This window comes from Gossypium hirsutum, chromosome A09 (genome assembly GCF_007990345.1).
Source record: "Gossypium hirsutum isolate 1008001.06 chromosome A09, Gossypium_hirsutum_v2.1, whole genome shotgun sequence".
NCBI classification, from domain to species: Eukaryota; Viridiplantae; Streptophyta; class Magnoliopsida; order Malvales; family Malvaceae; genus Gossypium; species Gossypium hirsutum.
Genome location: NC_053432.1, coordinates 27,992,455 through 28,064,543, shown reverse-complemented (window position 1 = coordinate 28,064,543; position 72,089 = coordinate 27,992,455). Strand labels below are relative to the sequence as shown.

The window sequence follows — 72,089 nt, the reverse complement described above, 5'->3', positions numbered from 1 at the left end:
TGTTTGAGTTTTGAACTTTGAGTTATAGTTTCAGTGAGTATCAGATGATTCTCTATCCTGGAGCCTGCATGTGAATAGTATAGCATCCCGCCCAGTGAAGCCTCGGTCCTCGAGTGTTGTTTTAGGAGTAAGAATTGTGGAATAGCTTTTCAGTAAGTTAAGCATTAGACTTAACCAATGGGTGGAATTCTATGAGTGCACCCTTGGGCAAAGTCTTGATTAGGTGAACAAGTCAGAGGAAAGTAGTAGCGTAGTACTATCCGCCCAAATGGTACTTTGGCAGATAAATTGGGTGAATCGTTAACATTGGGGCAACAAGTGAAAATGTCTCAGAAGGTGAGACATATTCAAGAGTGAAACATGTGAAGTGTTAAGAAAGTTAAAGAAGAATCGGTATATCCTCGAATGACATTGTAGGCCAAGTTTGGCTAGTTAATGTGCTGGTTATATTCTAACAAGATGTTTAGGAATGAACGATGGATTTGACCTTAAAATATTTAACTAAACATATAACCATGGATTATTGTACACATTTTCTTATATCTGTAAACCACCCATATGACACATAGAATAGGATTTTAATATGTGTCAAGTTTTTATAAGGACAAAGGTTGTGTAACCCTCGAAACTTGACCCAGACATTGTGGTCAAATCTTGAGGATCACATTTGCTAAGTCGTTGGTGAAAAAAACTCATTTTTATTGTTTCTTAAAAATTATTGTATTTAAAAAATCCTTTTGTTTTGTTTGAAGAAAAAGAATCAAAATATCAATTTTTAGATTCCTTCTTTAAGAGTAGTTTGTCAAAAATCATTTATTGTTAGAAAAGTTTGAATATTGTGAATTTGTTTATAAAACATCTTATTTTAAAAGAACGACACAACGAAAAATCTCTTAACTAAATTTGTTTATCATTTTGTGAAATGTAGATTGAATATATATATTTTTAAACCTTCAGTTTCGTGAGCAAGTCATCTTGAGTTTTGAAAACATAATATCGAGTCTAACAAAATCACTCTCTTTGATTGGTTTAGCCTTTTTTTGAAAAATCTATTATTTAGTTATTATTTATTGAAAACCCCTTAAGTATTAGTTTAAAATGTATGTCATGCAAAATCATCCAAAAAAAATAATCCAAAGTCCATGTATAAAACCAAAGTCCAAAATAATTAAACACATCTCAAAATAATGAATACCAAAAAGATACTTTTTTGAAAAATGACCGAGAGCATCTCCATAACTGAGCCCAGTGTGGCTTACAAATCATAATAATAGAATTTAACACATAACAACAACAATGTAAACAGATCATAAACATACAAAACATTTAGTTGAAAAATGACATTTATCAGAATGCATAATGACGATGTCAATGTAACACATTTTTAGAAATCAGTGCAGATTTTTAGAAAACAAATCCTACCGCTACACACCATAATGAGTTCCCCAAAACTCGTCTATCCAATAACACACCAATAATGTGGACAAGCCGCCAGATAGTGCAGTCGAGCTACTAGAAACAGAATATTGTGGTCAGGCCACCATATATTTTGCAAATATATTGCCAGATATAGAATATTATAGTCACGCCATTAGAAATTTGCAGTTCTACTACCAAATACTTTCTCTGTACATATTTTCTCGATCGCATGCATGTGATATGGCATACAGAAATGATTTTCTGTAGGCATGCTTTACATGCGAATCAAAATATCAAAAATATTACATGCTTAACATGCAAATCAAAATTTCAGAAATATGGCATGCTTAACATGAGAATTAGAATATCAGAATAGTAACATATTTATCATGCGAATTAGGACATCGATAATTCAATTTCACATAATTTGAACATACACATTCAAATCGCCACGTATCACATATCATGAGTAATAAGAATCACATATAACTTATTTTATAGAAAATCACCAAATCACAATCATCACTACAGATTTGAAGTTTCAAGAATACTTACTTGGTATCCTCTTTTATTAGATTTTACCAATCCTTTATGAATACTACTGTATTCACCCAATAGCTCATTATTTAGTGAATCTTATAAACGATAATATTATATTACCCATTTTATTATTTTTTATCAAAACTAATATCAACCACTATTATTAAAATAAATCCCCACACCTTGCAAATCCTATTGTACAAATCCCGATTCTAACTTCAAGTAGGATAGTTCAATTCTTGAGTCTGCAAATGTTCGTTTAAATGCACCCTTCTACAAGTGGGACACGAATCTGAGATTTCAGTAACAATAACAAAGGAGGAAAGAGGCTCGACAACTTTTTCTAAAAAATCAACTAGAGAGGAGGATTTGGCGGAGAAAAGGGGAAGAAAATAAGAGAAATGAAAATTTTGGGAGGTGGTCAATAGTAGTGGTGTGACGACGATGGTGTGGTCTGGTGGTGGTGAGGTGAAGGTACGATGGCATTTAGTAGTGGAGGAATGGATGAGAAATGGGAAAGGACGGTGGTTGAACAAAGAAAATTAAAGGAAAAATGGGAGGACCAAAGAAGAGGGGCGGCTAAAAGAAAGGAGGAGGGAAAAATGAAAAAAATAAAAGATGAAGTGAATTTCCTAGGTGCATGACTGACCAAGGTAAGGTAAGGGAGAGGTTTTGGCAAGTGAAGGGGAAAATGGCACCAAAAGTGGATCATGGGAGTGAAAATGGGAGTTTTTGGGAAGGTTGACCTTGTAATCAAGGAAAGAATCTTTCCTAGTATGGTAATAACTATTGGACAACAAGGGTGTTCACAATAAAAAAATTAATTAAAAAGGTGTGATTGTAGAGGCTTGAACTTAGGACATTATGGAAACAATTAGCATACTTAACCACTAGCTATTAATTCCCTTGTAACATGAACTAGTACAATTAAATAATTAAAATCTAGGGCACGATAATTTGTATATTAGATAAAAAAAAAGAAAGAATGAGAGTTTTTCCTCCTCCTTTTTGAGTAAGAATTTCTTTGTTCTAGATCTGAAGCAATCTCGAGTGCTTCCTTCCTTCAAGAAAGTTGAGGTGTTGATATGTATATCCACCTATGAGAGCTTTATGCTAAGGTAAGATCAATAATCATCCATGCTATGTTACAAAAGAGTAGGTTCATTATATTGGGTAAGGGTAAGGAAATAATGCTCTGTATAGAGGATTTTTAAGTGTTAAAAATGAAAAAAAAAGGGTTTATGAATGAGCTTGATAAGTCACCATGCTCTGTAAAAGTGGTTGAAGCTAATTGTTTGAGGGAAGTATAGATTTAGAGTTTGGAGCTGAAAAAGGGTAAAAACCAAGTGAGTCCCTAATTTGACTCTTTCATGTGTATTATGCTTATTTAGAAACTTCTATGCTAAATGGCCAAAGCATGAGATTGAAACTAGTAAAGTATGATATGATGAGTATGATCAGAAATGTAAAACTTATGAATCTGAATGACTATGTTGTGCTTATCTCTGAAAGTAAGAATGAGTCTAATAGGAAGTGCATGTGTCTGGTAAGCATAAGAATGTTTGTCATTAACGATTCAATCCATGATGAGTCTGTTTCTATCTCCGGAGTCACCAAAGGTGTGACAGCCCTAATGTGACCCTAGTCGGGAAGTGGTTTCGGGACCACAAAACCGAGTCATAAAAATAATTAACTGTCATATTTGATGCTTATTATATGTATATATGCATGTGTGAAAATTTCATATTTGAATTTTGTTAATTGTAGGTGAATTTTAGTAAATAGGACTTATGTGAGAAAATTTAGAAATGTGCTAGGCAAATGTAAAGTGGCCTATTAATGCATGTTATAGAAATGATGGGTTTGCATGTCAAATTACCCAAAATTTGAGCTAGTGGCCGGCCATGCTATGGGTCATAGCATATTATAAACATTGTGTGTTAATGTTTCATGTGGGAAAGAATAAAATAAAAGAGTTAGTAATAAAATAAGGGGATGAAGAGTGATGAAAACAAAGAAAAGAAAAAAATGTTCATCCTTTAACATCTTTGGCTGAAAATTCTAAGGAGGAAGGAAGAAGAAAGGTTGAAGAGGTTCGGCCATGCATGTAACTAGGCTAAGGTATGTCTGATGTTGCTCCATGAGATTCATGTATATTTTTAGTTGTTAGCTTGAGTTCTACCTAGCCCATGGTTTAAATCTTTGCTATGTGAGGGAGATGATACTTGGCCATGGGTGTTGTCTTCTTGGTTGGTGTTTGATGTTGTGTTGATGAGGTATGAAGATGATAGAGTTTGAGTGCTCAATAAAAAGGATTGGATGTGAGTGTGTGTGAGAATTTGAAAAAGGTAGGTCTTAGCAACTTCATGAAGCATTCGGCCATGGTAGGAAGTGGAAGAGAAATATAGCTGTTGTTCATGTTAGATGAAGTAGAGAAGTTGTGTGCTAAGGCCGAATGTGACTTTGAATATTATTGAGTAATGTATGTGTTTTGAATTGATGGAATGGAGAGGATGCTTTAATTTTGTTATGAACAATTATATGTTAAATTAAGGGTTGCTAAGTTAGCTATTAAGGTGAAGTGCAAATGTTAGTATTTGATTACTAGTGTATATATGTGTTTTAGCCGAGCTTTGAACTTGAAACAAAATGGTAATTAGTCAATACAAGTGACCATATTTGTAGAATGTATTAAGTATACAATCGGCCTCACCATAAACATACATATTCGGCCACATGAATGAATACATAGATTGATGTTGTACGTTCGGCTATAGGTAAGCATATTGATGGCTTTATCTTGACTTAGAAAATTGGCTAAAGGAGAATATTGGCTAATATGTTGAATTTGATTCATGATTTCATACATATATGACTCTAATGCCTAATATACGTGGGCTAAGTACCTTGAATTTCTCCTTGATGTTCAAAATGATTAAATCAATTTATTTGTTAAATTAAGCTCAAGAGCAAAGGGGAACTAAATCCGACAAAGGAAAGGAAAAGGTGATTGAATAGACGTTGAAATCGTTCGACAACATCCGAGGTAAGTTTTCGAGTAATGGAACTTAGATTATGATTCGATTAGGTCATGACATATAGGTATGACAAATAAACGGTGATATAATGATTCTACTTGAATTATATATTGAGATGATTAGTTTATACCTATGACGGGTAGCCGAATGTGTATAGAGATCATGTTATAAAGCCAATCAAAATCATGCTCTTTTTTATGTGGCTATTGAGCCGAAATTAGTAAGTGTGATAAGTGTCTTGTGTTTGAGCTTTGGTAATGAAAATGAAATATGGATGTGTCCTGATTTATTGGTATATGTGCATGGTTATTCGAATGATATCCGGGCTAAGTTCCGAAGGCTTTTATGCTAGTGACTATATCAGGACTAAGATCCGAAGGCATTTGTGCGAGTTGCTATATCCGGGCTAAGACCCGAAGGCATTTGTGCTAGCGACTATATCCGGGCTAAGTCCCGAAGGCATTTATGCTAGTGACCATATCCGGGCTAAGACCCGAAGGCCTTGTGCGAGTGGTTATATCCGGCTAAATCTCGAAGATACTTGGGTTTGGGAATGAGCGATCTTGCTGTAATAATTTCAATTAATACGCTCGTAAAATCCCAACGATGAGGTATGTTTCGTATGTGCTTTTAAATAATTGATTCCTTCTAAATAGTATTCGCTTAATCGATTAACAAGCTTCCGGCTTTTAGTCAAGTTGATTCCTTATGTATGAATATAAGGGTTGGAAATGTGAAGTAGGTATGATTGTGAGAATATGTGTATATGAAATTATTCGTTTAGTCGTATGAATGCTATACTTCAGTTGTGCATGATTTCATTACTCAAAACTTACTAAGCATTAAATGCTTATTCCGTTTCTTTGATTCTTTGTTTTATAGATTTTGGTTCATCAGCTATCGGACTCGGGAGTGTCAAAGTCGAAGTCATCCACACTATCAAAGCCCTTTTGGTACTCATTTAGATGAACTCTAAAAATGGCATGTATAGGACTACACTTTTGTTGTTGGTCAAGTACTTTGGTATTGTATATATTTGGATAGCCATGCGAAAATGGCTTATATATTTTGGGCATAGCGTTATAATCATTTTGTATATATATGGTTATTGAGAGGTGTGGAAAGGCTTGGCAATGATTAGCCATTGGAATGGTTAATCACGGTCATATTTTTGTGCTATGTATGTTAAAGGGCTAGTTAAATCATGGAAATTATGAAATAGGTAAAGTCTACCTTAAAAACAGATACCGACAGCAGCAGTGATGTGAATATGAAAAATCACTAAAAATAGTAGGAATAGAATTAAATAATGAATAAATTATGTAATCGAACCTTGATGAACCTATTTTCATATGAAAGTAACGAAATGATCATATGAGCCGTAGTTTATGAGATGTTTAAGTTTTCGTGAAACAGGGCCAGAGTGATTTCTGGATCCCCTGTTCTGACTTTGGAAATTCACTACAAATTAACCAGAGATAATTAGAAGTCATGTCATATATGTACAGATTCCTTTTCGAGTCTAGTTTCTTTAGAAACAAACGGCATAAGTATTGAAGCCCTGTATAGGAAGGTATCTAAGTCGTAATGCATGAAGGTCAGAGTAGTTGAACCCTGTCACAGGGGAGACTTTAACTAATAAACTGTACTAATTGGCCTGACCAAAAATTCTAGAAAAAAATTTGTAGATGGAATATGAGTCTAGTTTCAGGAAAAATTTACAGAACTTGTTTTCGAGTTTTGGAACTCGAGATATGATTTTTAAGGTGACAGTGACGCAGTTAGCCAGCTTGTCTGGAAATTTTAAATGAACTGTGTTTTACAATGAAATAAGTCTGTTAACACCTCGTGTTCGACTCCGGCAACGGTCTCGGGCTCGGGGCGTTACAAAAGGGGTTTGTTGGGACAAAAAACATGAATGTCTAAAAGGACAAGTCCATGTCCATGGAACTTAAGGACCATATTGTGTAAGACTATATCTAGTGGGTTATGGAATCATATGGGAAAAATTAAGGAAGGTTATTACTGTAACACCACTAACCCGTCTCCATCACTAGATTAGGGTTACAAAGCTTTACTGTACAATTCAAAACATTTAACATTGAAACAAAAATTAATAAATAATTTACATGTTAACATTTGATTACATAATTTAATTATAGCATAAATACTTTTATCGGCCTTAAATCGAGCCTAAGAGACCCTCAAAATAGTTTGGAAACATTCAGAGACTAATTCAAAACAAATTAGAAAGTTTAGATAAAATTAAGAAAAAATTGTCAACCAGGGGTCATACGGCTGTATGATATAACCCAGACCGTGTGGGTATTTGAACTATGAGACACACGGTCGTGTCCTAACCCGTGTGTCTGCCCGTATAACTAACTGACTTGCGTTACATGGCTGTGTCGCTGGCCATGTGCCAGACCATGTGAAACCTATACTTGAAATTAATATGACACATGGTCGTGTAGGGTGGTCGTGTGTGGTATACGGCCATGTGATAGCCCATGTCCCAGGCCTTGTGCAACACTAATTGCCCCTAAACAAGCTATTTTTAACCCTATTCTTGCATACCAAAACACACCATTTCTACAAACATTCATATGATCAAAAGACATTCCAATCACACTTAAAACATACCAAATCAATCATCCAATAAGTTTTATCCAATGTACCAACAATAGGTACCACAATCACAATCAACCTTGTTTCATTTCAAAATTTCAAAATCAACCATTTAGCACATTTCTAATGTACCTAATAACCATTTCTTTTTCATAACATTAACCTATAAGTCATTTTCTTTCAAGAGGCATGAATAAAGTGACCAAAACACACATCTCATTTGATCTAATTGCCTATCCAATGTACCCTCATTGGTACCACAATTTAAACGTCCAAACAAATCCATACTTAATATTTACAAGACATTATCAAAGTCTCCATTTCATCACAAATGTTTACCATATATCAAGCTAATCACTAAAGGTATTTTTGTAACAGCCCATTTTTCAGTGGTATTGGAAACAATGGTTTCGGGGCCACAAATCCAATGAGTAAGTTCGTAAATATTATTATTTAATATTTACGAGTCAATTATGGTATTAAATAAATTTTGAATTGACTAGTTATGCTATTTGAATGGATAATTAGGTTCAAGTGGTATGACCCTAAAGTCAAATGGTTTTAGAAAATGAGGTATCGGGCCTCGTTTCTATAAACTAAGCAGTAAATATTTTTATAAATATTTACGGAGTGTTATTAAGATTGTATTAATGTAATAATCCATTTATCAATAAAATCGGAACAGTGGTTTCGGAACCACAAATCCGACCCAAAAATATGATTCATTTTTATTTTATTACATGGTCTGTAATATGTTACAAATGACATGTGAAAATTTTGATACGAAAATTTTATTGATTAAGTGTTTAATAACGAGAAGGATCAAACAGCATAAAATGTGAAAGTTGAATTCTAGTAGCTAGAAGGTTTAAATAGATATGGAATTCAAACTAGAGGTCCTTATATGTTAATTGGACCATTAAGAAAAGTATGTAGATTTTTCTTGGTCTCATCCATGGAAATATAGAAAAAGGGCAATGACTAAATTGGAAATAGGAAAATACTTAATTAATTAAAAGATGAAAAGAAAATATATCATCTTATTTTTATCATCTTCAACTAAAAACACATGGAAACTCTAGGTGAGAGAAAAAAAATTTAAGGCCTAATTGGGTAAGTTTCCTTGTCCTGATTTTAGTATTTTTGATATTTTTGAAACTGGGATAGCTTAATCTCTCTATTTGAGGGATTAATTTGAAAAGTTATCAAGGTATGAAAAATGGGTCATGGATATATATGCTGGAAATTAGAAATTTATAGTAGAAAATGAAAGATTATTGATAGATAAACAACTTTTACAAAGATTTTTGTTGAAAACATGATTTAGGGACTAAAATGAAAAGTTGTAAAATTTGATGAAAAATTCTAAAATTTTATGAATACATGCACTGTAAAATTTGTAATGGGTCTTTGGTTAGGCTTGTAATAGGGTGTAATTTGCACAAGTTTCATTTTTCGAGCCTAGGGACAATCAAATTTTATGGAAAAGTTAGGGGCAAAATGGTAATTTTGCCTAGGACATAAATTGAGTTCATTTAAATAAGAAATGTGTGACATTGATGGTTAAATTCATTTATATAGATCCGGACAATACTAGTTCGAGGTTAGATCGAGGAAAATAAAGCTTTCACATTAGTAGACCTTATACGCGAATAAGTGTCAAGGTAAGTTCGTGTAACTTAATCTAGAAAGTAAATATATTTAATTGAATGTTGTGTTGTATGGAATGTGACTTATATTTATGTACATTACCTGGATGCTATAATGAGAAATTTAATACATGCTTGATATGATGATAAAAGGGGTAAGTCCTGATTGAATACTGGATTTCAATGATCATATGCGCTTTCCCGAAACTAATAAGGTCCTGCATTTGCTGCGAACAGGATTTAGCTTGGACGACTAATCCCATTGACCTTGTTATAGAAAGGATCTAGCCTGGACAAGTAATCCCGATATAATACCTCTACAGCATACGTTATGGTTGAGGATTTAGCCTGGACTAGTAATCCTATTATACGATATGTGGCTTGAGAGAGTGTTTCTTTGTTAAGTGCCCTAAAGGGTACATGTAAAACCCAAAAAATCCTAAGTATTTATTTTTGTATGTTGCAGTAGACAATTGCATGTTTGTGTCAATGGTTAGGTGTCCTGGGAAGTGTCTAAGAAGTCTTGGGTTCAAGCTTTGGCTTATGCAAAAATTTTGTTTTAAATGGATAAACCATTGGCTGTAGACCGTAGGCTTTAAAATAAAAGTAGGTGTCTTATGTAAGAATGGGCCTGCTGGTCTAAGGGATAGGTGGCATGTCACTGTTACTAATGGTCGTGAGTTTGAGTATTGCTTTGCACAGGGGAGTGTTTTATTTTGCCGCACTTGTCATGTGGGTAGTAAAGGTTGACCGAAACACTGCTGAGTTGAGTGGGGTTTGAATTTGGTGGTTGAGGAGATCATGATGGAGGGATTTTAGGAGGAAAATATAGGATTTGGAAGGGTGGAAGCGTTAGTGTCGAATTGGTATTCTGACCACTCAGAATTCGGCCTTGGTGGAATTACTCTCCATTTCGGCTACTGTGAGCATTTTGGATCCTTTTCCTTTCTTTGCAGGATGAATTGTGCTTCGAAATTTTGGCAGTATCTTGTTTCGGGTTTGCAGTTGACACTCTTTTCTTTTTCTCCTTGGCCAAATGCTCTCCTTTCTCCTCTCTCATTTCTTTTAGGTCTAACAACTCCCCTCCTTTACATATTTTATTTTGGCTGATTCCCTTCTTTACTCCGTTTTCTTTCCCTCTCGATTCTTTCCCCTTTTCACCTTGTTACCTTGGTAGATTACTTCATCCCTCCCTCTTTATTTTTGTTTTTATTTTTGGCAAGTGTTCTTTGATCAATTGGGTTCGAGCGCACAGTTCTTCTCTCCCTCTCTCTCAGTTAATTTTTTGTTGGTTAAATATTTGTAGGTAAGCCTCTGCCTTATTTCTTTTCCCCCTTTCGGCTTTTTACTTTACTGAGCACCATCTCTTTACTTTTTCTCTTCTTGCTGATTACCCCTCTTTTTACCTTTCAGATCAATCCCCAATCTTGGTTCTTTGTACGCTACATCACTGATCTACAATTTGCTCTGTTGTTTTTGGTAAGTGCCTTAGAGTTTGTTGTAAAGAATCATAGGTTACTATATGAAAGATGGTGTTAGGATTTAAGTGTGGTGCAGTTGAGATTGTATTATAATTCAAGTATGGGTTTAATAAAAGGTTGTGACTTTTATGTAGCTGGTGATCGAGGTTGATTAGCATGTCTCCTAAGAACCAAGGGTGCGATTACGATTGATTTTTGGTAAGGAGATTATGATCGATTTGGAACTCCGTTAGATCCCATTTGAAACATGAGTTAAGTAACTGATTGGATGTCATTTTGATTTAGTTCAAGTATAAGAGCATTTGGAGTGCGGATTACCTTCAAATTGCATCAGGTGTGTAAACACTGCCCTAATTGTAAATCAGAAAAAGTCGGAATAAGTGACCGACGATACTACACGGGTGTACGCTCGCACGTGTGATAGTCCGTATGCCTAAGCATGGGCGTATGACCGTTGAGGTTGGCCATGAGCGATATCGTGGGATGAGGCCGTATTGGGCCACTTGGAGCTGAGCTGGGCCATGTGGGCCCCACACGAGTAAACCACATGAGCGTGTGGAGAATATTGGTTTAGGTTGTGTTATCCCCACGACTAGGGCCATTTCTAAGCTATGTGGGCCACATAGGCATGTGGGCCCACATGATCCCACAATATGGGTTGTAGGCCCACTTTCACTGTTTGACTGTTAAGGTTGCATAGGTCGCCCGAGACGACTGTGGACCTACTGTTGGGTCGGTAAGTGAACGCGGACCCCTAATCAATAAATTGACTATTATGCCCTTATGTGTTAAAATGATTGGTATGCCCCTATAAGATGTATGATTTTATTTGAGCATGCCACTTTACATATATTGAATACATGTATGATATTATGACACGACATGATATGTTGCATAGGGATGGGTTTTATTATGATTAGAGGAAGTGTACTGTACTGGTAGCTCTGCCGCAACTACTGTTTAGTGCCGCAACGGGTACTACTTGGAACGTAGTGATGGGTAGGTTGATTTTATCCCTATATGGAGTGTAGGGTTGGACGGAGATGGAGTGTAGAGGCTCGTTGGGTAGGATCTATTGATTGCATATCTGTACTGCACTATTACTGAGATGGGCTCAGGCCCACACTGATACTGATACTATAATGGGCTAAGCCCAAACTAAAACTGAATCATTACTAAATTGGGCTTAGGCCCTAACTGTATATGCTCATTATTTGGTGTTGATATGGGATTCCACACAAAGTTTCCATAACTCACCAATCTGTTTATCTGTACAGGTAATCCCCAGGCTTAGGTGGGTCGGTGTTGCGAGGGACTCAAAGGTGGCCACACAATCGCACGAACTTTCTCATTGGGTTTTAAATTATAAATAGTTTTATTTTGGGTATTTTAATGTAATAAGGCCTCTTTAAATTTTTAAAATTTAATTGGGGTTTTATTTATTTTGATTTATATCTACTAGCAGTAGGGTGTGGGTTTTCAAAAAGATAAATGTTTTTCAAAACACCACATTTACGCAACATGTTTTAAAGCTTCCGGAAGAAATAATGTTTTAAAATAATATGATTAACTCTTTGCCAAACAACTTAAATTCTGGAAATGAACGAGATATCCTAAAAAACTTGTTAAGATAATAAAGAGGTTAAATATAGAACGAATTTTTCAACGATATTATACTTTGTGAAAAACACTTCAATGTGACATCGTCAAATTCGGCCATAATGTTCGGGCTAGGTTTGGGGTGGTACAATACACTTGAATAAGAAATTGATGGATTATTGAATCGTGCACTTCGAGTGTACTACTTAAACATCCATTGGAATTTAATGATTCAACGGACATAAAACTCTTGGCATGGCATGAAAATCTTGAGATGAAATGATAATGATTTAAAAGAATATTACTTGATGAGCTCATTTATATTACTTGATTGATATGAAGATTTTGGTGACTAACATGTTTGGTTGAATGTATGCGATTAGGAAATCTAGCCAAATGGACGGAAAACATGATATTGTGTCCTTAAATTAAATAAACAGGATTAGTAAGTTTAGTTTCCGTTATACGAACTTACTAAGCATATAATGCTTACTCCGTTTTATTTTCCCCTTTTTTATATGCTAGGAAGCTCGCGAGGGTTGGAGATCATTGGAGCATCATCACACTATCAAGTAGCCCTTTTGGGTATAATTAGAAAAAATCATTTTGGTATAATGGCATGTATAGGACAACTTGGGCAATAGTGGCTTGAAATGTTATTTTGTAACCTAGCCATTGGAATGGCTAGTGATGGTTCATTTTGGTATGGCTAAGTAGGTATGTGATTAAACTAAGGTAAGTTTGTGATCATGTATGCTTGTACTGATATGCCTTGTGAATGATGAAATTTGCTTAAGTTGAATGATTGGTTGGTATTGGATGTGTGTTTCATGATGAAAATTTGGGTGAGAAATGAAGATAGAAATGGCTTCATTTTTCCCACACGGGCAGACACACGGGTGTGTGTCTAGATAGTGTGTGACACACGGCCTGGTAACATGGGCATGTGGTTAGGCTGTGTGTCCCCTGCACCTTAATTTTGAGAAACAGAATGCTCAAAATTGAGCGTACGGCCAGAGATATGGGCGTGTGTCTCAACCGTGTGTGCCACATGGCCTAGAAAACGGGTGTGTGTCTTGGCCCTGTGAAACCAACACCGAATTTCAAATTTAATTAATTAACCACACGGCCTAGCACACGAGCGTGTGGTATGGCCGTGTGTGCAAGTCAGAGCGTTACACGGGGTTGAACACAGCCTCCAACTAGGGCATGTCCTAGGGTCACACGGGCATGTCCCTTGGACCACACGGGCGTGTGAGCCCTGTACCTTGGAAAATTTTTTAAAAATGTCACGAAAAATTCTTAAAGTTCTTGATTAAGTCCCAATTCAATTCGAATGCTTGTATTGGGTCTCGAGGGCCCAATCAAGGGACGTTATAAATGATCCCGCTAAATGTATAGTAATTTACATAAGTTATTTGTAAATGTATCTGAATGTTTTGGTAATACTCCTAAACCTTGTTCTGACAACAGGTACAGGTTAGGGGTGTTACATTTAGTGGTATCAGTTCTATGGTTTAGTCGATTCCCGGATTTGATGTAGCAAACACGAGTTTAGCTATACATGCCATTATATAAATTGTGATAGTGTGATGACTCCTGATCATTTTAAATGTGTTTTTCATATAGTAATGCCATCCGACCAAGCTAGAGCTGAATTTGAGGAAGCTAAGAGCAATGCTTCAGCTTTAGTTCAAAGACTTGCGTTTGCGTTTGGTAGTAAAAGGCCCGTGTTTGAGGGCCAAAGTGAGGAGGAAAAACAAGCCTTCTTTCAAATGATGAATGAATGGTTTACACAGTACCTGAGAACAAACCCTACTGTACAACGACCTCCCCCACTTGCTCCCTAATGGATTCCTGAGGTACCACAAGGTGCTGAACCTATTAGAAATGGCAAGCCTTTGATAGATAAAATCTGCAAGCATGGGGTAGAAGAATTTAGAGCTACCACAGATGATGATCCGAAAAGGGCTGAGTTTTGGTTAGAAAACACTATTCGAATTTTTGATGAATTATCTTGTACACCTGCTGCATGTTTGAAATGTGCATTATCTCTACTGAAGGATAAAACTTATCATTGGTGGAATACCATAACTTCAGTGGTACCAATAGAGAATGTTACATGGGAATTTTTCCAGGCTGAATTCAGGAAGAAATATGTGAGTCAGAGATTTATGGATCAGAAAAAGAAATAATTTCTAGAGCTCAAACAAGGAAATATAATTGTGTCTGAATATGAATAAGAATTTGTTCAACTGAGTTAGTATGCCAGAGAATGGATTCTAACTAAAGCTAAGATGTGTAAACGCTTTGAATAGGGTTTAAATGAGGATATCTAGTTATTGATTGCAATTCTCGAAATAAGGGAATTTGCAGTGTTAGTTGATCAAGCACAGAAAGTTCAGGAATTGAGCAAAGGAAAGAAACAAGCCAAAAGAGAGGCTCGAGTTTCTGGAAAAAGAACTATGAGTAAGTCACAATCATTTGCTTCTAAAAAATTAAAGAAGTATTATGATCATGTTACCAGCTCTACAGAATATTTTGGAATAGAGCGGGGCTCTCAACGTTCTAACCTGAGGTCTTCCTCTCTATCTGTGACCAGTGTGGGTAGTGTTGGTAATCCCAAACCAAAATTTAAACATTGTAACAAATTTTACCATGGGGAATTTCGATCTAAAAGTAGAACTTGTTTTGGATGTGGTTCACTTGAGCATTTTCTTAGAGATTGTCTAGAAAGAGTTGAAAAGGAGATAGAACCAACTCCAAAGCTGAGTAATCCTGTCTCGAGAGGCAGACCACCCCACCATCATGGCAATGTTGGTGATAGTCGAGGTACTACCAAGGATACAATAGTTAGATCTGAGGCACGAGCACCTGTAATTACATATGCTATTTGTGCTAGAAAAGATGCCTCTACACCAGACGCCATTACTGGTACATTTTCTCTACTCGATACTAATATTACTGCATTGATTGATCATGGTTCCACACATTCATACATATTTACGAACCTAGTGTTTGTTAAAAATTTACCTATTGAATTCATTGAATTTGTGGTTAAAGTTTCAAACCCCTTGGGCCAGTGTGTTACGATGGATAAAGTCTGTACGAACTGTCTGTTGATGGTAAAAGGTTATTGCTTGTTAGCTGACTTGATGTTATTGCCATTTGATGGATTTGATGTGATTTTGGGAATGGATTGGTTAACCCAATATGATGCAGTGGTAAATTGTAAGCAAAAATATATTGTATTGAAATGTGAGAATGGTGAATTGTTTCATGTTGAATCTGATAAACTGGATGGATTACCTAATATGATTTCAACAATATTAGCACAGAAATATATCTGAAAGGGTTATGATGCTAACCTTGTATATGCGCTGGATACTAAAGTATCTGAGTTAAGGATTCAATCAGTACCGGTAGTATGTGAATTTCCTAATGTATTCCCAGAAGAATTACCTAGTTTTCCACCGGATAGAGAAGTGGAATTCTCTATAGATTTTTTTCCGAGAACGACATCGATATCCATAGCACCTTACAGAATGACTTCTACTGAATTGAAAGAGTTGACAATATAGTTGTAGGAATTGATTGACAGAGGTTTTGCTCAACCTAGTTTCTCACCTTGGGGTGTGCTGGTTCTATTCGTAAAGAAGAAGGATGGAACATTGAAGTTGTGCATTGATTATAGACAACTCAACATAGTTACAATAAAGAACAAGTATCCATTACCTTGAATCGATGACTTGTTTGACCAGTTAAAAGGTGCCATTGTATTTTTAAAGATTGGTCTCTGTTCTGGTTATTATCAACTATGGGTAAAAGAATCGGATGTACCAAAGAAAGCTTTTAGAACCAGGTACGGACACTATAAGTTTCTTGTGATGCCATTTGGCTTGAAAAATACACCTGCAGTGTTTATGGATTTGATGAACAGAATTTTCAGCCCGTATACAGGTTTGTGGTGGTATTTATAGATGATATTTTGGTTTGTTTGTGGTGGTATTTATTGATGATATGTTGGTTTACTCTCAGAATGAAAATGAGCATGCTCAACATTTGAGAATAGTGTTGCAAACTCTACGAGAGAAACAATTGTATGCCAAATTCAGTAAATGAGAATTTTGGCTAAGGGAAGTTAGTTTTCTTGGGCATATAGTATCAACTGAAGGTGTTAGAGTAGACCCGACTAAAATTTTGACCATGTTTAATTAGATGCCATCGAAGAATGTGTCTGAAGTCTGAAGTTTTCTGGGACTAGTTGGTTATTATCAAAGATTTGTAAAAAGTTTTTCAATGATAGCTTCTCCAATGACTCGTTTGCTACAGAAAGATGTAAAGTTCGAGTGGACTGATAATTGACAATAGAGCTTTGATAGATTAAAAGCTTTATTGACAGAAGCACCTGTGTTAGTCCAGCCCAAATCAAGTAAGGAATTTATAGTTTATAGTGATGCATCATTGAACGGTTTAGGTTGTGTCTTGATGCAAGAAGGTAAAGTAGTAGCATATGCTTCAAGATAGCTAAAGGCACATGAAAAGAACTATCTGACACATGATCTCGAATTGGAAGAAATTGTGTTCGCATTGAAAATCTGGTGGCATTACTTGTTTGGGGAAAAATGTCACATATTCACTGAAAGATTAAAATTTGAAACAACGCAAGTGGCTTGAATTGCTGAAAGATTATGATCTTGTTATTGACTACCATCCGGGAAAGGCCAACATAGTGGCGGATGCTTTGAGCGGAAAATCCCTGTGTACTTTATGAGTAATGAATGCTCGATTATCGTTGTCTGATGATGGTTCAATCATAGCTGAGTTAAAATCTAGACCAATGTTTTTGCAACAGATCTCTAAAGCTCAGAAAATCGATAGTAAGTTGCAAGCAAAACGGGTACAAAGAAAATCGACTCCTAACTCAGAATTTTAGATCGGGGCTGATGGTTGTTTGTTATTCAGAGGTAGAGTATGTGTACTGAAAAGTTCAGAATTGATACAGAAGATTTTAAATGAAGCTCATAATGGTAACATGTCTATACATCCTGGTAGTAATAAAATGTATAATGATTTGAAAAAGATGTACTGATGGCAAGGAATGAAACGAGATATTTTCGAGTTTGGATCTAAATGTTTGATATGTCAGCAAGTAAAAGCTAAACATCAACTACCTTCTGGACTATTATAGCCGATTATGATACCAGAATGGAAATGGGAAATAATTACTATGGACTTTGTAACAGGATTACCCTTGTCTCCAAAGAAGAAAGATGCCATTTGGGTAATCGTTGTTCAGTTAACAAAGTCTGCACATTTTATTCTGGGACGTATGGATTATTCCTTGGATAGATTGGTTGAATTATATGTTTCTGAGATTGCCAGATTGCATGGAGTGCCTGTCTCCATTATTTCAGATAGAGATCCTCATTTACACTTTATCACTGCATTTATCCCCAGACAAATGGTCAATCTGAACGGGTAAATATAGATTTTGGAAGATATGCTTTGGTGTTGTGTACTTGAGTTTGAAGGTAACTAGGAAAGGTATTTGTCTCTGGTTGAATTTACTTATAATAACAGTTATTATTCTAGTATCAAAATGGCACCGTATAAAGCCTTGTATGTACACAAACGTACACTCCATTATATTGGACAGAACTTAGTGAGAAAAAGTTACACGGAGTTGACTTGGTCCAAGAGACCGAGGAAAAAGTGATAATAATTTGAGATAGATTGAAAGCAGCCTCTGATCGTCAAAAGTCCTACGCTTATTTGAAACAAAAGGAAAGAGAATTTTAAGTCGGTGACAAAGTATTCTTGAAAGTGTCACCTTGGAAGAAAGTTCTCCTGTTTGCTCGTAAAGGAAAATCGAGTCCACGGTTCATTAGACCATATAAGATCACAGAAAGAGTTGGACCGGCTGCTTATCGGTTAGCTTTACCACTAGAACTTGATCAAATTCATAATGTTTTTCATGTGTCTATGTTACGACGGTACTGATACGATCCTTCACACGTTATTTCTCCGACAAAGGTAAAGATTCAGCCAGATATGACTTATAGTGAAAAACCAATCAAAATCTCAGCTCGGGATATGAAAGAGTTAAGAAATAAAAAGATAGCATTAGTCAAAGTTCTTTGGCAACAACACGGTATAGAATAGGCTACCTAGGAGCCGGATGATACTATGAAGAAGCAATACCTGAATCTTTTTACTGGTAAGATTTTCGAGGACGAAAATCCCTAAAGAGGGGAGAGTTGTAACAACCCATTTTTCAATGAAATCAGAATAGTATTTTCGAGACGACAAATCCGACCCAAAAATATGATTCTTTTTTATTTTTTTACATGGTCCGTAATATGTTAGAAATGACATGTGAAAATTTTGATACGAAATTTTACCAATTAAGTGTTGAATTACTAGAAGGAATAAATCGTATAAAATACAAAAGTTGAATTCTAGTAGCTATAAAGATTAAATAGCTATGGAATTCAAAACTAGAGGTCTTTATATGGTAATTAGACTATTAAGAAAAGTATGTAGATTTTTCTTGGTGACTCATCCATGGAAATATAGAAAAAGGGCAATGACTAAATTGGAAAGAGCAAAATACTTAATTAATTAAACGATGAAAAGAAAATATATCATCTTATTCTCATCATCTTCAACCTTAAAACACGTGGAAACCCTAGGTGAGAGAAAAGAAACTTTCAAGGCCTAATTGGTTAAGTTTCCTTGTAACACCCCTTACCCGTGTCCAACACCGTGACAGGATACGAGGCATTACTGAACTTGAACATACACTACTATGTAAAACTAGGCCATAAAATTTTGTTCAAAATTAAAACTTTTCAATTTCATGTAAATTGTCCCTTATAAGCCCACAAAAATCCAAGGTGGTTCAGGACTAAACCGAGGACTTTAGAAAATTTTAGGATAACTTCAAAAAATTTCCTACCTTGGGGAGTCACACACCCGTGTGGGTAGGCTGTATGGATACACACGCCCGTGTGGCTTGGGACACGCCCGTGTCCTCAGCTCGTGTAACTCCCTAACTATGACATCATCAAACAATTAGGGTCACATGGCCAAGTTACATGCCCGTGTGCTTAGGCTGTGTGGCGAATTAAATTCTCAAAATTAAGTGCAGACTTCACATGGCATAGGCACACGCCCATGTCCTAAGACCGTGCACTTCACACAGTTGAGACACACGGCCGTGTCTTTGCCCGTGTGTTTACTACTGGGCATTCTGTTTGCATTAATTAAGGTGCAGGGGACACACGGTCTAACCACATGCCCATAGGGCAGACCGTGTGCCACACACAGCTTAGACACGCACCCGTGTGGACAAATTTTAGGCTATTTCCAAGCCATTTGTCACCCTTAAATGCTCATTTACTTATTCATCTAAGGTGACATGCAACCTAGTATATTTAGTCACTTGAAAACCCATAAACATGCTTATTCCATGCCTTTGTAATGATAACATGCTTTCATATGGCATTCCACACTAGTTTCATATTCATTCATTATGCTAACCCTACTTTTAAATTTCCTATTCGTACCATAGATTTTGCATACTTATTAACCATAATTCATTCACTTAGCACATGTGCCATTCATCACACATCCTATCCATAACAAACACATCAAACATAAAACATTGCATGCATGTATAATTGATTAGGGTTACAACCCAAATGATCAATATGGACCATATCACATGGCCATATACAAAATAAATCAAATATTTCCATAAGCCAACTCATTTGACTAGACCAATATGACATATAACAAAAAGACCAAGTCCCTATACATGCCATACTCAAAATATTGAGACTAACTATAACCCAAACAGCCAGTTGATAGTGTGATCGAGCCTCTGACGTCCTACGATCCCCGAGTTGGCTTGGCGATACTATAAAAAGTAAGAAAGGAAGGGGAGTAAGCATAAAGCTTAGTAAGTTCACATGAAAATAAATAGCAACATGATCATATATATATACGTTTATGACCTAACATAGATTTACTTAAGTGTTATCATGAACTCATACATATAACTCAAATTTGTAAACATAATTTATACATTTTCAATCTTTCCAAACATTCATCACATATCGAGCTCATTCAGATGAGTTTATCATACATACCTATACCAACTCAAATCACACTGTCATATTCTCTCTTCCTTGATTTACTTGTCAATTAACTTACGAGTTTACCCGTTGAACACTCGGAATATTATTAGATACATGAAAGACTTGCACATAGTTGCATCAAATGTAGACATATGCTACCTCACATCACAATCACATATTGCTCACTCAAGAGCTAATCACGAGCCTGCTCACACAAGTTGACAGTTAGGACGTAACTACTCGGGCTGCTCACACAATCTAACAAAAACCTACAACACATGCTGGGCTACCCAGCCACCGGTAGAACATGTTCTACAAGGCTAACACTCGGATTCACATATCACATATACACACATATTCATGAGCTCATATCCACATATTTCATAGTGACATGTCACATTGTATCCTAAACTATTCCTAAGGTTCAAATGGGGTTTTCTCTATATCTCATGTTCGTCGAGTTCATTCACAATCTCCTGCTCATAGGTTATAGCATCATTCATACACTTGACATGATAAGTAATCATATAAACTCTGTTCATGACATAATAAGGAAGAAAATGAAGGAGAGAAAGGAGAGGAAAATAGGAGAGAAAGGAGAGGAAAAGAGCTCTTGAATGTTCGGTCACTTGGGGAAGAAAAATCCAAGGTAAGTTCATGGTAGTTTGCTTCTATCTTGATGTTCATGAGTTCTTCTTGATTCTACCCTAACTCATGAAGCATATTTTGATTTTTGTTTGTGTTGTGAGCATTCAGTCATGAATTAAAATGAAGGAAATGGTTGTTGCTTCATGTCCTTTTGATGAAAAATGGAAGATAGGTGAAGTTGAGCCAAGCAAATGAGCATGCATGTGCCTTAGATGCTAAGGGAAAAATCGGCTAACATGTTGTGCTTTAAAATGATGAAATGAAGATTATGCTTAAGTAAAATTATAGATATGTGATGATTGATTGATGATATGCATGTTTAAATAACATGCATGCAAGGTATGTGTGAAAGAGTGATTTGGTAATAAATCTGTTTGGGACAGCAGCAGTAACGTGATTTTGGAAAATCACCATAAATTGTGGGAGATGATTTAGAAGCTGAATAAATTATTTAATTAAAGCTATAAAACAAACCGTGTAAGCAAAAGAATTTCTGATAATGAGATATTTGAAGTGATGTGGGACAGGGTCAGAATGACTTCTAGATCCTCTGTTCTGTCTTTATAAAATCATTATAAATTGTGAAAAAATGTTCAACAGATGAAATTTATATTCTTAGACTCCTTAATGAGTCTAGTTTCGAATGAAATAATCGATAACATATTTTGAATTCTGTACAATGAGAAATTTGATTTGTAGTGAGGAGTGGTCAGATTAGTCAAACAGTGAAACAGGGGAAACTTTAAGAAAAATCTGGTATTGATTGGCCAAACCAAAAATTCTGAAAATAATATGGATGAAAGATATATGAGTCTATCTTCAGGGAAAATTAACAGCACTTGATTTGGAGTTTTGTAGCTCCAGTTATAAATGATTTAGTGACTATTGCTCAGGAAGACAGCTTGCAGTGAAATTATGATTATGTGGTAAACATTGACAAAAAATTGTTAATGAGTTGCTTATTGATTTCTTATAAGCTTACTATGATCAGTAGGTGTGAAAGTCGAATATATATATATGTATATATTATATTTTGAAAGTGATGCTCGAATAGTCGAATAATGACTAGTTTAAAATCTTTGAATTTAAGCTCAAGAGCATAGAGGGGCAAAATTTGGATAAGGGAAAAGAGAAAGTAATCGAATAGCCGTTGTAATCGTTCGGCAACATTCAAGGTAAGTTCTTAAGTGTTTAAGCTTGATTCCTTTTTATATGCCCAAGAGTTAAATTAATATGGAAAAGGGAATGTAAATTTTATTTAGTTAATGTGCCGAATATGTAATGATTTAAGGCTATAAGCCGATTATGGCTATTATGCTTAAGTTGAATTGGATTTGGAAATTTGATGCACTAAATGAGTGTTACAATGAATAAACTATGTTGTATATGTGCTGGTGGAGATATCACGATTTGTGATTATTAAATACCTAAAGGAAACCATGATGTGTATAAAATTATTATTATTAGTCCTTTGTGGTAGCCGAATATGGCTCGGCACTAAAGTGATTAAATGTGAACTTCGATGAGGTAAACTGTTAAAAGTGTGGTGCTATAAGACTATTGGCTAATACGATATGTGGATTCGTTCCGTAAAGTAAATTATTAAGGTATGTGATATGTACTTATGCATGTTAAATCGATTGGAATTGAATCATGAATGTGAATTGCGAAGCATAGGTAAAAATGCCTATGACAAATATGTGAGTAAGGGTAAAACCATCGTAAATTATCGATAAGGATGGGCTATGTGCGGAACCATCTTATAATTGCTAATTTGAAAGGTTGTGTGTGAATCAGTGAGTAATATGTATATATTAGATGAATCGTGACCTTTTGGTTCTACTTGAATTAAGTTGTGCAATAAATAATTTATGTATATGACTTATAGTCAAATGGTCACTATGGGTTAAGTTTGAATGGTGAAATGGATATGTGATATTTATGAATGACTTTTGAACCGAAATGTAAACGATGGTGTTCATATGGAGCTTATACCCGAATGTTGCAAATGACTACGAATGTGATATGTTGAATGAGATGTATTAATATATGATTAAATATGCATGATATTTGATGTGTATTCAGGTTAAATCCTGCAGGCTTCGTGCTGGTATTATATCCGGGATAAATCTCGCAGGCCTAGTGCTGGTATTATATTCAGGCCTTCATGCCTAGCAGGCTTAGTGCCAGTGATGTGTATTCGGGCCTTCGGGCCTAGCAGGCTTCATGCTGGTGATGTGTATTCTAGCCTTCGTGCCTAGCAGGCGTAATGCTGGTGAAATGATATGTTATGGGAATTCAGTGTTCCTTGTAAGATAAGGGTTTAGCCGAATGTTAAAGATGAAATGATAGTGTATTGTATCATGCTTATATGGCCTAATGGCAAGTATAACATGTTGGTAAAAATGCAATATGGTTTTATAATCGAGTTTGAAACGAACGTGAGTGAAATGTTATGCATAAGCTATCAAATGCTAAGTGTGAAAACGAGATGAAAGAAAAGTGTTTGAGATGTATAATTATATACATTCGAATGATGTTAGTACTTAATTGATATGAATATGTTATATGGAACTTGTTGACTTAATTATTCGGGCCTTTGAGCTTAGCAAACTATAATGCCGGTGAGATACTATTCGGGCCTTCGAGCCTAGCAGGCTATAATACCGGTGAATTGATATCGGGCCTCGAGCCTAACAGGTGAAATGCCGGTGATTTGAGAAAAGTCCATGACTAAGGTACCTCGTGTTAGGTTGAAAAATGAATACATTCAGTACGTTAAGTGGGCCAGGTACGCATTATGTACTCATATGTGAGTTTGATCTGCAATGAATCATAAGCATGCATTGTGATACACACGTGAATAAATGTTATAACTATATCTATGATCATGATACACCGGGTCAGGGTGTGAAAGTATGTGAAATTATTTGATTTAATTATGCTATACGAATTCAGATTAAGTGTGATAAGAATGCTGAACGTGCATTATGTGTTTGTGTGTATTCGGCCAGATGGTAATATACCTAGAATATGGCCACTTAAGAAATTGAATAATCGAAGTATAATTACGTTTATTTGTTTGCATTGCTTAAGACTTACTAAGCTTATGAAAGCTTACTCCGTTGTTACATTCCTCTGTTTTATAGATTGTTGACTTCGGTTACCTGCTCGGGTTGGAGTTCGCCGGAGATATTATCACAGTGTCGAGCTCACGCTTTTGGTGTAAGTAAATCCTAGTATTTCGAGTCTATGGCATGTATAGGGTTTTAATGTTGAGTATGTGATATTATAATTTAGCCAAAGGTGTTGGCTAGTGATGTTTTGGGCCTCGTAAGCCCATATATGGGACAGATTGCATGTGAAAAGAAAAGTTTTAAATTGATTGAAATTTTTCGGCACTGTTTTTGTGTGATTGACTGAGTTTAAGTCGAGCAACACCTCGAACCCTGTTCCGGCGAGGGATACGGGTGAGGGGTGTTACAAACTCATACATTACAAGCATGATATATCATTGCGTTATTTACACATGAACTTACCGCAGTACAAAATATGGATAATTTATACGATTTAGTCCAAAATCTTGTTCTTTCCTCGGTCTAGGTCCGGATTCCATTTTTCTCAATCTATAATAGCAAATTCAGCTCATTTAATCATCACATTGTTCAAAATAGTCCATAAATATTAATCTAGAAAAATTACAATTTTGCCCCTAAACTTTTACATAATTACAACTTAGTCTCTAGGCTCGTAAAATGAAATGTGTTCATTTTCTTTGATACCCATGCTTAGCTGAACTTATAACACACTCATATCAACCCACATTTTCTTTCAAATTAGATTTATAACCACTTATTTCACAACTTTTACAAAAAGGTCCTTTTTAGGTGTTTTCATGAAAAATCACCTAGTAAAATAGGTTTATCACACACTAAACTCTCATATTCCTCATCAAAATACATGTATGCCACACATGGGTAAATTTTCATACATAAACCCTACTTCAAAATAAGGGTGGAAATAGGTAAATCAAGCTACGAGGACTGCAAAAATGTAAAGAACATTAAAAACGGGGCTCGAAAGCACTTCCAATCAAGCTTGAAAGTTGAACAAAACCCTATTTATGGTGTCTTGAGAGTTTCAGCTAAGCATGAAGAAGATGAGTATATTTTTGCTTTGATTTTCCTTTTTTATTCTTTTAATTACCAAATGACAAAAATGCCCTTAGGGTCTTCTTTTAATTACCAAATGACCAAAATGCCTTTAGGGTCTTTCTTTAAAATTTTTCCCACACGTGCCTATTTTTTTCAAAACTTTTAAAATTTAGTTAAATTGCTAATTAGGACCTTCTAATTTATAATCTAAAGCAATTTCATGCTAAAAGCTTCTAGAACACAAGTTTTGCATCTTATTCAATTTGGTCCCAAAAGTTCAATTAGACATTTTATGCATAGAATTTCTTCATGAAACTTTCACACAAGCATTCAATCATATCATAGACCTCATGAAAATCATAAAATAATTATTTCTATTTTAGATTATGGTCACAAAACCACTGTTCTAACTAGGCCCTAATTTAGGATGTTACATTCCTTGTCCCGTTTTTAGTAATTTTGATATTTTTGAAACCGAGATAGCTTAATCTGTTTATTTGAGGGATTAATTTGAAAAGTTCTCAAGGTATGAGAAATGGGTCATGGATGACTATGCTGGAAATTAGAAATTTATGTAGAAAATGAAAGATTATTGATAGATAAACAACTTTTACAAAGTGATTTTTGATGAAAACATGATTTAGGGACTAAAATGAAAAGTTGTAAAATTTGATGAAAAATTCTAAAATTTTATAAATATGTGTGTTGTAAAATTTGTAACGGGGCTTTGGTTAGGCTTGGAATAGGGAGTAATTTGCATAAGTTTCATTTTTCAAGCCTAGGGACAAAATTAAAATTTATAAAAAAGTTAGGGGCAAAATGGTAATTTTGCCTAGGATGCAAATTGAGTCCATTTAAATATGACATGTGTGAAATTGATGGTTACATTCTTTTATATAGATCTGAACAACAGTAATTCAAGGTTAGATTGAGGAAAAGAAAAGGTTTCGGATTAGTAGACTTTATACGCGAACAAGTGTCAAGGTAAGTTCATGTAACTTAATCCGGCAAGTGAATATGTTTAATTGAATGTTGTGTTGTATGGAATGTGACTTATATTTATGTACATTACTTGAATGCTAGAATAAGAAATTTAATACATGCTTGATAAGATGATAAAGGGGTAAGTCCTAATTGAAAACTGGATTCCAATGACCATATGCGATTTCCCAAAACTCATAAGGTCCTGCATTTGTTGCAGACAAGATTTAGCTAAGACGAGTAATCCCATTGACCTTGTTATAGAAAGGATTTAGCTCGAACAGGTAATTCTGATATAACACAGGCGTGTGTCTTGGCCATGTGAAACTTTCACCTAATTTTGAATTGAATTAATTAACCATATAGCCTAGCACACAGGCATATGGCATGGCCGTGTGTGCAAGACAGAGAGTTACACGGGGTCAGACACGACCTCCAACACGGGCGTGTCCCTTGGACCACACAGGCGTGTGAGCCCTGTAGCTTGGAAAAATTTTGAAAAGTTGCTAAAAATTCTTAAAGTTTCCGATTAAGTCTCAACTCGATTCTAATACTTGTATTAGGTCTCGAGGGCCCAATCAAGGGACGTTATGAATGATCCCAGTAAATGAATAGTAATCTACATAAGTTATTTGTAAATATTTTTGAATGTTTCGGTAATACTCTTAAACCCTGTTTCGACGACGGGTACGGGTTAGGGGTGTTACAATTAAAGTTTTGTTAAGAAATTTTAATGTTTAGATAGTTAATTAATTGGAAAAGACTAAATTGTAAAAGATGCAAAAGTTGAATTCTATTACTTAAAGGAGTCAAATAGCTAAGGAAAGGTAATTAAATGGACTAAGATGGCAAATATACCATGCCATAAATTAGTGGGTTGTTGGTGACTAATTTATGTTACTTTATATGATATATTTTAAGTTAATAAAGTAAATAATAAGTAATAAATTAATAAAAAGAAAAGCAAAAACCTATTTTTGCTTATGTCTTTCTTCTTGAACCGTGAGAACCCCATTTTTGGAGCAAGAGACATTCGGCCAACATTCAAGTGCTCCATGTAGGTGATATTCTTATCCATTTCTCGTAATTTTTATGTTTTTCAGATCGTTACAACTAGGTCCAGTTAGCTCGTACCTTCGTTTTTGAAACTATTAAAGATTTTCAATGTTATTATGGATGAATATTTGTGATTTTAGATGTTAAATGATGAATTTGAAGTATTAGTTGTTATTTATAAGTATTTTGTTAAGTGATTTTTGATGAATTTAAGGGTTAGGGATTAAATTGTGAAAATAGTAAAAATATAATGACTTGGTGTGAAATTGTTACAAATGTAGGCTGTAATGGATTAACATTTGGCTAATATGAATTATCAATAAAATTAGTTTATTTGCATGTTTAGGACGTAGGGACTAAATTAAATAAAAATGAAAAGTTGAGGGTAATTTTGTAAAAATATAAAAATGACTAAATTGCATAAAATGAATTGGAATTACTATCTAAATTAATGAATAGAATGAAATTATTAATTTAGATCAAGAACGAGTGGAAAATTGTGGAGAAGAGAAAATTACCAGAAATCCCATATACTTAGTCATTTCTGCAATTTAGCTGGGTAAGTTTGTAGCGCCCCGAATTTGGGCCAAGAAGTATTGGGCCTTGTGTACTGGTCTGTAAGGAGGTTGTATATAAGCATTTAATTGTACAAGAAAATGACACAATTAAATGTCTGATTTGGTGGTAAATGGCCGTGAGAAGTGTTGGAGAAATCTTGGGTTCAAACCTGGCTCTAGCAAAAATTTTGGTTTTAAGTGAATAAAACCCTGAGTGCTTGGATGACAGCCTTTTAAATTATTGAGGTAAACAATAAAACAAGGAAGCATGTGGTCTAGTGGTTGTGGTGTCATTAAGGTTGCAAGGGAGCCTGGGTTCAAGTCTTGTCTCTTGTAATTTATTTTGGTTTTTCTTTTAAAGGAACCTGGACTTTGGCCTATAGACCTTATAATTAATTGAGGCTAAAATGGACACAAAGAGCCTTGTGGTGTAGTGGCAAGGTGGCGTGTTGTGTAACTGTGAGGTCTAAGGTTCAAGTCTTGGGATGCGCAATAGAGTATTTATTTTGCTGTTTAAGCTGTGTAGGAGGTGGAGTTGGACTGGAACTCTGTGGTTGAAGTGGTCATAAACAAATAAGGAATTTGCCTAATGGTTTAAAGTAATCCCACATTAGGAAGCTAACATGGAAATTGGTGAGAAGCTGGCTTTAAATAGACCGAAGGAGATGAGTTGGTGAGGGAAAAAGTGATTAAGACTCAATGCAGGATGTGCCAAGGTTAGTGATCGTCGACTTTGGCGCGTTCTCATAAATAGGTGTGTATTTCTCACTACTTTAGCTGTAGAATGGAAAATACCAGAATGCCGTACCGGTCACACGACGATGGTAGCCACACGAGCGTGCGAGCGCACGTGTGGGAGATTTGACGTGATGGTTGACGCCATCATGAGTGCTCTCGTGGGCTTAGTTTACTTTGGGCCATGATGGGTCAGGATGGGTCATGTGGGCCCAATAGGCCCAAGTGGATAAATTGTATGATTGTGTAGTAAATATTGGATTGGACTATGTCAATCTCATATCTGTAGGCTAGTATTATTGAAATACCCCTATAGCATAGAATTACTGAAATGCCCCTATAGGATAGAATTATTGAAATGTACCTGTAGGGTAGAATTACTGAAATACCCTTGGTTTACAAAATTACTGAATACCCTTGGTTTACAAAATTACCAAAATACCCTCTATTAGCAAAATTACAAAAATACCCTTGGTTTGTAAAATTACCAAAATACCCTTGATTTGTAAAATTATCAAAATACCTTTAATTTTTGAAATTATCGAAATACCCTCGATTTGTAAAATTATCGAAATACCCTTGATTTGGAAAATTATTGAAATACCTTTGATTTGGAAAATTATAGAAATACCCCTGATTTACAAAATTACAAAAATACCCTTGACTTTCAAAAATTATAGAAATACCATTGGTTTGGAAAATTACCGAGATACCCTTGGTTTGTAGATTTACCAATACACCCTTGTAGGGTGAAATGACAAAAATACCCCTAATTGGTAAAAAGACCGTTCTGCCCTTGTAGGGTATATGACCCACTGATAATACAATTTTATTGATTTGACTATGTTTTGACTGAGAATGTATGACTGTGATTGGACTGTTGTGACTGTGATTGGTATGATTTTGTATGCCGTGTGTATATTTGCTGCATTCATATAATATATGTTGTGGGGATTATGAAACGAAGGAAGAAATTGAGAATCGCATGGTTACTTGACGATCGTGGATCCACCGATTGAGGATCGCATGGTTGCTTGACGACCGTGGATCCACCGATTAAGGATTGTATGGTTGCTTGACGTTTGTGGATCCACCTGTGGCTTTTAAGCCTAATACATGATTATTGACGACTCTATGTCGATCATATTTACCCGAGGCTGTGTGCCGACTATAATACCGTCATTGATGGCTATGTGCCTAACATGATACAGCTACCGATGGCTTAAAGGAAATTATCCTGATTATGGCTTTGCGACAACCTACATATGGCTCTGTGCCAACCTGATTATGGTTGTGTGCCAAACGTATTTGCCTAAGGCTATGTGCCAATGTATGATTATTGATGACTCTATGTTGATCACATTTACCTAGGGCTATGTGCTAGTTATGTTACTCTAGTTGATGGCTATGTGCCTAGTTAGTGATGGCTTTGTGCCATTGTGCCATTCTGCTTACGGATTTCAGCCATCCAGTTATCTGGCAGCGTTGCTGTGATGTTTACGGCTATGTGCTGTCCTATTTACGGTGATGTGCTGTCCTGTTTACAGCCTTGAGCTATTCTGTTGACTTAGTGCTGCAACCGGTGCTAAAATTGTAAGTGTAGGGATGGCGCGAGTGATTTATCCCTCGCAGGTAGTGCAGGGTTGGATGGAGGCAAGTGCAGGGTTGGATGGGATGGGTTAGCATACATTTTTGCATTATGCATATGGTTTGATTCTGACAAGGACTGAGATCCAAGTGATTCTGCATAGGGCTTAGGCCCAGACTGTACGATTATTGAATAGGGCTCAAGCCAAGACCGTTACTGTATGCACTATTACTGCAACGGGCTCTGGCCCAGACTGATTCTGAATTCTATCTGTTTACTAACTATTTTAGTTTAGGAGGGGATTACACACTGAGTTTTCATAAACTCACCCCATTTATTAACTGTGCAGGTAATCCCCAACCTTAGGAGGATCAGTGCTACGAGGGACTCGGAGATGGCCATACAACTACTATTGTTTCTGTTTTTCTTTTAAGTTATCTATTTACAAGTACTTATATTTGATCTGGGCTATAACAAGGCCTCTTTTAATTTCTGGTTCTAAATTTGGAATTTTATATATTGTTTTATAACTGAAGGAGTAGAACACGATTTTCTTTTCCAAAACAATAGTTGTTTTTCAAAATATCACGTTTCCGCAAAACTTTAAACTAAGCTTCCACAACAAATAAAGTTTTAAAGGTAATAATGTTTTACAAGAGAATGACTTTTAACCAATGGAAACTGAGGTTTTCACAAGTTTTAAAATGGCCAAAGGTTTTAAATAGTAAGAAGGGTTTTCAATAAGAACATGGTTTTCGAAAAACACTTTAATGTGACACGCCAGATTTCGGCCATAGCATTTAGGCCGGGTTTGGGGTCTTACAAAGTTTGTAAAGAAATGATGAAAAGAAATGATGGAAATCCAATGAACTTACGAAGATTATTGAGCCCCGTTTGAACCTTAGAAATATATAGGATACAAATGACATGTCATTAGGGTTACCATGTTATGCGTGCTGGTCTTGAACGTCCTACCGATGGCAGAGGTCCTACATTTGTTACGGATGATCGTCAGCTTGTGTGAGTGGCATCGTGTAGCTTACATTCCGACCATCAACTTGTGTTAGCAAACCCATTTTATAATTTGAGTGATCAACGATGCAAAGGAAAATGAAAATGAATGGTTTCAACCATACGTTTAGCATACTTTGTGTGAGTTTTCTCGCGTATCTGATATTATTCTAAGTGGTTCGCTGGGCATGAAAAGGGAAGGAACGGTAAGTGCTCCAATCGACTATGTTATGAACCTATAGAAAGGTATGAAAAGACAATGATAATGATCAATGGGTGTATATCTATGTTTATGGAAATATGAATTCAATGTCATTATGTTCATGTAAATCTACCTTACCATGTGATAATTTAATTGAGTTACGTGTTAAAGCACTAACATGTGTTGTCGGTGATGCTTAGGCTTGTGCCAAGCTTCTGGCTAAATTATATCATGTTTAATATTAATTATATACATTGAAATGGTAAGTGTCCAAATGTAAATATGTTTATGTTCATGAAAAGGTTATATGAATCAAAAGATGAATTTTCTTATGAAATGGCTTGTCATGTGGTTGATTCCAAAAGAGTTATGTATCAATGCGCTAACTTGTGTATTGATGATGATGTTTAGGCTTGTGCCAAACTTATGGTTATGGTTGATGTTTATTCTTATGTCTTGTATTATGCAAATGAAACAGGTAAGAAAAGACAACGAAACAGTAAGTTCATAATTGAGAAATAATATGATGATAAAAGGATTAATGAATTGAATAAAGTACTTATATGTGAGAAATTTACTTATGCTATAGATGAATTTACCTATGTCATGAATAAATACACAAATTCATGAATTAATAATGTTATTTAAGCTTATGCTAAGTAAATGGAAGGGAAATTAAGTAAATGGAATGGTTTACAGTCTTATGGAAAGGTTAATGATTGTGTAATATGTCTTATAAAATCCTATTATGTTAGGAATGAAAAATATATGTGATGCTGATGGACTTACTTATTTGTAAGATGAAAGTTGTATAGTTTGACAAATCTCGTGGCATGGGTATAGGTTTATATTACCCTATGAAGTTTATTATTGAAATGGACGGTTATGTTTAAAGTTTATGAACTTACTTCATTACTTATGTAATTATTTTCCTTTACTTTATAGATTATTGGAAGCTTGATCGGTTGGAAGTTTTTCGGAGATCTATCACACTATCCAGCAATTATATCGGTAGTTTTGATATTTTGGTCAAGGTTATAATGGCATGTATATATTATACTAGTTGATGAACCTTTGGAACTTTTTAATGCCATGATGGTATATGTCAATATGGTAAAGTTTTAATACATGTTTTAGTGGCTATTATGCTATTTTATAGAATAGCTTTAATGTGGTCAAGATAAAGTAAGTTATGAAATGGTATTGGACTTGACAAGTATTTATGAAATGTAGTAATGTTTCCATGATTAGGTAAGGTTTTGTTTAATGCAAGTGAGGTGTCTTTTTGGCATATTGGTTGAATGAGTTTGGAGTATTGGATTGGTCATTTCATGTTGGTTTATGTCATTGTTTTGATGCTTGGATTAGGTGTGCTAAAGGTTTTTAAATGGATGCTTGAAATGGGTGATGGAAATGACTTGATCTTGGCCAATTTCACATCTACACACCCTGAGACACGAGCATGTGTCTCTTCCATATGTCACATATGGTTATGTGACATGGCTATTACATGGCCTAGCAAACGGCTTGGCACATAGGCGTGTGAGGCCATTTCAAGAGTTACACAGCTTGGTATACGGGCGTGTGGCTTAGCCATTTGACCCAACATCGAAAGTTACTTGGGTACAGACACGGGCTGGGACACGACCGTGTTTCCCTATTTCATTTGTTACATGGCCTAAGACACACCTGTGTGCCTCAACCGTGTGACCCCTGTAGGTCAAAAATTCTAACATCTTCCTAAACTTTCCTATTGATTCCAATTTAGCCCCGAATTGTTTCTAAAGTTTTTTTAAGGCCTCGAAGGCTTGATTAAAGGATAGTATGCATGTTGATAAATGATTTATGACATGTTTATATTAATGTTTGAAATGTATGTTTCAAAGTTATGTTTTTACGATAATGCTCCGTAATCCTATTCTGACGACGGATACAGGTTAAGGGTGTTACAATTTTTCTAATGACCAAAAGCACATCAAGTTTCAAACATACACCAAAGATATTAAGCATTTATAACTACAAAGCTTACTCAAACTAACTTATAAACAACATTATCATAAACAAAATAACTTAAGGGCCCCTAGTTCATGCCATTTATGACCCGACATCAATATATCCAAATCTTCTATCGAGATAAAGTATGGATAGTATGAATGTACTGTGACTTGATTCAAATAGTTCGAGCTTTTTGACAATCTACAAGACAAGGATAAACAACTGCATAATCAACCAGTGCTTAGTAAGCTCGTATAACTAAAACTTAACTTACCGAACATAAATGAATTAACCATTAAAACATTACTCATTTATAATTATGCATACTTTTTCCTTCCAATTCACAACACACTACAATGTTAGTAGGCATATTAAAGGGAATATCCAATCAATTGAACATGAAACATATCAATATGAAGTTCAATATATAATTCCTCAATCTATTACTCAATTTGTTCCGTTTTCATTTCATATCATATACCAACATTTTGCATTTCATGTTTCCATAACACAGTTCTTTTCATATACGCATCCATTTATTAAAACTTAAATCATTCGTTTAATCAAATGAAATAACATCAAATACATAAAAAATACTCATATAACATTTTAATTCCCTAAACACACGACAACATCATGATTTAACATATTTATAGACATATAATGTATATACTCACACCAAGGCTTTAACATTCATTATCAAACTATACTAGTCAAATGTTCAACTCGAATTCATACTTACAATACATACCTCACTAGAAATGTGTTACCTGAATAGCAAATGATCGGAGGGTGCCATGGTGTCTTTCAACTATGGTCTTATTTATTCTTAACTTGATGCCATAGTGTCTTTCAACCATGGTCTTATTCATTTTCCATCGTGTTGCCATAGTGTCTTTCAATTATTGTCTTATTCATTTTCCTTCAGTTGCCATAGTGTCTTCCAACTATGGTCTTATTCATTTGATTCGTGATGCCATAGTGTCTTTTAGCTACAGTCTTACTCGATAAAATTGTGATGCCATACTATCTTTCAGTTATGGTCTTACTTGATAGAATCGTGATGCCATAACGCCTTTCAACTATGGTCTTACTCGTTTCTGGTATGGTTCCATAGTGTCTTTCAACTATGGTCTTATTTATTTCCGGTATAGTGCCATAGTGTCTTTCAACTATGGTCTTAATCATTTCCTTCAAGCCAACGAACTAGATTCATATATAAACAACTAGATATTAAACAGCCGGAACAACAATTAATTGATTTAACCAAGTTACAAACTTACCTCGACAATAATAGTTATAAAATGAAGTTGACGACTAGTCTAACACTTTAGCTTTTCCTCGGTTTAGATCCATTTGGTTCGTTTCTTGATCTGTATAATAATTTTCATTTAATTAAACCATTCAAATAACTTAACATAATTAATTCAACTTATAACCCTTATCAATGAGAAATTTACAAAATTACTCCCAAATGTTTTACCTTTTATGCAATTTAATCCCTAAACTCGAAACTTGCAAATTTACCATATTTAGATAAAATTCATGCTAGTCAATTTTTGTAAGGATTTCTAAATAGCCTAAATTTAACAAAATTTCACATTAAATCCCATGAATTTTACTCCTTTAATTAATCATTAAAATTACTAAAAATCACTTAACAAAATACTTCTATTTAACAACTAAACTTAATAATCTATTAATTAAATTCATAAACACACTTAAACCATTCATGGAAAGTCCCTAAAATTTTAACAGTTTCACAAATTAACCCCTAGGTTAGCTAGATTAAGATAAAACGATAACAAAAAAACATAAAAAATCATGAAAAACGGACCTCAAAATCCCACACATGCATGGAAAAGAGCTGGGCCGAACTCCATGGTCTCAACAATGGTGTTTATTTGGCTGTAGAAGATGAACATAAATAGAAGCAAAAAAAATGTTTTGCTTTCTATTTTATTTTAGCATAGCATTTCTCTTAATTTTTATTAAAATTTAACATATTTTAAGCACCAATTGTGAATACCATTTTCCTATGGTATTATTGCCACATAAACCCTTGTGACATTATTAATTTAACTATTTAACACCCTGAACTAATAGAATTTAACTTTTGTAGCCTTTACGATTTATTTCTTTTCAATTAATTATCTATCTAAACATTAAAATTTCTTAACCAAATTATAATATGACCTTAATAAAACACCGTAAATATTTAATAAAATTTTTACGGGCTTCGTTTATAGAAACGAGGTCTTGATATCTCATTTTCTAAAACAACCTGAATTTAGGGACATACCACTTGAACCTAATTATTCTATACTTGACTCATAAATATTAAATAAATTTATTTATGGACTCACTTATTGGATTTGTGGCCTTGAAACCACCCCTTTTTACACTACTAAAAGCGGGATGTTACAATTACCTAATGTGGTTCTCTTTGTGTCCCAAGATGATGAGCGGAAAATCTCACTAAGTGTGAGTCTAGGAAAATACCAATCGCCTAAATCACCAAGAGAGGAAAAGCCTTTGTGGAAATCTCTGTCTCTAGAAAGGTAAGCCTTGTGGAAAACCTATTAAAGGACAAACTTTATGGAAAAATTATGGAAATGTAAGCCTTTGTGGCGAACTTGTTGAAGGCAGCTTTTGTTGCAAAACTCTGGAAAGGTAAACCTTTGTGGTGGACCTATTAAAGGAAAACCTTTGTGGCAAAACTCTAAAGGGTAAGCCTTTAGGGCAAACCTTTTAAAGGATGCCTTCGTGGTGAACCTTTTAAAGGACACCTTTGTGGCGAAACGCTGAAAGGAAAACCTTTGTGGGAAAATGCTGAAAGGAAAACCTTTATGGCCAGTACTTAATGAAAATGACTCCTTTGTGGCAATCTTTGGTTAAGTGATATGCCACAAATCGATGTGGAAAACTAGGATTTTCCAACATATTTTTCTCGAGCAAAATAGAGTTTTTAGCTTAATTTTTTATTATTTTCGTACTTTTATATTTTTATAGTAATAAGTGATAATCTCTAGTTTTTGTCTATTTTTTTACCTAAATTGGCTGATAGTGACATTGGGAGGTATAACGTGCATTTGAGTGATGTAGCGACGTGTATGAGGTCAAAAATGAGGGAGGTTGGCATCACGAGTAGGGGTATCGCGACATCCAACCCTTGGAATCGGGACCTCCCAAATAATATAGAAGACCAATGATACCCTTTAGTGGTATCTCTACATCCTACTTGGGTATCACAATATCCATCTCTTGAGGAAGACCCCTAATGTAACATCCTTAACTCGTCTCCGTCATCAGATTAGGGTTATAGAGCATTACCATAAAAATTAGAACAATTAACGTCAAAATAGATCAATAATGTAATTTAATATTCATTATTTAAAACTCATTACAAACCTAGCAAACATACACATTTGAGCCTTAAATCGAGCAATCGAGGCCCCAAAAATAGTTCGGGATCAATGTGAAACTAATTTAAAACAATTCAAAAAATTTGGGAAAAAGCTGAAAATTTTGAAAACAAGGGTCACACAGTCGTGTGGCTAAGCAATTTGACATAGCACAAACCATGTAGGCATTTGAACAATGGGACACATGGCCTTGTACCAACCCATGTCTCAAACTGTATAACTCACAGAATTGGGTCACACAGCCGTGTGCTAGACCGTAAAACTCACTGACTTGCATCACATGGCCGTGTCGCAGGCCATGTGCCAGACCATGTATAACCTACACCAAAAATAAACCATTTTAATATCAAAGCTTGCCCAACAAGCTACTTCATTTGTGCATATATTCAATGGACCTAAACACATTTCAAAAATTCATACACATACTAATTCAATCAACATAGCTCTCTTAACCAATATGCCATTCAAAGTTTATACCAAAAGTACATCAATCAAAACAAAGTTATAATGGCACATCTCAAATAGAAAATATAGGTAAAATAGCTACCTAATGACAACAATTGTGAATCCATTCACCATTCAAATTAAACAAACCAAAATGAGCATATTCATATAGCTTTTGACATATACAAGCCAACTATGCCATATGTGCATATAACCATTTATAAAAGTAACCAAATTATAACAAAGTATAAATGACAATAAACCCTATACATGCCATTTATAACCATAACCAAGATAACAAAAAACTACCAAGTGCTTGCTGGATAGTGTGATAGAACTCCGATAATATTCCAACCAATCAAGCTTCCAATGATCTACAAAACAGAGGAAAAATAACTATGTAAGTAGCTACTGCTTAGTAAGCTTGTATAAGGTAAACTTAAACTTATGGAACCCCAAACGTTAAATCATTCAACCATGATCAACAATTTATATACGCATCTTACTTTCCTAATCATAACAATCGACGTAGTTAGTAGATAACTTAAAATCATAACATCTATGAAACATGGTGTATAGCATAAAAAGAATTACATTCATTACCTTTCTTTACATGGTTGATTAATGCCTTTTTCTATTCATTTGTACATATCAACATTCCATTTCATTTTGTCATTAACATCAATAATTTCATATACAAGCCTTTTCATTTTACTTTACTTACCCGTTGAACCATCTAGAATTTCATTAGTCACTTAGGAACACCCACACATAGTGTGCCTTTTTAGATAATAGTAACCTTTCCTTTTCAATAATGCTCACACGAGCTGTGAACTTGGGCCTGCTCACATGAGCTTTGGATCAGAATGTGAGCTACCTGATGCTACTCACACGAGCTATGGAGTATCAGCAAAAAACGCAAGACCTCAGGCATTGGTAGGATATTTAAGACCAACACCCAAAACCGTATAATCCTAATGGCATGTTATTTGAATCCTAAGAATTCTAAAGGTTCAAACGAGATTAATTAACCGTGTAACAGCTCGGTTCAAGCAAAATCAAAACAGTGGTTTTGGAACCATAAATCCAAAGTTGTAAAAATTATTTTAATATTATTTTTGGTGTTTACAGCATGTTAATTGATTTGTGTGAAAATTTCGTAATTTAATTTTACCAATTGGTTAGTTAATTTGATAAAAGGACTTAATCGCGTAAAATGCAAAAGTGGCTTTCTATTTGTTAAAGTACTTATTTGCTATGGTTTATTCAATATGAGGTCCTTGAGATGCTATTAGACCATATTTAGTGGAGTATTACATAAATGGTCATCCATTATATGAATTTTAAATGTTTTCATTAATGACAATTTAGTAATTTGTAAAAAATGTATTAAGTTAAAATAAAACAACATTTTGTTCATCTTTTCTTCACTATTGCTGAAAGTTAATGGTTTTTGTTGAGAAAGCTAGGTTCAGCCTTTGTCTTCTTTGATTTAGGTATGTAATTTGTTCAGTTTTTGATAATTTTTACGTTTTTGAGATCGTTGCTTCGAATACTAGCTAGCCCATACTTCAATTTTTGAATTGGTTGTGGATTTTGTGATTTACCATTATTGATAGCTTGAGATTTTTGTTGTTTGATGATGAAAAAAATTATATGTTGTTAGATTATCATGTTTAATTAAGTGATTTTTGATAAAAATGTGTATTAAGGATTAAATTGAGAAATTTGTAAATCGAGGGGTCAAAATGTGAAACAAATGAAATAAATGGACTGCTAGGGACCTAGGGGATATTCAGCCAAGCTTGGGCATAATGAAATTTTGAATATTTTTGTGTTGTTTTGAATTGGGGACTAAATTGTGAAAATATAAAATGTTAGTGGTTAAAGTGAAAATTACCCATTTATGTGTTTTTTGAGTGAACATGTGATTAGACAATTCAATTTTGTATTAATTTAGATCAAGAAAAGAGGAAATCGAATTTAGATCAGAGGAAATCAAAAGTTATCGTGTAACGCCCCGAATTTTGGGCCTAGAAGTATTAGGAAGTATTAGGTCTTGAGCATGGGAACAGGTAGGAGGCTCCACATTAATGTTTAGTTGTGCAAGAAAGTGACACAATTGTGTAACTGCTTCAGTGGTTAAGTGTTCTAGGAAGAGTCTGAGAAGTCTCGGGCTCAAGCCTTAGTTTGTGCAAAAGTTTTGTTTTTATGTGAATAAACACTGTCTCTAGGCAGTAGGCTTTTAAATAAATGTGGGTATTTTATGACAGAAAAGGCCTGCTGGTCTAGGGGTAAGTGGCGTGTCATAGTTACTGAAGGTCTGGAGTTTGAGTCCTACTACGCGTAAGATGGGTTTTATTTTGCTGCCAGTGCCGTGGAAGTGTTCTAGGTTGGCCAAAACTCTAGGGAGTTTGAAAGGGGGTTCAAATTGGATGGTTGAGAGATTGGAGGAGAGGTTTGAGAAGTGGATCAAGGGATTGGTGGACGGTTTGAGTGATTGGGGAGAAAAATTTGGGATTGGGATAAGAGTGGGAAAGTTAGTGCCGATTGTGAACTCTTACTTCTTAAGAATTTGGTAGGCATTTGTCTTCTCTCCATTTTCAGTCTTTGGTTGGTTTTTGTTCTATTCTTCTCTTCTTGGTAACCGAATTATGCTAGGGAATTATTGGGTTACTTTTTATTTTTCCTTTATATGGTAAGATGATTGTTTTGCCCTATGTTTATATTGCTTACATGTATGATATTATGATATGTTGCATGGGGATGGGTTTATTATGAATGGAGAAAGTGTACTGTATTGACAGCTCTACTATAAATACTGTTTAGTACCGCAACCAGTGCTATTTTGGAGTGTAGAGATGGGTGGGTTGATTTTATCCCCACATGGAGTGTAGGGCTGGATGGAGTGGAGTGTAGGGGCTGGTTGGGTAGGATTTCTGATTGCATATTTGTGCTGTTACCAACATTGAAGGCTAAGGCCTGTAATGGACTAAGCCCTAACTGAAACTGAACTGTTACTGATACGGGCTTAGGCCCAGACTGTATTTGCTTACTGCATGACTAACTGTTTGTTTATTAAGGGATTACACATTGAGGTTTTGTAAACTACCTTTCTGTTTGTCTACGCAGGTAATCCCCAATCTTAGACGAATCGGTGCTGCGAGGGACTTGGAGGTGGCCAGAAAACCGCACATGCCTCCGTATTCGACCTTTAATTAATAAGTAATTTAATTTGGGTATTTTGATGTAATAAGGCCTCTTTAAATTTTTAATCTTTAATTTGGGATTTTATTTATTTTAATTTATATCTGCTAGCAGTAGGAGGCGGGTTTTCAAAAAAATAAATGTTTTTCAAAACACCACGTTTACACAACATATTTTAAAAGCTTCCGCAACAGATAATGTCTTAAAAATTAATAACGTTTTAATGTGAATAACTTTTTGACAATGACTCACATTTTGAAAATGAACGACATGTCTTAAAATCATCATTAAGATCACACAAAAAGGTTACAAGAAAAAGGTTTTTCATCAATATCACACTTTACGAAAAAACTTCAATGTGACAATGCCAGATTCAGCCATAACGTCTAGGCTGGGTTTGAGGTGTTACATTTAGTGGTATCAGAGCCAAGTTGCAAAACTCGACTGTGGATTTGGGTTTCTTCTAAAAACTTGAAATGTTCAAAAAGAACTATTAGAAATGATTTAAAGTATTTTGAAATGTGTGGTATATTGAGTCTTCGGCATCGATTTTGTAAGTTCTCTCTGAAAATTGTATTTTGATTTTGATTGAAACTGCCATAGGTAGGATTACTGAGACTACTGTAGGTAGTATACCGTACTGCAAACTCTTTAGTAGTGTATACTGAAACTATAGTAAAATCGGTGGACACCGATAGACACTTCGTTGTGCGGAAATAAAGTCTATACTTTTGATACTGTCTTTATAAAATATCTGTTGATAAACAGCTAGAACTGTAAACTGATCTACATAAAACTGTTAATTCAGATAAAGCACGAATAGACAATGAGCACAATAGGTATTCGCGGACGGGGTATAAGAGGTCGTGGTAGAGGCCGTATAGGGGCTCGAGCTAGGTCCTCATCATCTAGCAATATTCCTAATCTGGATGCGAGTGAATGATGGTCACTAAACTAACTAAAAATTCGACTAAGGTAAGTACACCTATCGAACAGTAGTATAGTTAAGGTGAGACTAGAAATATCGTATCAACGAGGACTAAAAGTACTAGTAATTACTATCTTTTTATTATCTAGCCTATGAATTAAAGGGATGTTTTCTAAACTAAACTTAATTATCTAATAATCTAAGAACGCGACAGAGATTATCTAATAATCTAAGAACGCGACAGAGATAAAAGAATCGAGATTAATTTAATAAGTTACCAAACATAGAAAATTAAAGCTAATTACTGAATTACAAACAATTGTCAGAATTAAAACTATCCAAAACTAATGAAATGAGCTTTCTTTTCTCGAAATAATAACTTTAACTTATCCAAGCTTTTTATAAAACTATGTAATTAAATGAATATAAATACACATTTTTTTTAAGAATAAGAACAAGTACAATAAAAGAAAGTACATAATAAGAAATAATTCAGCAATTGGAATGAGCGAACATTAGTTAGGGAACGAACATTAGTTAGGTAACTAATCAAATCAGATCTCGATAAAAAGGAGTCAATAAAAAGGGAGAAATTCTTAATGAATCAAAAAATAGTTAAGTTGGGGTTAAAATTATGGGGAAAATAAAGAAACAATGGTTAAGGCTTAAAGAGGCTCACTAAGGGTCAATTATGTGGGTAGGATTTTTATGGGGTAAGTGGGTTAAAACCTAAGTGCCTTTATCATCTCAGTATATCAAATTAATGGTGTGGTCTTGACATTTATAATAGAAACAAGTTCTAGAATAACAAATCAGTAGTGACACACTCAGAAGCAACAATAAAAGTGAGCAAGAAAGGATATATGCTCTAAAGACTCAAGATCTCACAAAAATTATGGCTTTTGATGTCAATCCTTTGAATTCAGAACTTCAAGATAATACCTCAATTCAGGGGAACAACCTAGGAATTTTAATTCTCAAAAGTCAACTTATGCTAAACAATCAATGTACAATTACCTATGATTTAATTCAAAACATATCAAAAAAAATTATAAATCAATCAGAATTCACTATAATAATAATATGAGAACGAGATGAAAATTCAGGGATTTTCTAATAAACATATAAATAACCTCCCCACACTTAAGATGTACATTGTCCTCAATGTACGAAGATAGATGATAATAATATAAGCATAAAATCAGAAGAGAGGGAGAGAAGTGAAACTACCTTGAATGTTTTTGATGAAATCATTGGAATAGTGACAACTAGAGTTGTAGATAAGGCTAATGAAAGTGTAACACCCCATACCCGAGACCGTTACCGGAGTCGGGCACGAGGGGTTCACAGACTAAATTCACTTATTTTCACAGTCCATTTTAAAAATTTCCAGACAGCTGACTAACTGCATCACTGTCACCTTAAAAATCATATCTTGAGTTCCAAAACTCGAAAATCAGTTTCGTAATTTTTCCCTGAAACTAGGCTCATATATCCATCAAAATTTTTTTTTATAGAATTTTTGGTCAAGCAAATTAGTACATTTTATTAGTTAAAGTCTCCCCTGTTACAGGGTTCGACTACCCTGACCTTTTTGCATTGCGACTTAGATAACTCCTTATACAAGACTTCAATACTTATACCATTTGTTTCTAATGAAACTAGACTCAAAAAGGAATCTATAAATATATGGCATGACTTCTAATTATCTCTGGTTAATTTATAATGAATTTTCAAAGTCAGATCAGGGGATCCAGAAATCGCTCTGGCCCTGTCCCACGAAAACTTGAATATCTATTAAAATACGACTCATATGACCGTTTCGTTTCTTCCATATGGAAGTAGATTCATCCAGGTTTGATTAAATAATTTATTCACTATTTAATTCCATTGCTACTATTTTTAGTGATTTTTCAAATTCACACCACTACTGCTGTCAGCATCTGCCTTTAAGGTAGACTTTACCTATTACATAGTTTCCATGATTCAACTAACCCTTTTGCATATATAGCACAAAGTATGATCGTGATTAACCATTCCAATGGCCAATCATTGCCAAGCATATCCACACCTCTCAATAACCATATACATACAAAATGATTATAACATTATGCTCAAAAATATATATAAGCCATTTTCGCATGGCTATCCAAATTTATACAAAACCGAAGGGTACATGACCCACAACAAAAAGGGTAGTCCTATACATGCCATTTCAAAGTTCAACCAAAAGTGTACCAAAAAGGGGGTTTGATAGTGTGGACGACTTCGACTTTGACAATCCCGAGTCCGATAGCTGACGAACCAAAATCTATAAAACAGAGATTCAAAGAAACGGAGTAAGCATTTAATGCTTAGTAAGTTTTGAGCCATAAAATTTGACACAACTAAAGTGTAACATTCATATGGCTAAATGGATAATTTCATATGCACAAATTATCAATATCATACTTACTTCACATTACCAACCCTTATATAATTGCACAAAAGATCAACTTAGCCAAAGGCCGGTAGCTCATTTATCGACTGAGCGAATACTATTTGTAAGGGATCAACTAATTCAATGCATATACGAAACATACCTCATCGCTGGGATTTTACGAGCGTATTAATTGAAACTATTACAGCAAGGTCGCTCACTGCCAAGCCAAGTACCTTCAGGATTTAACCGGATATAGCTACTCACTCGAATACCTTCGGGACATAGCCCGGATATAGTAACTCGCACAAATGCCTTCGGGACTTAGCCCGAAACTAGTAACTCGTACAAATGCCTTCGGGACTTAGCCCGGAACTAGTAACTCGCACAACTGACTTCGGGACTTAGCCCGGAACTAGTAACTCGCACAAATGCCTTCGGAACTTAGCCCGGAACTAGTCACTAGCGCAAAATGCCTTCGAGACTTAGCCCGGTTATCATCCAAATATTCATGCACATATCAATAAATCATGACACATCTATATTTCATTTTCATAATTAGAGTTCAAACACAAGTCACGTATTAAGCAATCCCATTTTCGGCTCACTAGCCACATACAAACAGCATGGTTTTGTTTGCTTTATGACACGATCTCTATGCACATACGGCTACCCGTCATACGTATAGACTAATTAACTCAACATATAATTCAAGTAGAATCATCATATCACCGTATATTTGTTATGCTCATACTTCATGACTCAATCAAATCGTATACTAAGTCTCGTTACTCGAAAACTTACTTCGGATGTTGTCGAACGATTTCGATGGCTATTCGACCACTTTTTCCTTCCCTTTATCGGATTTAGTTCCCCTTTGCTCTTGAGCTTAATTTAACAAATAAATTGATTTAATCACTTGAACATCAAGAAGAGAAACTCAAGGTACTTAACCCATATATACATTAGACATTAGAGTCGTATGTGTATGAAATCATGAATCAAACTCAACATATTAGCCCACGCTCTCTTTTAGCCGCTTATCTAAGCCAAGATAAAAGCATCAATATGCTTGCCTCTAACCGAATACATGCAACACCAATCCATCTCATGTGGCCGAATATGCAAGTCTATGTTGAGGCCAATTATATACTTAATACCACATATAAATGGCATACATTTTACTAACTAATGCATTATATATTATAACTCAATACGCATCCATCGTTTACTCCATAACTGAAACACCATCATATAAATATATACCTTGAGATAATATATATGTCATACCAATACATCATGTGAAAATATATATATGTGCAAGAGCCGAATCACAAAGTTGATTATAACCACCTCATATATTTTCATCATATACCCGAATGCACAAGTACATTATAATAACTTCCAACTCAATTCATGTTACAAATTTATACTTCACAAGAACAAATCATTAACCAAATATAAACATATATCCAAAACACAAATCTTACCTACCATGTAATAAGCATACCAAACTAAACTCTTTCTATGTTCGAATATAACCTAATATCATTTAATACCAAATCATGTATATTTATTTTTACATGAACCATAGCCGAATCATTTTAACCATGAGTAACATAACAAACATAAATCATACTTATGGACCTAAGGTAGAACCAAGAAAGGAACTCATAAATATCAAGATGTAAGCAACTACCATTGTTCATCTAGATTTAGCATGAAACACAACCATCACCCTTATTAATCTCCATAGCCGAAAACCTTACTTATTCCAAAATCACAATTTCAACATGGGTTACCAACAATAACTTGATATCTCACTCAATATCGACTAGGATTTCAAGAACTAGTATCAACTTCCTTACCTTAATATTGACCTAAGATGACCGATTGCTTCACTCCTTTCTTCCTCCTTTCAATTCGGCTAAGCATAATCAAAGAACACAACTTGTTTTCATCACCGAATGCTCTTGTTCTCTCTTTTTTTTTTCTTTAGAATCGGCTAGGAAGAAACATGGATAATGATCTCTTTTTTTTCTTCATCATCCTACTAACCATTATTATTTTATCATTTCTAACATAAACCATTAGCACAACATGTTTTATGACATGTTTTGCCCATCAGCCTTTGTCATGGCCGGCCACTAGTAATTAAATGGGGGAAATTGACATGCATGTCCACCCCTTTGATTACATGCACAATAGATCCTTATAGATTAACCTATCACACTTCAAAAGTGTCACACATAAGTCCTATTGACTAAATTCACATGCAATTTACTAAATCGAAGCTTAAAACTTTCACACATTCATAATCACATATTTTAGACAATAAATATCATATTCAAATAATTTGGTGACTCGGTTTAGTGGTCCCGAAACCGCTTTCCGACTAGGGTCACTTTAGGGTTGTCACAACTCTCCCCCACTTAAGAAATTTTCGTCCCCAAAAATCTTACCGGTAAATAGGTTTGGGTATCGCTCTTTCATAGAGTTCTCGGGTTCCCAAGTAGCTTCTTCTATCCCGTGTTTGAGCCATAACACTTTTACTAAAGGAACCGCTTTGTTTCGTAACTCTTTCACTTCACGAGCTAGGATACGAATCGGCTCTTCTTCATAACTCATGTCGGATTGAATTTCAACCTCTGATGGATTAATTACGTGTGACGGATCAGATCTATAACGTCGAAGCATCGAAACATGAAAGACGTCGTGACTCTTTTCAAGTTCAGGGGGCAAAATCAATCTATACGCAGCTGGACCAACTCGTTCGGAGATTTTGTACGGCCCAATGAATCTCGGACTCAACTTGGCCTTATGGCCAAATCTAAGTATCTTTTTCCAAGGCGAAACTTTAAGAAACACTTTATCTCCCACCTGATATTCAATGTCCTTTCGTTTCAAATCCGCATACGATTTCTGACGATCTGTGGCTGCCTTCAGACTTTCACGGATTACTTTTACTTTCTGTTCAGCATCTTTAATCAAATCAACTCCGAAAATTTTACTTTCACCGAGCTCAGTCCAAAACAATGGTGTACGGCATTTACGACCGTACAAAGCCTCGTAAGGTGCCATCTTAATACTAGATTGAAAACTGTTGTTGTAAGCGAATTCAATCAAAGGTAAATACTGCTCCCATGAGCCACTAAACTCGAGGATGCAACATCTCAACATATCCTCAAGTATCTGAATTATCCGCTCGGATTGACCATCGGTTTGTGGATGAAAAGCGGTGCTAAAATGCAGCTTGGTACCCAAAGCTTCTTGCAATTTCTTCCAAAATCGCGAGGTGAATCTCGGATCTCTATCCGACACAATAGAAATCGGTACCCCGTGTAATCTCACAATCTGAGAAACATAAAATTCAGCTAGTTTATCCAATGAAAAATTTGTACGTACGGGGATAAAATGAACCGACTTAGTCAGTCTATCAACAACAACCCAAATCGCATCTTTCTTACTTGTCGACAATGGCAACCCAGACACAAAATCCATCGTGATTCTATCCCATTTCCATTCAGGTATCATGATCGGCTGAAGTAAACCCGTAGGCACTTGATGTTCCGCCTTCACTTGCTGACATATTAAACACTTCGAAACAAAATTGGAAATGTCTCGTTTCATACCATGCCACCAAAACTGACGTCTCAGATCGTTGTACATTTTCGTACTCCCCGGGTGAATTGACATTCGGCTACAATGAGCTTCGTTCAGAATCATCGAAATGAGTTCTGAATTTCTTAAAACACACAACCGACTTCTGAACCTCAAACAATCGTCATCATCAATTTGAAACTCTGATTCTATATTCGGAACACATTCAGCCCGTTTTGCAACCAATTCATCATCGACTTTCTGAGCTTCACGAATTTGATGAATCAACAATGGTTTGGCCTTTAATTCCGCCACTAACACGTTGTCGGATAGAACAGACAAGTGTACATTCATCGCTCGTAAAGCAAACAGTGATTTACGACTTAAGGCATCCGCAACCACATTAGCCTTTCCCGGGTGATAGTCAATGACAAGCTCATAATCTTTTAACAACTCGAGCCAACGTCTTTGTCGTAGATTTAAGTCTCTTTGAGTCATCAAATATTTGAGACTTTTGTGATCCGAAAATACATGGCACTTCTCACCAAATAAGTAATGTCGCCATATTTTCAAAGTGAATACGATGGCAGCTAATTGATATCATGGGTTGGATAATTTTTCTCATGTGGCTTTAATTGTCTCGACGCATAGGCCACAACTCGACCTTCTTGCATCAATACGCAACCCAACCCGAGTAGGGAGGCATCACTATAAATGACAAACTCTTTGCCTGATTCGGGTTGCACTAGAATTGGGGCTTCAATCAAATAAGTTTTTAGTTGATCAAAACTATTCTGACATTTTTCTGTCTATTCGAACTTAACAACTTTTTGAAGTAGCTTCGTCATTGGTGTGCCTATCATCGAGAAACCTTTTACAAACCGTCGGTAGTAACCGGCAAGTCCCAAAAAGCTCCGAACCTCAGTAATATTTCTCGGAGGCTTCCAGTTAAGTATGGCTGAAATTTTGCTCGGATCAACTCGAATACCCGATGCGGATACCACATGGCCCAAGAAGCTCACCTCTCTTAACCAGAACTCACACTTTCTGAACTTTGCATATAACTGCTTATCTCGTAAAATTTGCAACACTAATCTCAGGTACTCGGCATGTTCAGTCTCATCTCTTGAATAGACCAAGATGTCATCAATAAACACAACTACGAACCGGTCCAAATACTGCCTGAAGATCCGATTCATCAAATCCATAAATACCGCAGGGGCATTAGTAAGCCCAAACGGCATCACTAAGAACTCGTAGTGGCCGTATCTCGTTCTGAAAGCAGTTTTGGGTATATCCGAATCTCGAATTCGCAACTGGTAATAACCCGATCTCAAATCTATCTTTGAAAACACTGAGGCTCCCTTTGGTTGATCAAACAAATCGTCAATATGTGGCATCGGATATTTATTCTTTATTGTCACCTTATTCAGCTGACGATAGTCGATGCACAACCTCATGGTTCCATCCTTCTTTTTCACAAACAATACTGGTGCACCCCAAGGTGAGAAACTTGGTCGAGCGAAACCTCTATCCGTCAATTCTTGCAACTGAGCTTTCAACTCTTTTAACTCGGTTGGTGCCATACGATACGGAGCTATCAAAATCGGCGTAGTCCCAGGTACAAGCTCAATACCAAACTCTACCTCTCGAACAGGTGGTAAACCCGGTAATTCCTCGGGAAAAACATCCGGGTATTCACAAACCATCGGCACAGATTCGGGTTTCTTTTCTAACTCTTTGTCATCAAGTACATACGCAAGGTATGCTTCGCACCCCTTTCTTACATATTTCTATGCCAACATTGATGATATTACAGCTGGCAACCCCTTTAAGTCCGTAGTCTCAACTCGGATTATCTCGTTATTTGCGCACCTCAAATCAATAGTCTTGCTTTTGCAATTCACAACCGCATCATGCACGGTCAACCAATCTAAACCAAGGATAACATCAAATTCATCAAACGGCAAAAGCATCAAGTCCGCCGGAAAACAGGAACCTCGAATTACTAGGGGACATTTCTTACACACTTTGTCGACAAGCACGTAACGACCCAAGGGATTTGACACCCGAATTACGAACTCAGTAGACTCAATAGGTAAAGTCTTATTGGATGCTAAGGTTTCACATATATAAGAATGAGTAGAACCATGGTCAATCAAAGCAATCACATTAGTATCAAAGAGAGTAAAAGTACCGGTAATAACATCTGGCGAGGAAGCATCCTCGCGTGCGCGTATAGCATAAGCCCTAGCAGGAGCACGAGCCTCAGATCTGGTCGTAGCATCTCTAGATCCTCTCTGACCACCACTAGCATTGCCCGTATTTCTAGATGGTCTACCTCGAGCAGTGGTAGCACCCGGTTTCCCACTCTGATTTACATTCTGTTCAGACAACCTCGGGCAATCTTTAATGAAGTGGTCAACTGATCCGCACTTGTAGCAGGAGCGGTCATGAAATCTACAACTCCCCGAATGCCATTACCACAATACTGGCACTCCGTTCTGTCTCGACGGTCATTTCTAACACTGGCGATCGAAGTGACGCGTGTGCTCACAGGGGTCGATCGCGATCTCGTCTAGAAAAACCCGAAGTGTCCCTAGACCGGCCTCAGTCATCTCTAAATTTCTTCGATGACTGTTGAAAGGGCTTTCCTGAAGATCTCTTATGAAACTCCTTTGCTCCCACATCGGCTTTCCTTTTCTCCTTACTAAGCTCCTCGGCTTTGCAAGCTCGCTCGACAAGTACCACAAATTCGCGGATTTCTAAAATGCCAACATACAGCTTTATATCATCATTCAGTCCATCTTCGAAACGTTTACACATCACAGCTTCTGAAGAAATGCATTCTCACGCGTACCGGCTAAGCCTCACAAATTTTCGGTCATAGTCGGTAACCGACATGGAACGTTGTTTGAGTTCAAGAAATTCCTTCTGTTTTTGATCCATGAATCTCTGACTGATATACTTTTTCCGAAACTTGGTTTGGAAAAACTCCCAAGTTACTTGCTCTCTGGGCACAACAGAAGTCAACATATTCCACCAATAGTAGGCAGAATCACGTAGCAAGGAGATAGTACACTTTAGGCACTCATTGGGTGTGCAAGATAGCTTATCGAGTACTCGAATAGTGTTGTCCAACCAAAATTCAGCTTGCTCGGCATCATCGCTGTCAGTAGCTTTAAATTCAGTAGCCCCGTGTTTTCGGATTCTGTCAACTGGGGGCTTATTTGACCTTATTTGGTCAGTTACCGGAGGTATTGTAGGTGCGGGGGTGGTATTATTCGGGAATGGAGGTTGTGGAACAGCCGTATTAGTCCAAATGTATTGGTTGAACCAATCATTCATCACGCTATAAAAAGCTTGTCTAGCTTCATCATTCGGATTACTAGCAATAGGTTGAGAGTCCGCCGGCGTTGTCCCTTGTACGAGAGCAGGCGCTACACTCTCAAGATCATCAGCTACCGCTCGGTTGGGATCGGGATCCATTACTATAAGTAAACACATTTGCAAATGTCAGAAATCACCACACTATCAAATAATCACATAATGGCATGTATAGCTAGACCCAAACGTATTACGGTAGTCCTAGAATCGACTAAACCGTAGCTCTGATACCAATTTAATTGTAACACCCCATACCCTAGACCGTTACCGGAGTCGGACACGAGGGGTTCACAGACTAAATTCACTTATTTTCACAGTCCATTTTAAAAATTTCCAGACAGCTGACTAACTGCGTCACTGTCACCTTAAAAATCATATCTTGAGTTCCAAAACTCAAAAATCAGTTTCGTAATTTTTCCCTGAAACTAGACTCATATATCCATCCACGAATTTTTTTCTACAATTTTTGGTCGAGCCAATTAGTACAGTTTATTAGTTAAAGTCTTCCCTGTTACAGGATTCGACTACCCTGACCTTCCTGCATTGCGACTTAGATAACTCCTTATACAGGGCTTCAATACTTATACCATTTGTTTATAATGAAACTAGACTCAAAAAGGAATCTATACATATATGTAATGACTTATAATTATCTCTGGTTAATTTATAATGAATTTCCAAAGTCAGATCAGGGGATCCAGAAATCGCTCTTGCCCTATCCCACGAAAACTTGAATATCTCTTAAAATACGACTCATATGACCGTTTCGTTTCTTCCATATGGAATTATATTCATCCAGGTTCGATTACATAATTTATTCACTATTTAATTCCATTCCTACTATTTTTAGTGATTTTTCAAATTCACACCACTGCTGCTGTCAGCATCTGCCTTTAAGGTAGACTTTACCTATTACACAGTTTCCATGATTCAACTAACCCTTTTGCATATATAGCACAAAGTATGATCGTGATTAACCATTCCAATGGCCAATCATTGCCAAGCATATCCACACCTCTCAATAACCATATACATAAAAAATGATTATAACATTATGCTCAAAAATATATATAAGCCATTTTCGCATGGCTATCCAAATTTATACAAAACCGAAGGGTACATGACCCACAACAAAAAGGGTAGTCCTATACATGCCATTTCAAAGTTCAACCAAAAGTGTACCAAAAAGGGGGTTTGATAGTGTGGACGACTTCGACTTCGACAATCCCGAGTCCGATAGCTGACGAACCAAAATCTATAAAACAGAGATTCAAAGAAATGGAGTAAGCATTTAATGCTTAGTAAGTTTTGAGCCATAAAATTTGACACACCTAAAGTGTAACATTCATATGGCTAAACGGATAATTTCATATGCACAAATTCTCAATATCATACTTACTTCACATTACCAACCCTTATTCATGCACAAAAGATCAACTTAGCCAAAGGCCGATAGCTCATTTATCGACTGAGCGAATACTATTTGTACGGGATCAACTAATTCAATGCATATACGAAACATATCTCATCGCTGGGATTTTACGAGCGTATTAATTGAAACTATTACAGCAAGGTCTCTCACTCGCAAGCCAAGTACCTTCGGGATTTAACCGGATATAGCTACTCGCTCGAATACCTTCGGGACATAGCCCGGATATAGTAACTCGCACAAATGCTTTCGGGACTTAGCCCGGAACTAGTAACTCGCACAAATGCCTTCGGGACTTAGCCCGGAACTAGTAACTCGCACAAATGCCTTCGGGACTTAGCCCGGAACTAGTAACTCGCACAAATGCCTTCGGGACTTAGCCCAGAACTAGTAACTCGCAAAAATGCCTTCGGGACTTAGCCTGGAACTAGTCACTAGCGCAAAATGCCTTCGGGACTTAGCCCGGTTATCATCCAAATATTCATGCACATATCAATAAATCATGACACATCTATATTTCATTTTCATAATTAGAGTTCAAACACAAGTCACGTATTAAGCAATCCCATTTTCGGCTCACTAGCCACATACAAACAGCATGGTTTTGTTTGCTTTATGACACGATCTTTATGCACATACGGCTACCCGTCATACGTATAGACTAATTAACTCAACATATAATTCAAGTAGAATCATCATATCACCGTATATTTGTTATGCTCATATGTCATGACTTAATCAAATTGTAAACTAAGTCTCGTTACTCGAAAATTTACTTCGGATGTTGTCGAACGATTTCGATGGCTATTTGACCACTTTTTCCTTCCCTTTATCGGATTTAGTTCCCCTTTGCTCTTGAGCTTAATTTAACAAATAAATTGATTTAATCACTTGAACATCAAGAAGAGAAACTCAAGGTACTTAACCCATATATACATTAGACATTAGAGTCGCATGTGTATGAAATCATGAATCAAACTCAACATATTAGCCCACGCTCTCTTTTAGCCGCTTATCTAAGCCAAGATAAAAGCATCAATATGCTTGCCTCTAACCGAATACATGCAACACCAATCCATCTCATGTGGCCGAATATGCAAGTCTATGTTGAGGCCAATTATATACTTAATACCACATATAAATGGCATACATTTTACTAACTAATGCATTATATATTATAACTCAATACGCATCCATCGTTTACTCCATAACTGAAACACCATCATATATAAATATATACCTTGAGATAATATATATGTCATACCAATACATCATGTGCAAATATATATATGTGCAAGAGCCAAATCACAAAGTTGATTATAACCACCTCATATATTTTCATCATATACCCGAATGCACAAGTACATTATAATAACTTCCAACTCAATTCATGTTACAAATTTATACTTCACAAGAACAAATCATTAACCAAATATAAACATATATCCAAAACACAAATCTTACCTACCATGTAATAAACATACCAAACTAAACTCTTTCTATGTTCGAATATAACCTAATATCATTTAATACCAAATCATGTATATTTTATTTTTACATGAACCATAGCCGAATCATTTTAACCATGAGTAACATAACAAACATAAATCATACTTATGGACCTAAGGTAGAACCAAGAAAGGAACTCATAAATATCAAGATGTAAGCAACTACCATTGTTCATCTAGATTTAGCATGAAACACAACCATCACCCTTATTAATCTCCATAGCCGAAAACCTTACTTATTCCAAAATCACAATTTCAACATGGGTTACCAACAATAACTTGATATCTCACTCAATATCAACTAGGATTTTAAGAACTAGTATCAACTTCCTTACCTTAATATTGACCTAAGATGACCGATTGCTTCACTCCTTTCTTCCTCCTTTCAATTCGGCTAAGAATAATCAAAGAACACAACTTGTTTTCATCACCGAATGCTCTTGTTCTCTCTTTTTTTTTCTTTAGAATCGGCTAGGAAGAGACATGGATGATGATCTCTTCGTTTTCTTTCATCATCCTACTAACCATTATTATTTTATCATTTCTAACATAAACCATTAGCACAACATGTTTTATGACATGTTTTGCCCATCACCCTTTGTCATGGCCGGCCACTAGTAATTAAATGGGGGAAATTGACATGCAAGTCCACCCCTTTGATTACATGCACTAATAGATCCTTATAGATTAACCTATCACATTTCAAAAGTGTCACACATAAGTCCTATTGACTAAATTCACATGCAATTTACTAAATCGAAGCTTAAAACTTTCACACATTCATAATCACATATTTTAGACAATAAATATCATATTCAAATAATTTGGTGACTCGGTTTAGCGGTCCCGAAACTGCTTTCCGACTAGGGTCACTTTAGGGCTGTCACAGAAAGGCATGATTCTGAGTTACTAATAAGAAAATAAACACCACTGTGGAAGAGAATTAAGGGATTACTTGATAATAACCATAAAGATAAACATAGTTCAAAATATAAAACAGAAGTCTTTAAAAAATAAATAAATCAAAAATAAAAATAAAATAAAATAAATGGACTCAGAGATCTTCATCATCAGATGCGCCAGCGTCGAGAGGTCGGTGACTTGGTGGTGGCGGTGGGTGTGGGTCCACGTGAGGGGGAGGGACATCATCAGTAACGTCCTTTGGCTCATCCTGGTCATCAGAGTGAATGAGTCTATACTGATGGGGGTCGAATCCACAGCGTTGCTCTATCATCCTCACATGGATCATACTAGAAATTCTCTGAGGAGCCATCTGGCCTACTAGTGTAAGTGTCGATGACATCTCTAGAGTGTCGAAGAGGCCGAAGTGTCAAGCAAGACGAGTCACGTAGGGACCAAGACAGATGGGACCCCTCCTATGGTGGTCCGTCTGATGGCGAAAAGCCAGTGCTATGAAGTATGCCAAATCAAAAATGTGACCAGTCGCCATGCTCCAAAGATAGTATGCATCAGTAGTGCTTACAAATCCTGTGCTCTCTCTCTTGCCAGTCAACGTGTGAGCTAATAAGGCATGGATATATCATAGAGCCAAAGAAAGAGATGTCGCCTTCGAGTGACTCGCGTCATAATAGATCTGACTAGCTGTAAGATCGATCTAACAACATGAATGTGAGTAATGGATGTGACGGTGGAGGTGAAGAAAGTTAACATTACGTAGAAACTCATAGGTGTATATGCCCAAAGCTACACCAAACTCAGGGACGCTCATATGTCGCACTAAGCCACGAAGTCGGAAAGTGATAGTACCAGCCTCGTCATGGGTATTCATCACATGTTGTAGATGAAAAGTAGTGCAAAAATCCAAGGTAAGCTCTGAATAGATGGGCTCGATAATCACAAAGAATCGATCCCACATGGCAGTCGTAATGAAAGCACGAACATCATCAGCTAGCTGACCTACTCTAATGTGGCCCAGTCAATACATCGGCCCAAACTTAGCGGTCGTACGCGCAAAAGTTGAAACAAGTCGTCCTGTGGGCCTGACGAGAATCGAAGCAGAGGGTGACGAGATTCAGTTGAGGCAGTTGAGAAGGTTGTACTAGGACCCTTCCGCTTTTTCGAAGCGAGGACGACAGTTTTCTTACTTCGTGTGTTTGCCATGATAAACCACGGGCGAAGGTGTGCACGGCAGTGGGACAAGGAGGCTTGTGACGGTGCGTGATGGTCAATGCAAGGGACAGACGGTGAGGGTGGCTACGATGGTGGCTCATCGGCAGAGGAAAGTGTGGGAGGGTAAGGAGCGTGGAATGGTTAGGGTAGAGGAAGAAGAAGAAAGGGAAAAAGAAAAGAGAGGAAGATGAAGGGAGAAGAGAAAAGGGGACAAAAATAAGGGAGGAAGAAGAGAGAGAAAGGATGGTGGCCGGTCGGTGGGGATGGGGATGTTGCAGTGGCTGCTAGGGCTATTGGAGTTTTTGGGAGGAAGACGATAATAGAGGTGAAGGGGAATTAGGGTTTGAGGGGTTTATGGGGACACGATCGTGTGACCCCCGTGTTTGGCCACACGGCCATGTGACACGCCTGTGTGGCTCTACTTTAGCCTGTGTTCGTCGTAAAAGATTAATGCCCATTGGTTACACAGCCTTAGACATGCCCATGTGTCCTTCCATGCCTATGTGGTTCGCCCGTGTAGCTCACTAACTTGTTTAAATTTTGAAAATTTAGCTCCAATTTTCACACGGCCTAGGACACGCCCGTGTGTCCAGGCCATGTGGTCCACACGACCGTGTGGATCGAGTTTATGGCCGTGTGTATGTCGATACTTGGGAATTTTTAGCCCTGTTTCCACACGGCCTAGGACACTCTCATGTGTCCAGGCCGTGTGGGTCAATGTACCTGCGTAAAAAATATGAAACATAGATAAAATAAACAAGTTAGTGATGTTAGTGCTCAGTTTTCCACCCGATAAGCGCTTATTTAAAGTCTAAGCTCGACTTATATCATATTTGCACGGTCATGGTGGTTTGAGGAGTTGAAACTCCTCATTCCTGCTATCAATCGTATCAAATAAGGTTTTAGACGAGTATTATTTACCTTAAAAATGCCGAATTTGGAATGAGTTACCTCGACTGTACCGTATGGGAAAACATTGAGTACTGTAATAGGGATTGCTCCATTAGGTTCAGAAGTGGCAACACAAGGGTCCACTCCATCTAACAGTACTTTGTCTCCAACCTTTAGTTGATTCGATTCACCTATAAGTTTATCGTGGCACTGCTTTGGTTCATTGTGTATTCTCGGTTTCTCCTTAATTTTTGTTTGACATTCATCTAGTTCCTCGATTTGTAATCTTCATTCCTCAATAGTTGTTCGGGGCTCTATCACTTTATCCTTAGGGATTTCCTGCACAGAAGTTTGAGCCAAGATGTTATTCTCATGGAAAGAATTTGTAATATCATCTCGATCACTAGATAGTGTGATAGAATCACGAGCTTGAAGTTTAATCGTGTCATCACCCACACGAAGCGTTAGGTCTCTTGTACCAACATCAATAATAGTCCTAGCAGTTGCTAAAAAGGGTCATCTTAAGATTAAAAGAATGGCACCAACCTTTTCCATGTCTAAAACAACAAAGTCTACTGGGAATATGAATTTATCAATCTTAATGAGTACGTCCTCAACAATACCCCTAGAAAATCTAATAGTTTTATCTGTCAGTTGTATACTCATCCTAGTTTGTTTAGGTTTCCTAATAACTAGTTGTTTAAACATTTTATAGGGCATGACATTTATACTTGCCCCTAAATCGGCTAAAGCATTATCAACATTTAAACTACCGATTAAACAAGGAATAGTGAAACTCCCTAGATCCTTTAACTTGTTGGGTAGTTTATTTTGTAGAATTGCCGAGCAAACTGCATTTAGTTTCACATGCGACAAATCATCTAACTTCCGTTTGTTTGCCAAAAACTCCTTTAAAAATTTAACTGAGTTGGGCATCTTCGAAAGAGCTTCAATAAATGGTAAGTTAATATATGTAACTTTTTTAAAATGGTAAGAAATTTATCGAATTGTTCGTCTATGCGGTCTTTCTTTATCACTTAGGATATGGCACACGAGGTGTGTATTTTCTGCTTACCGATTTTTGTTTGTTCTAGCTTTCATCCACCTTATTTTGGCTTACCGTAGTTTCTTGCCTTGGTTCTGGTGTGGAATCAACTAACCGTTCTTCATATTGAACAGTAACCGCATGAAGCTGCTCTCTTGGTTAGCCTCAGTGTTGCTGGGCAAGCTACCTTGTGCTCTTTCTAAGATCTACTTAGCAAGCTGACCTATTTGAGTATCGAGACCTTGAATCGATGCCTGTTGATTTTTAATTGCAATTTTAGTGTTTTGAAAATGGGTTTCCACCACTGAAATAAACTTCATCATCATCTCTTCAAGGTTCAGCTTTTTCTCTTGCTGGTAAGGTTGTTGTTGGAATCCTAAAGGTGGTGGTGGTCTCTGATTTCCTTGACCACCCGAAGAGAAGTTGGGATGGTTTCTCCAACCTGCATTGTAAGTATTATTATATGGATTATTCTGTGGTCTACAATTGTTACCCATATAGTTGACTTGTTCATTCGTAGTACTATGTTCATAGGCTAGGCATTCTGGATTATTTATCCTTCTTCCGTTTGTATCACACTATGTCCCTAGATGCACCTGCGTAGAAACACATAAGCCATCAATCTTTTTATTTAAGAGCTTTACCTGGTTTGATAACATGGTGACTGCGTCGAGGTTGAAAACACTTGCTGTTTTATTAGGCTTTGTCCTCATGACTTGCCAGTGATAATTATTCATTGACATCTCTTCAATGAACTCATAAGCCTCCTCAGGTGTTTTATTATTTAAGGTTCCACCAGCCACTGCATTGACCATCTATCTCATTGAAGGGTTTAAACCATTGTGGAAAGTTTGAACCTGTAGCCATAAAAGTAATCCATGGTGAGGCCACCTTCTCAATAAATCCTTGTACCTCTCCCATGCATCATATAGTGTTTCTAAAACCATCTACACAAAAGAAGAGATATCATTCCTCAATTTAGTCATTTTAGCCGGCGGAAAATATTTGAATAAAATTTTTTTGGTCATTTGCTCCCAAGTAGTGATTGATCCCCGGGGTAACGAGTTCAACCACTGTTTAGCCTTATTCCTTAATGAAAAGGGAAATACACGAAGGTGAATGGCATTATCAGAAATGCCATTTATTTTGAAAGTATCGCAGAACTCTAATGTGACACCCCTAGTCCGTATCCATCGCCAAATTAGGATTATGAGGCATTATTGATCAGCAGTTCAATTCCAAACATTTATTTATATTCACTAAAGTCAAAATAATTTATAATTAAAAATAAAATCAATTCACATTTCAGGACATACACTGATATACATCTCGCACATACAAGTCACAGCTAAACTCAACGTGTTGCTTACTACATCAATGCATTTATATACACGATATTAACTATTACCAAAATGGTCAAACATACTTCTAATACCAGTTATGTGATTACTCATATAGCCACCAAATCACATGCACATTTTTAGAATTTAGTAAGCCATAATTCATATCTTAAACCACTACATATGCGACTTAGGTAATAGTCAATTCGAACTTGCATGCTTTACCCTTTAATACAAAATGAAACAACCTCACGTTAATAATAATGCATTTCCATATAATTCTTTTAAGTATTAATCAGTAAAGACTATTCATATCTACTATAGTCATTAAAATATATACATTTGGTCTTAGTAAATTTAACCATTTCATGCACACACCACTAAAAGTACACTTATTATATATGCCTAAAGTTTCGTATTCAATAACAAAGTAGTAATCAATATTTGGACATCTTAACTATTGTTCACTTAATGTCATTCATGATTTAACATTAAAAGCAAATTCTTAGTAACTATATCTAACCATTTAATCATATTATATAATTTAATAAGTAATCACATATTAATATTTAATACATTGCACCATGACCGAATATGCTAATAATGTACGTATACATAATACGCAACCAACCCTGAAGTAACAATCACATTTAGCATAGAATACATAATAAAACAATCGACCAAATATTCATGAAACACATGCAATACTTACCACAAGCATCAAACTTAACAATGTTATAATTCACTAGTAACCACCGAATCTACCTCATGCAATTATATGTAATTTCAATACATTATACCATAATCGAACCTGTTAATGATGTACGTATATAATATATGCAGCTTACCTAAAATTTATATCATACTTAATATAATATGTTTACCACATATTTAACCGAATTCTATTCATGAAGCATACACAAAATCTATCAACACCCAAGATCAATAGACATTTGACCAAACCATGTGAAACCGAATTCAAACATATCAAGTAAACCATTTCCAAGCATGTGGTACCTAACACAAACAATATACGTATACGGCACATAACTATAGGAGTAAAGTGAACATAAACCGAACATAACGTAACCAAAATATAAAGGTAAAAGCATAGCTATTTTTGCATGGCTTATATATATATACACACACCACATTACTCTTATCCAAAACTAATCTAGCTTATACATGCCATAGATCCAAGTTTAAACTTATATTGTACCAAAAACGGTCGCTAATGTGATAAACCTTGACGATGATCCCCGAGCTTATATCTTGACTCAAAAATCTATAAAACAAAGACAAATATACACAGCATAAGCTATTTAAGCTTAGTAAGTCATAAGCAAAAAAACAAACCAATAATATAATTAACTTATTTTAACCAACCAAATTACAATATCAATATCAAGCTTATTCTAAACTTTCAAATTCAATAATAATATACCTGAACAGATACACCCATTACCTTAGCCGAATGCTTACAAGATTAATTCATCAAGTCAATGTTCAAATTTTCAAAAGCCAAATTATCAATATAAACCTAATATACATACCTTGGTACAAATAAGCTTTTAAATCAAGATAAAATTTATATACACACATTAACTAAGTAACCGAATATACAAGAACATTATATATATATGCGAAAATAAAATCACACCAACAAGAATCATATTTCTTACCCATTAGGTCGAATACACATGACATATTTATACATATACTTTTCATTCATGTTCACATGCTCGTAACTAATATCGTAACACTCACTTACCTTGTTGCAAATGAATACAAAACTGATACATACCTGATCACTTAGCTAATTTTACACATTTGTTCTCCAGATATCGATGCCCAATGAACCATTCGGAATCGGATAGGACACTCAGATAATCACATAAATCGTACAATGCCAACGTCCCGGATGTGGTCTTACTTGTAAGCACATATCGATGCCACTGTCCCAGACGGGGTCTTACTCGTAAACACATATTGGAATCACATATCGATGCCATGGTCTTACTCGCACACATATATCGAAATCCTATGTCATGAAATATGTATCCTAACTATTCCTAAGGTTCATACGGCGCTTTCGAACGTCGTAACTCGATCGAAAGAACTTTGAAAACATGGCAACCAAGCTTAGTCATATTCGGCTATGACATGTATAAAATCATGTTTTTCATTTCAGCATATATATATTACATTTAAGTTAAGTTAAGTACGTCTATTTGCTTATAAACTTACCTCGGACAACGAAAAACCGGTACGGATCGACTAGTTGACAACTTTCGTTTTCCCTCGATCCAAATTTGACTTCTTTGGTTCTTGATCTAAACATATTCAAATTAAGCTCATTCAAACATATTTTCATTCAATTTAGTCCAAAAACACATAAATAGGCTAATTACCATTTTACCTCTGACATTTACAATTTTTACAATTTAGTCCCTATTGCACAAAACACAAAATATTCAAAATTTCAAAATACCCATGTTTGGCCGAATTCTCCTAGTGTTCATATAAGCCCATATATTTCATTTATGTAACATTTTAGTCCCTCAAATTATTATTTTTGTAATTTAGTCCTAATTACTCAAAATAAAAAAAACCCAATACAAAATATGTTAACTACAACATATCTTTCATATTTCATCATCAAACAATAAAACTCACAAGCTATCAAAAATGGTACAACTCAAAATATCCATCACAATCAAAAATTAAAGCTTGGTTCTTGAAGTTTACTAAGCAATGATCTCAAAAACATAGAAATTATCAAAAATCGAGCTAAACCCATACCTTGATTGAGCTTCAAAACTGGCTGAACCCTAGCTCTTGTTCTTTCTTGTTCTTTTCTTTAGTTTTGGTTAAAGAGAAAATGGATGAAAGCTTATTTTAGTCATGGTATATTATAACATATATATTCCATATTATTTAATTTACCTAACTAACCTTATTATATATTATAAATTCTTTTTATTGGTTGTCTACAACAGTCCAACATTTATTATGTTGGTCTTATTTCAAATTAAATGCCTCCCTTTAAAAAGACATCAACAATTTGGCCCTTTTTCAATTAACCATCAAATTTTCATTTTACGCGATTAAGTCCTTTTATTCAATCGGACACTCAAACGAAAAAATTAAATCACGAAAATTTCACAAATATAAATTCACACATAATAAACACGAAAAATAATTTAAAAATATTTTTTTGACTCGAATTCGTGGTCCCAAAACCACCATTCCGATTAGGGTCAAAATCGGGCTGTTACAACTCTCTCCCCTTAGGGATTTTCGTCCCCGAAAATCTTACCGGTGAATAGGTGTGGATAACGTTCTCTCATTGTATCCTCTAGTCCCCACGTTGCTTCCTCAACTCCGTGTTTATGTCACACTACTTTAACTAATGAAATCTTCTTATTTCGTAACTCTTTAGTCTCGTGAGCCAGGATACGAATCGGTTCTTCCTCATACGTCATATCGGGTTTAATCTCAATCTCAGACGGACTAATCGTATGTGAAGGGTCAGATCGATATCTACGAAGCATCAAAACATGGAATACATTGTGGATCTTTTCTAATTCAGGTGGCAATGATAATCTGTAAGCAACTGGCCCGATACGTTCTATTACCTCATATGGCCCAATAAACCTCGAACTTAATTTGCCTTTGCACCAATCTGAGTATTTTCTTCCAGGTGAGACTTTCAAGAAAACTTTTTCTCCGATCTGAAACTCTATATCCTTTCGTTTCAAGTCCCATAAGATTTCTGACGATCCGATGCTGCTTTCAGACTTTCACGGATTACTTTCACTTTTTGTTCAGTTTCTCTGACTAAGTCGACCCCGTGTATCTTAATCTCGCTGAGCTCAGTCCAATATAATGGTGTAGGACATTTATGACCATACAAAGCCTCATAAGGTGCCATTTTGATACTCGATTGAAAGCTATTATTATACGCAAATTCAATCAGGGTTAGGTATTGTTCCCACATACCTTCAAACTCGAGAATGCAACATCTCAACATATCCTCAAGTATCTGAATGATTCGCTCAGACTGGCCATCTGTTTGTACATAGAAAGCAGTACTGAAATGTAATTTCGTACCTAGTGCATCTTACAGTTTCTTCTAAAACCACGATGTAAACCTCGGATCTTTATCTGAAACAATAGATATAGGCACACCATGTAATCTCACAATCTAAGAAACATACAATTCAGATAGCTTATCTAATGAGTAGTCTGTACGTATCAGAACAAATGACCCGATTTAGTCAATCTATCCACAGCAACCCAAATTGCATCCTTCTTGCTCGGTGTCAACGATAAACCAGATACAAAATCCATCATTACTCTTTCCCACTTCCACTTAGGTATCATGATAGGCTGAAGTAATCCTGAAGGCACCTGATGTTCAGCTTTTACTTGTTGACAGACTAAACATCTTGCAACAAATTCAGAAATGTCTCATTTTATACCATGCCACCAATAAAGCTGTTTCAAATCATTATACATATTTGTACTACCTGGGTGAACAGATAACTGACTACTATGTGCTTCATTCAAAATTATCTTAATCAACTCTGAATTCCTCAAAATGCATATTTGGTTTCTAAATCTCAAACAGTCATCAGCATCAACTTTGAATTCTGAATCAGCATCCGTCTCACACTAAACTCGTTTTGTGATGAACTCATTATCAACCTTCTGTGCATCACAAATTTGTTGAATAACTAATGGTCTTCCTTTCAATTTAGCTACTATTAAACCATCATCAGACATAACCATATGCGCATTCATTGCACGCAAAGCAAACTGTGATTTTTGGCTTAAAGCATCAGCAACAACATTAGCCTTTCTCGGGTGATAGTCAATCACAAGCTCGTAGTCTTTTAGCAATTCTAGCCATCGACGTTGTCCTAAATTTAGATATTTCTGAGTTATAAAGTATTTTATACTTTTATGATCAGAATAAACATGACATTTCTCACCGAACAGATAGTGAGGCCAAATTTTCAATGCGAACACAATGTCTGCCAATTCTAGGTCATGTGTCGGGTAGTTCTTTTCATGTGGCTTCAACTGTCTCGAGGCATAAGCTACAAGTTTGCCTTCCTACATCAAAACATAGCCCATGTAACACCCTAAACTCGGCCTAGAAGTTAGGCCCGAATTTGGTGGGACATATTGAAGTGTTTTTTGAAAACCATGTTCTCATTGAAAACCCTTCTTACTATTTAAAACCACTGGCCATTTTAAAACTTGTGAAACGTTAATTCCCTTAAAACCTTACCTGCTGCGGAAGCTTAATTTTAAACAGTTGCGGAAACGTGATATCTTCAAACCCAATTGTTGTTTTGGAAAACCGCGCCCTAGTTCTAACAGAGATTAAGCATACTAAATAAATTTCCCAAATAAAAAATTTAAGAAAATAAAGAGGCCTTAATACAACCCAAATCAAAAACCAAAGTGCTTAACTAAATAAACGAAATAGAAAAACATGTGCAGTTGTATGGTTGTCTCTGAGTCCCTCTGCAACACCGATCCACCTAACGCTGGGGATTACCTGCACAGTTAATAAACGAGGTGAGTTTATGAAAACTCAGTGTGTAATCCCCTTCTAAACTAAAACTATTACAGAATCAGTATCATATGCAGATATGCAGATAGATTACCAGCCCAATCCAACCAACACACCACCAGCACCAACCAGCACACCATGTGGGGATAAAATCAACCCACCAAGCTGACACACCAAGCTTCGCACCGATTACGGCACTAAGTCAACAGGACGGCTCAACGCCGTAGACAAGACAACACATAGCCGTAAACATTGCAGCAACACTGCCAAATAACAGGACGATTGGAAGTCGTAAGCAGAATGGTACAATGGCACAAAGCCATTGATAATTGCATTATGTTAGGCACATAGCCCTCAACTAGTGTAACATAACCGGCACACAGTGTAATAGCCCAAAATTGGGTCTAGTTGGAACAGAGGTTTCGGGACCACAAAATTCGAGATAGAAATAATTATTTTATGATTATTTTGAGGTCTATGATATGATTGCATGATTTTTTGAAAATTTCGTGAAGAAATTCTATGCATAAAGTGCTCAATTTAAAGTTAGGGACTAAATTGAATAAGTTGCAAAACTTGCATTCTAGAAGTTTCTAGTATGAAATTGCTTTGAAATATTAATTAGGAGGTATTAAATAGAAATTTTACCAATTTCTAAGTGATGGAAAAAATTGGACATGGATGGAATTTTTGAAAGTTTCGTAAGAAAGGGCATTTTGGTCATTTGGTAATTAAAAGAAATAAAAAGGGAAAATAAAGCCAAAATTGGCTCATCTTTTTCATGGAGGCCTAAATTAGCATGGGGGAAGCCGTGGCTAGGGTTTTCAAGCTTTCCAAGCTCAATAGTAAGTCTGTTCTAACCCCGTTTTTCAAGTTCTTTACGTTTTTGGAATCCCGATAATTTGATTAAGCTTATTCTAGCAATAATTTAAGCTAGGGTTCATATTTGGAAAAATACCCATAGGTGAAATGTGTTTATTTTGCTGTTTTATGATAGAATATGAGGTTTTAAATTATGTTCGACAACTTGTGCTACTCGGTTTTGAGTGAAAACGAGTAAAAGGGCTTAATCGGTAAAAATACCTAATAGTCATAAGTATATGTTAGAGTGAGAATTTGATGTTTCCATAGAATGGAAAAGTGATCAGCATGTCATAAAACATAAGAATAAGGGATGAAGTTTAATTCCTGAGCCTAGGGGAAAATGTGTAAATATACAAAAGTTTAGGGGCAAAATTGTAATTTTTCCAAAGTTTGAGTTCAAGACTGTTTTGAATAGTACATTAATTAAATAAGTAAAATATGATTTTTTAGATCCCGGAAAATGAGATTTGAACCTAGAATGAGAGAAAAATCAAAAATTGTGAAAGTTGGTAAAATGACTGTTTTAGTATCGTGGTAAGTTCATATGTATAATAAGCATTAATTTATGCATATTTCAATGTAAAATTGATATATTTGTTATAATTTCCGAGGTGTTGAAAGTATGTAAGTTGGTATGATAATAATACAACAATAATGTTGTAATTTATATTTGAAAGTTAAATTTAGTGAATTAATTGAATTATGTTAAATTAAATGATTATGGTGCCAAGTTTATGAATTGATTTAAAAATATGTCTATGGTACATGAAGTGCATTGAATTTTCATTAATAAATGTGATTTCTATGATTATGGATATTATGGGAAATTGTAAGTTCATATGATTTTTAATAAGGCAATGTGTAATTTAATGTTATTGCCTTGATATTAAATGAGATGTAAGTTTATATGTAAGTAATACATCAATATTACTTGTATTATGATATTTTATAATAATATTGGACATATGTTTGTGGATAATTACTTGATTGGTGAAATTGTTGGAAAAGAGAGAGAAATCCCGGTTGAACCTTCGGAAAGATTGGATGATACAGATAGTATGTAGCTAGGTCACATGTATGGTGCTGAGCGCACATCATGTGTACAAGAGAGCTACAAGACATTACGATGTAGCTAGGTCGCATGGGTGATACTATGTGTACACCATGTAGACAATAGGTCACATGCGAGGTTCCAGGTGAAGGACACCATGTAGACAAGAGAGCTACGAGATAAATTGGCTAGGTCACATGGGTGGTACTGAGTGTTCACCATGTGTACAAGAGAGCCGAACTATATGATGGGTGGAGCTATGTGTTGAAACCACCAAGTATTGAGGATTGATCCGAAGTGTTCAACGGGAGACTTTCTATGTATTGCTTTGTGAGTTTTGTGATGAATAAGTGCAGGAACTTGGTTATGTGAATGTTGTGTTCATTAAGTGACCAAGATGAGGTAAGGTTATAAACATGTAAGTTATACATGAGGATGATTTTATGGTGACCTTGTGATCATGGGCCAATACTTGTGATGTATGAAATGTGGTGAAAATGATTTGTGATATGTATGTTAAAATGAGGTTAATACAAAGAAAGTGTGAAAGAGTGAATTAGCAATAAAACTGTTTTGGACAGTAGCAGTGATGTGATTTTGAAAAATCACAAAAAACAGTAGAAATTGAATGAGAGACTGAATGAGATATAAAATTAAAGCTTAATGAGTCTATTTTCATATACAATAAACAGGGAAAGAAAAGGAGTTCTATATTTTGAGATATTTATGTTTTTCTGAGACTAGTTCAGAATGATTACGTGATCCCCTGTTCTGACTTTGGAAAATCACAAAAATTTGGATAACAATAATTAGAGGCTTAAACTTATTTTTTTAAAATCCATAATGAGTCTATTTTCAAGATAAATTAACAAGAACATTATCCGAGTTCTGTACTATGAGATAATTAATTTTTAATGAAGAGAGGTCAGAACTGTCAGAAAGTGAAACAGGGAAAATTTTAATGAATAAACTGTACTAATTTGCTAAACCAAAAATTATGAAAATTTTATGGTAGAACGATATGTGAGTCTAGTTTCAGGAGAAATTTACAGATCTTAATTTGGAGCTCTGTAGCTCGAATTATAAATAAGTAAGTGACTATGACTCATGTGGACAGTTTGATGTGAGCATTTATTAGTAAATTGTGAAATCGTACTTACAAGAATGCTATATACATTAAGGATGTGGAATGGAGAGGAGGAGGAGGAAAATAAATATATGTGGAATACATGGAAACTATGGTATATGAAATATTGATATAATGAAATAAGTGATATGTGTTTATAAGAAAACAGAAAGAGAATGATATGTATCATGACATGTATATATATATATGACTAGTCTCAATGTAATGCTTGTTGGGTATGGAGTTGAATTGAAATGTTTCAGGCAAACATGTTATTTTGCGCATCTGAATTGTGGTATTTTATAAAGATGTGATCTAGTTTTAAATATGAATGCTTGATGATTAAGCTGAAGATATTTGGTAAGATGATAATCTTGGTATAAATGTATAAGTGGTACTATAATAAACAAGGTAAAATGAGTATGAGAGACACATGTGTGATGACATACAAATGCTATTTTTGTGGTTTAATTGAGAATATTTAATCATTAAATGAATACCATGTTATATGCTTTTGATTTTGTATAAGTGTGTAAGAGATTAAGGTTGACCAAAGCTTGGAAAATAGCCTACGTATATTCCACACAGGCAGAGACATGACCATGTGTCTCAGCCGTGTATGGAACACAACTTTAGGACACGGGCGTGTGAAGCCTTAAAGCATGAAATTTCCAAGATTTTTGTAAGTTCTTGGTTTAGTCCCGAACCCTTTCTAAAGTATGTTTTGGGCTTCATAGACTCAAATAAGGGACTATGTGTAAGTGAATGAACGTTTTGAAATATGAATGAAATTTTATGGCCTGTATTTTAGTTTAATGTTTGTATGTTTGTCCGGTAACGCCTTGTACTTTATCCCAGCCTCGGGTACGGGTAAAGGGTGTTACACACAGCCCTAGGTAAATATGATCGACACAAAGTCGTCAATATTCATATATAGGCACATAGCCTTAGGCAAATACATTTGGCACACAGCCATAATCAGGTTGGCATAGAGCCATATGTAGGTTGGCGCAAAGCCATAATCAGAATAGTTGGCTTGAAGCCATCAGTAGTTGTATCATGTTAGGCACATAGCCATCAGCAACGGTAACATAGTCAGCACACAGCCTCGGGTAAATATGATTGACACAGAGTCGTCAACAATAATATATTGGGCTTCAAAGACACGGTGGATCCACGGTCGTCAAGCAACCCTACGATCCTTAATCGGTGGATCCACAGTCGTCAAGCAACCATGCGATCTTTAATCACTGGATCCACGGTCGTCAAGCAACCATTCGATCCTCAATTTCTTCCTCCGTTTCATAATCCCCACCCATGTGCAACATAATATTATTTGAATGCAGCAAATATACAGATGGCATACAAAATCATACAAATGACAGTGACAACAGTCCAATCATAGTCATACATTCTCAGTCAAAACATAGTCAAATCAATCAAATTGTATTATCAGAGAGTCATATACCCTAGATGGGCAGAACAGTCTTTTTACCTCTTAGGGGTATTTTAGTCATTTCACGCTACAAGGGTGTTTTGGCAAATCTACAAGCCAAGGGTATTTCGGTAATTTCGCAAACCAATGGTATTTTTGTAATTTTTTAAAGTTAAGGGTATTTCTGTAATTTTGTAAATCAGGGGTATTTCTGTAATTTACCAAATCAAGGGTATTTTGCTAAATTTCCAAATCAGAGGTATTTTAGTAATTTTACAAATCGAGGGTATTTCGATAATTTCACAAATTAAGGATATTTCAATAATTTCATAAACTAGGGGTATTTTGGTAATTTTGCTAATCAAGTGTATTTTGGTAATTTTGTAAACCAAGGCTATTCAGTAATTTTCTAAACCAAGGATATTTCAGTAATTCTACCATACAGGGGCATTTCAGTAATTATACCCTATAGGGGCAATTCAGTAATACTAGCCTATAGATATGAGATTCACATAGTCCAATCCAATATTTACTACACAATCATACAATTTATCCACTTGGGCCCATGGGCCTATTGGGCCCACATGGCCTATCCCGGCCCATCGTGTCCCAAAGTAACCTAAGCCCACGATAGCACTCATGATGGCCTCAACCATCATGTCAAAGCTCCCACACATGCGCTCGCACGCTCGTGTGGTTGCCATCACCGTGTGACCGGCATTTCGGCATTTGCCGTTCTACAGCTAGAGTAGTGCGAAATACACACTTGTTTATGAGAACGCGCTGAAGTCCACGATCACTAACCTTGGCACATCCTGCAGTCAGTCTTAATCCCTTTTTCCGCCTCTAAGTCACCTGGTTCGCTCTATTTAAAGCCAGCTTTTTACCAATTCTCATGTTAGCTTCTTGATGTGGGATTACTTTCAACCACGAGGAAAATTCCTTATTTTTTTATGACCACTTCAACCACAAAGTTCCAGTCCAACTCCACCTCCTACACAACTCATATAGCAAAATAAATACCCCATTACACATCCTAAGACTTGAACCTTAGACCTCATAGTTACACAACACGCCACCTTGCCACTCCACCAGAGGCTCTTTCTGTGTCATATTTTATCCTCAATTAATTATAAGGCATATATGCTAACGTCCAGATTCCTTTAAAAGTAAAAAACAAAATAAATTGCAAGAGCCAAGACCTTAAACCTAACTCCCTTGCAAGCTTAATGACGCCACAACCACTAGACCACATACTTCCTTGTGTCATTTATTTACCACAATAATTTAAAAGGCCTTCATCCAAGCACCCAGGGTTTTATTCACTTAAAACCAAAATTTTGGCTAAAGGCCAAGTTTGAACCCAAGATTTCTCCAACACTTCTCAGGGCCATAAACCACCAAAGTAGATATTTAATTGTGTTATTTCCTTGTACAATTAAATGCTTATATACAACCTCCTTACAGACCCAAACTCAAGGCCCAATACTTCTAGGCCCAAATTCGGGGCGTTACAATTCTACCCCCTTAAGAAAATTTCGTCCTTGAAATTTCCAACTATTTGAACAAGCGCTTAGCTCAATCTACACCACTACGCTCCCGCTGTGCACTCTAGTTCCAAACTACACTAATACACTTTTAACTTAATCTCAAAACCTCTCACACCCAACCAAACATTTAACCGCAAAAGTAAATAGATATTTACCACACATGCATACGATTTCTATATTCAAGCATCACATTCAAACAAAACACACCTAACTTAAAAGGAACTGTTCAATCTCGAACCCAATGCTCCTTAGACCCGCATCTGAGACACGCTTCTGACTTCCTCCAGTATTCGCCCGGATGACGCCTTATGTAACGCTTGTAAGCCGAAAAATTTAGGCGCATCTTAACGTATTCCACGAAATGATGCTCCTGCTTCAGAGGAATGTAATTCCTCTTCCTGATGCACTCCAAGCGCCTAGCCTGAAGTGTTTCACAATACGCCTGAACTCTTGCCTCGAACACTTCTTTCAATGCTTCCCTTACCAACTGGGTCAGTGCCTCCGTACCAAGCTCCGGGTTATTGTTACCCGAAGTTGGTAGACTTACCTTGACTACAGTTTCCTAAACCATCTCATGTTTCGGGAGACGAGCAAATCCTTGTGACCTTGCTTGCCTTTGGAATCCATCTCAGCACTGTTGCTAACTTAAAAAAAATTCTGATTTCCAGAACATACACTGAATAAATACAAAATCTAAATTTAAGTACAGTCTAACAGAATACTTATAGATTCGGTGCCAGAGACTCAGTAAGCACACTTTCAGGGAAATATTCAGAAAAACATTTCAAATACTTCAAATATTTTCAAACCTTTTTGAAACAATTTTTTTAAAAATCCAATTTAAAACCCATTTCACAGCTGAGTTTTGCAACCTGCCTCTGATACCACTAAATGTAACACCCTAAACCCATCCTAAAAGTTAGGCCCGAATCTGGCTTGTCACATTGAGTGTTTTTCGTAAACCATGTTCTCATTGAAAACCCTTATTACTATTTAAAACCTCTGGCAATTTTAAAACTTGTGAAACATTAATTCCTTAAAACCTTACCTGCTGTGGAAGCTTAATTTTGAACAGTTACAGAAACGTGATATTTTGAAAACTAATTGTTGTTTTGGAAAACTGCGTCCTACTTCTAACAGATATTAAGCATACTAAATAAATTTCCCAAATAAAAAATTAAGAAAATAAAGAGGCCTTAATACAACCCAAATCAAAAACCAAAGTGCTTAACTAAATAAACAAAATAGAAAAACATGTGCAGTTGTGTGGTCGTCTCCGAGTCCCTCTGCAACACCGA

General features: G+C 35.8%; 1 non-coding gene across 1 annotated transcript; it reads left to right on the top strand.

Annotated features, from left to right (window-relative positions):
- The first annotated feature begins 58,711 nt into the window (after positions 1-58,711).
- On the top strand, positions 58,712-58,818 carry LOC121207327 (small nucleolar RNA R71). The gene has a single exon (XR_005902418.1). It is a non-coding gene; the product is annotated as a small nucleolar RNA R71 (small nucleolar RNA).
- The last annotated feature ends 13,271 nt before the right edge of the window (positions 58,819-72,089 follow it).